This window comes from Xyrauchen texanus, chromosome 3 (assembly GCF_025860055.1).
Source record: "Xyrauchen texanus isolate HMW12.3.18 chromosome 3, RBS_HiC_50CHRs, whole genome shotgun sequence".
Taxonomy (NCBI): Eukaryota; Metazoa; Chordata; class Actinopteri; order Cypriniformes; family Catostomidae; genus Xyrauchen; species Xyrauchen texanus.
Window position 1 is genome coordinate 43,126,958 of NC_068278.1, and position 71,612 is coordinate 43,198,569.

Here is a 71,612-nt window from a genome sequence, read left to right on the forward strand (position 1 = left end):
ATGCGAGTACTCAAATGTAGAATTTATTCAAAATGTCCATACCTACTAGTAGCCTCAATGCTTACTGGTTAAGGAGAAAATTAGCCAACTCCACATCCGTTTTAAAGGATTTCTGGGCTTTAATATGTCTCCATCTTCCAAAGGCATAATATTTATCCTTGTTTTACTACACCTCTGATCGTGGTGGCGAGGCTTTTTAGGTCTATTTTTAGGTGTAATCTGTTATCTCTGATTCAGATCATTTGCTGGCTTCCATGGCTGCAGCATGCAGTGTTTTTGTTCAAATCTAGCAACTCAGCGGTGTCTAAATACTATTGGTGAGTGGGCAGTGGGCAAGATCACACAGGCCAAAACATAAACAGAAATTCCGGCCGAAATGGAAACTTCAAAGTAGAAATACTGGCTGTAGCATTGTTATTGGAGAAACCAGTATTTCAATTTAGCATGATTCTTAATTCTCTAATGACATATTGTGGTCATTTTATGATTTAGTACAGTACAAATATTACATATAGCACCTTTAATCTTTAAATTAATTTAAAGCTTTAGCTTTGGTCACTATCAACTCCCATTGAAAAATGGACCGGCATATCTATTAAAACGTCTCCTTTTGAGTTCCGCATAAGAAAGTCATATGGGTTTCGAATGACATGATGGCGAGTACATGAAGACAGAATTTCCATTTTTAGGTGAACTATTCCTCTAACATAAAATCTTGATGTTTAAATAGAAGTTCGTGGACATGTTCTCAACAAGCCAAATCAAAAATGTTTGTCCTCTCTCAAAACTTTTTTCCAATTCCCTACATTTTCCTTGTCATGACAAAGATGCCCATTCACATCTCATTCTTTTCAGCACAAGCCCCATTCTTGCTTTTATTCGAAACTTTTTCTCTTAAGCTCCTTTGTCTCCCAGTTTCAAGTCTGGCCCTCTTCTCCTCAGCTGAACTCCAGACTGAGAAGCCAATTTACAGTCTCTGACTTGCATAACAAGGATTAACGTGGGCAGTACATGCTGTGTGAGAAACCATCTGCTCCCCCGCTCACTGAATCCTACATTCTCTTTAATTCTGCCACCAGCTGTGATTCAGCCACAGGTCACTGGCTTATATAATGTACTATTGCTTGTGATCTATTATACAAAGTTCTAAACTATGTTGTAGCCACTCCTTGTGATCATATCTCTCTCAGGAGGGGCTAACTGTTTCCTCAGTTAGCCCCTCCTCCCTTGACGCCTGTGTCTACATAGTGGCGTAGTCATCTGACCTCAGCATCTGTCACCACCCGTCATTGTGATGTCATCCACACAGATCGGCTTAATGCCCAGCCCCCTCTCTACAAACACTCAGAGTGAGCCGCAGACGCTGACTTGAATAAATGAATAGATGGTGCTAGACAATGAAACAACTAGATTTTCTTCATAGGAATAGACAAACTACCAAATAAGACTATATTTTTATAAAGTGCTTTCCTGTGGGTTTAAATGAGTGTGACATAGGTGATACTGTGGGACTACAGCACCTAATTTCACTTCTTATGGAAACACACACACCCCTCCAGCTGTTGCAAGGTCAAACAGTGATTGTCAAATCTGGCTTGTAACGAGTACAGAGGAGGCAAAGGTTGTCAGGGCAGCAGCTGCAATGACAGGATGTCTTCATAGGCGTCAGCAGCAGAGACAGGTGTGCAAGACAAGCGACATCTGAAAAATTAGCAGCCAGTCAATGTGGAGGAATGTACAGTTTGGGCCTCACTCATAACTTTGTTTGTTATGCTCACTGAATAACACTTAATCATTTATGTGATATCTGTATGGTATTTATAGCCACGCGTTGAGATATTTGCCCTAAAGGCTACAGAACTGAACAGCATGGCTGTATATTTTTTATTTACAATACAACTTTTCTTAAATGCCAGGTAAAATGATTAAATGCAATACATAAATATAAACAAAAGGTATTTTTTCCATACAAATTTGCATATAACTAATGGCTGAAATTAAACCTCAAACAGGTACATACTCTCAACAGATACATGTCTTTTAAGGAAAACCTTACTCCCTATAGAGAAAAAGACATTATTTACAATACATGCACTCAGAATCGCACAAATTAACATATGCAGACACACAAAAAGAGACAGGTGCATTGTGGGTGCAATTCAAAAGAACAAAAATAACGTTTCACAGACTCAGGTCTGACATAATGCTTATACTATTGCGGTGTTGCAAATGCACTGTCTAAGGAAGGCCTGCACGACTTTGACAGCATGAAGGCCTGTATGCTATATTCCCCATTGCACACAAATACACTCAGACTGTATCGTCTCACAGTCTGACTAAATGTCTACATATGCTCACATAAAATTAACAAAAATAAAAATCACAAACTCCCAGATCTCTTGATCATAGACATGATCAAATCTCTAAAACATGGTCGTGACAGAGTGGAGGTTAAAGCCCAAAGTATACTTCGGTCAGATGCGTGACGGAAATCTCGTCATCAGCAGAGTGCTCGAGCACCGAAAGGAAGCAGCCAAATTTTTCTAACCACGCATCTTTTAACGTGCAGAATGCGCATTTTCCTGGAGTTATTTCCACCGATAAGTGGGTCCAAGAGATACCTGCACTTGTATAACTCAAGTCATCTTTATGGGTCTAAACTCCTGAAGAAAAAGTCCAGTGTCTCATAACAATTGTAGTGTGCATGCACCAAATGCTTGTGTATGCGCGCACAGTGATATGGAGTATACTTTGTCAGGCTTGCGTTTGCCTGCACGCAGATGCTGAGTGTTCGCGTCAAATTGGAAGTATACCTAGGGCTCAATGGTTATAGAATGTGAGAACAGAATAGCCTAAAAAGAGGAATAAAAACAAATGACATTTGATGAATCTCAACCTTCCATTCAAGAAAGGATGTGACGTCACAGTAGTAAGTTCACATTCTAAAATAATGCTAAATGGCATTGTTAATTGAGTGACCCCACATTATCATTTCTCCCTTGTGTAATCCCACTGATTTTTTTTTTTTAGAACAAACCATGATGACAAACTATTTCAAAAATAAAAATTGCAGTTTGACAGACCGACATGCAGCACACATTAGGTAGATAGTCAGGTCAAGCTTTGATGCATCTCTTGGAAATTCAAAGTTATTAATGATAACAAGTCAAAGGCTGAACACTACGGACACAAGGCTGCCTTAGAAATTGCCACATTTTGGCACAGAATGGCCGCCACTCCCAATGAGTGAGGGTGGAAATAGGCAAAACAAAAAGATTAAATTTCCTGAAAGAATTTCATACCCTTTGGAAACGAAATAATTTAGAAGAATAACTAGCATAAAAACAGCACAGAAAGGAGGAAAAAAAACGGAAAGAAATTAATACCTATTACAAAAACAAATTTGTAAGATCGTTCATGCATGAGCCTCTGATGGAATAGTTCACTTTTCTTCTTCTCAAGGTGATAGAAAAACACAAGTCCGTTTTTCAACTCGTCCATTTTATCCACAAGTGTTCTGATCAGTAATTCTCAGAGATAGAGGGAATAGCTTATATTCTCTGGATCTTATCAGCCACCACTACAGGGTTCTCCTTGCGGATCTTAGCAGCAGCTTCTGACTTGTAATCATATGTGCAATTGTGCTTGTCTGAGTACCGGTGAATTCCACAGAACAGATTACCACATCGACAGTCAAAACCTGTAAAACAACAGAGAAGTTAAGACTCGCACTCTAGCATACTCAGACACAAATATATCACAGAATGACCAGTGTATGATAATACATCAATCTCACCTGTTAGGCCGACTCTCTTACGGCAGGTAAAGCATCTATTTTTCTTGGGTTTGGAGGAATCTGGGCTCTTGCCCTCATCACTGCCATGGGCAACAGGAACAAGGGAGTAGGACGAGGTGGGCTGTGTTACAACTGTGAGAAATAGAGAGAAATTTGTTTTTTTTCAAATACACAACTGTCTGCACAATGGTATGTGTAAGTGCTTTAGCATTTGAAAGAGTGGGGTTGCTTGGAGGATTCTGGAAGCAGTTTGAGGCAGACTGATTTTAGGGGTTTAAAGCAAAATGAGTATAGTCGCAATTTTACAGGGCTGTTCCCAATATAAGACCCTGTTCAAGTTGGACCCTGTTGACCCTCGAATTCTCTTTGTGCATGTGTGGTTAAAGTGCAAGTACATATGCATTTCTTTGGAGAAAATATAGTTAACTCAACTTATTTATGCTATACAAACACCAAGTTAATAGAACTTTGTTACATTAAGATTGTAATCGTTTCAGAGACGCCACTACTCAGTTCAATTAAGGGAACGAATTTACTCAATCAAATGAGTAGAGTCAACTAATTAGGGTTTTCGGTGTACCTTAAATGAAATTCTACATAAAATGCTAATTATTTTTTTAGAGGAACACATACTGTACCAAGTCCCTTATAATTATAGAATCAAGACATAACATTAGTGTGTTGTATGTTCAGAGGAAATGTGTTTGTTCCTGTAGAACTTGCTACCTCCCACCAGTAAACACATAGACTGTGGTTTTAATTATCCTGCTCCTTTCAAACAGTTGACAGTAAAATAACTCCAAAAATAAAAACTAAACAAAAACACAACAACAACAAAAAAAAAACACTATGTATTTAACCTTTATATTTTAAACAATGTACAGCATACGAATTATATTTTTTTTAATTAATGACTTCAGAAAATAAAAAAAAATGTGCCTTTTCTATCTGACTAATTGATTCAAACAAATAACCATATATTAATCAATTATCGAAATAATAGTTATTTTTAGCCCTAGTTCAGAAATTGTATAATGTAATTCTGAATTATGTTGATATAGGAATTACATTTGCACATTCAGCGGACACTTTTTTCGTATCTAAAGTGACTTACAGAGCATTCAAAGTATATATTATATCAGTATGGTGTTCTCTTGTAATCAAACTCATGACTCTGGCATTACTAGTGACATTCTCTACCAGATTACTAGTTACCTGGTTCAACAGCCTCAGCTTTCGGAGACAGAGCCTTCTCCTCTCTAGAAATACTCATTTCTGTCATTTGTTGCGTTACTGGTAAGGAAGTTGAAGAAATACTTCTGAGAAAACAAAACAGGTAGGGTGTCAGCCAAAGAAACACACACTGGCCTTCCTTAAAACAAAGGAGACTACTCAAACTTCATGCACCTGACAATAAAATTCATTCCATTTAATTCTGGGGTGCCACAACAAACACATGGTCATCAAGTACTCACTCTCTCATGCTATCTGTGGTGGGTGTAGGTGAGGGTTCTGCTTTGTTTATGCTGGCTTCTAGTCTCTGTATAGCTGAGGCCTCTGCTGAAGGGCTGCCAGCTGGTCCAAAAGAACACAAAGAAACAAGTACAAACAGTGCACAGGTGCAGCTGTGCTGCAGTATACAAAGACCCATAAAACTAAACAATGCTGACCACAAAACAAGTAGGAAACAATGATTTTTTTAGGGACCATGATTAAAATGATCCAGCCTTGTCTTTATAGATATCAAGAAAACCTTTAACCTCTAAAACAACTCTGAAATCTCTAAATAGCATGATATTACTGTAGGTATGACAAGCCTTATAAGTCAAACCCACAGTTTGTTATTGCTGTAGCTACTACTAGTGTCACCATCTAAAAGTGGTATGAATAAGAGCCCTTTTGCCATAGCATAACCATATTGTTTGTGTGATTAGTAACCACAGAGAGCTCTAGGTTAAACAAACAAGTTAATCTTTCAGTTCGACTTACCCAGAGGGCTCATGGGACTACGATCACTGCTCTGCTGTCTGTTCAGGTGCTCCTTATAGCACACCGAGCACATGCCATTAGTCCTAGGGTTGCCATAGAAACCACAGCCTGTGGTACACAGCATAGGCACGGGGCTCTGGTTCGTCTCTTGGGCCATCGCTGATATATCACAAAGAATTGGATTTGGTTAACACTGACAGCATTGTTGTGGCTCATTTGTGTATGCACAAGCAGAGTAGAGGAGATCATTGTTTTAAACTTGCAGAGTCTCAAAGCATGGCTACACCGAAACTATCCTTATAATTAAAAGTCAAAAAGAAGATACAGCCTCAACCACCCTCATCAGGCGAGTGTAATTACAATGAAGTCAACTGACTGACTGAACTGCTATCGAGTTCTGCTGAATCTATTCATATCCACATCCAAATTTAACTGAATTGGCTTCCATTTCATCTGTCTGGATATCACCTGACTACATGGCACAAATGAAATTAAATGATATATATTAAATATATATATAGCCTTCACTTAATTTGATTTCAATATAAAAACAACACAACCAAGCACTCCCACTTAACTATAACTAACAAATCAGGTGGGGGTATCAGACGTAATTTCAAGTGAGATGTTTCCAGTAGCTAAAACAACTTAAACCAGCCAAAGCTGTTTGGATGGTCTTAATTTGTTTAAGATGGTCACCCAGTCTAGCAAAGCTGGTGCTTAGCTTTTTATTTATTAGCTTCTTTAGAAGGCTAGCTGGTCTCCTAGCCTGAAATTCGCCCCCCAAAAAGCTCTAAAACCAGCCAACTGACCAGCCAACTTAGGTTGGTTTTGTCTGTTTTTGTTTTTTCAGCAGGGAACTTTTTATTCATCATACACTGAAAAAAAAAGATGTTAGATTGACTTAAAATACATGTCACATTTTTTGCAACACACTTTTTAAGTAAATTCAACGTATGGCCATTTTATGTCAGCATAAACCTTTGTTAGAAATACAGGAAATGGATCAGTTCATTCAACTTTATTTTCTTATAAAAGGTTTGTCACACGATTACGATTTAATAAACCAATTGCACTTTTCAAAATTAATTAATTGGCTCAAAAGTCAACCATTAAGCAACCTATTTCCCAAAGAAGTGTAGATAAAGCTGCATTTCAGCTACACACATTCCCATGTGCAATATTAATATGTTATAATTAATATTTTGTGTTGAACACATTAATGCAAATTAAGTGAAGCTAAAAAAAGATTATAAATATGTACGTTTCTGAGTAGAAGCTATTTATTTTCTTACTTTATGGTTGTTGAGTCAACAATTATTATTATTTTTTTTTTTCAGTGTATGATCCCAGGTTTAAGGAGAAAAAAAAACAGTTTTTCTGGATTGTGTCTGATAATTCACGTTTTCACATAAACCAGCTGACAAACACATACGGATCAATAGCCACATTACACATTAATTAAGACACATTAACAGTCATGTGCTAGTCAGTGCTGGCGGTTAACAGCCATGAAACGTGACTTTCAACCAGCATTCAACAGAGCAGTCTACATGACGGGAAAAAATAGGTTGAGTGACTGTTTCTCAAAACCTGGTGAGCTGTCCACCTAGACAACATTTTTAGGCATCATAAGCACACGACCATGATTCCCAAAAATACTGTCTACCACAGGTAGGGCAATAAACCTATCTCTGCCGAATCTCACAAACTAACCTGGTTTCGTTTTTAGAGGACATAATGCACCAAAACGGTAAATAAAATAAGATTTAAAACATCATGACTCATCCAAACGCAAACGTCGAGATTTTATAGCACAAGAGCAGCGATGGCTTTGTTTAATCTTCATTCTTTGTCCATTTGCCCCAGGATTTCCTTTCCAGACAGACAATCTGTCCTTTGAACAAGCCCGAAACAAAAAGCCAACTAGCTTAGCCAGCTATTTGTTCGTCTGAGTTGCCAGCCAGTGTGATAAAATCGTGAAAATGAGAATAACTAAAAAGCATTTCCTTGAATTAAAACGGCACGGATCGAACAATAAACAACCAGCAGCATAATACAAAATACTCCCATTGGATGTCTGTTTCAAAAATGAAATTAAAAACGATGTAAAGAAAAATATATAACCTCTTATAGGTAAAGCGACTTTTAATCGATGATAAAATGAGAAAGAGTCGGCGTCGTCCGTGTGTGTTGTGTGCCTTGGCGAGGCACGTTCTGAGGCTTGTGATGTTCATGAAGGTTCTGCTGACAACTTGGGCCACTTTGGGTTTTTTTTTTTATGTTTTTTTTGTATTTATTATTGAACCATCCGTCGATCAATGCTCAACTTTAACGTCTAAACCGTCGAATAACCCTCATACCAAGAAGGTTAGAGATCCAAGCGAACGCTTTAACCGGGTGTAATACACATCCTGAATCGGTAATCGTTCCCTTTTTTCGGGGTCAGTAGTCTTTCCATGATCACAGCGTCAAAGATCTCGAGATAATCGTCCGGAAAATTTGAAATAAAACGTTCGTGTAAACGCTTACCTTTCAAAATATAAACGAGCGATTAATGTAGGTTAAAGGACAGGAACTCTTTTGATTAGGAGTTTGTCTTCCTTCCGAGGCTTTGTGTCCGTGATGTAAATAAGTAAATTCCTCTCCCGTCCTTTTCCGAGCGCTCGCTCTCTCTTTCTCTCTCTCTTCGTTCACTCTGTTTGTTTCCTTCTTTAGTAAGGGGAGTGGCCGATTGCGTCGTTGCAGAGAGACAGGTCTTCATTGGTCATTCGTCGCTATGGGGTGGGGCGTGTTGGTCAAAGATGGCACAATCCTCTTTAGGTTTGCCCCGGGTTTGCTACCTACACTGATGACGAAATCAGCCCCTCCTGATGCTTCCCAGTCTTCCAAGACTAACAAAAACAAATCTTTGCAATCTAGACTTGTTCCTAATTACTAATTCAGCTTTACATCATGTTAAGGAAATTGCTCATAGTTATGCCCCATTAACCGACCATAAACTTATCTCTTTAACTCTTACAGGCTCAGAAAGGATTTCTAGCCTTAGAGGGTACTGGAAATTTAATAATAATCTTCTTAAAGATGATAACTTTAATGCTTGTATTAAAAATATTGCCAAAGATCGTTTTGAAGGATTAAACGAAGGATTTAAAAATAAATGGGAGTTTTTTTTTAAATATAATGTCAGAAAGATTGCAGTTAAACAGTAAAGAATTAAAAAAAAAAAAATAAACAAACAAAAGGAAATAGAATTACTTGATAATTTAGGTATATTGGAACAGAAAAAAATTCTAACTAAAGAAGATGAAGTTGAATTAGCTAAAATTCAATCTCAACTAGATCTGATCTACCTTAAGGTGCCTTTATTCGTTCAAGGGCAAAATGGCTAGAAGAGGGTGAAAAAAATACCAGCTATTTTTTTGCTCTAGAGAAAAGAAATCTTAAAATAAATACTTTATCAGCTCTTAATATTAATGGAAGCTCTTGTACAGACCCTAAACAAATATCTGATTCAGTCTTTTCTTTATATAACTCAAATTTGATCTGCTTAATTGTAAAAAAATCATTAAAATAATTCATCAGAACATTCCTACTATTGATAAAGAACTTCATGATTTATGTGATTCAAACATAACTCGTCTTGAGGTTAAAGATGCCCTTTTTAAAATGAAAAAAAAAGGAAAGCACCTGGTATAGATGGGCTGACAGTAGAATTTTATTTACATTTTGGGGAACAAATTGAAAACCCTCTTTATAATATGTAAATTGAATGTATTAATAGTGGCGAAATGTCTGCTATCATGAAACAGGGAGTTATTTCGTTAATTGCCAAACCTGATAAAGACCCACATCTTTTAGTAAATTGGAGACCGATCTCCCTTCTTACAGTTGATTATAAATTAATTACTTCGGTATTTGCTAACAGATTACAGAAAGGGTTAAATAAAATAATCAGTGAATATCAAACAGGCTTTCTAAAAACTAATAATATTAGACTAGTGCTTGACCTTTTGGACTATGCTGATAGTGTAGAAATGGTGCTATCATTCTTTTTTTTGGATTTTTTTAAGGCATTCGACACCGTTGAACACAAATTTTTGTTTAAAACTATAGAACTTTTTGGCTTTGGGAACAATTTTCTAAATATTGTTAAGATGTTCTACACTGATATCACTAGCTCTGTGATTCTTAATACCTCCACTACTAAAAGATTCAATATTAATCGCGGCGTACGTCAAGGTTGCCCAATCTCCCCTTTCTTATTTTTATTAGTAGTTGAATTATTATCAATCGGTATTGTCAATAATGATGAAATCTTAAAATTTTTGATAAGGTACTTAAGATATCCCAATTGGCAGATGACTCTACTTTGTTTTTAAAGAACGTGTCCTTTATTCCTCATGCTATTTCCTTCATCAATCATTTTTTCAAGGGCTTCTGGTTTAACGTTAAATTTATCTAAATGTGAAATCCTCCCTTTACACAATTTAAATGATAAACATATAATGAACATTCCAGTAAAATCCTCTGTCAAATACTTAGGAATTTTTGTTACAAAAAATTTTCATGAAAGGCAAAACCAAAATTTTTCTTAAGTGTTAAATTGCTGGTTGCAACGTGATCTTTCCATTTACGGTCAAGTCTTATTATCCAAAGTGGAAGGCTTATCTCGATTTGTTTATCCCGCTCTATCACTGCATGTTAAAGATTCTAACTGCAAAAATATTAATAATTTATTCTTCTCTTTTGTTTGGAAAAATAAATTCCAAGGACTTAAAAAAAGGGTTCTCACTAATAAGAAGGCTGAAGGAGGCCTGGGGATGCTTTATTTTGAGGATGTAAATAAGACCTTTAAGATTAACTGGCTTAAGAGATGTTTGATCACCCCTAATTCTCTTTGGAACCATATTCCTCATAGTCTCTTTAATCAAATTGGTGGCTTGAAATTTCTGTTAACATGTGATTATAAAATTTCTAAAATCCCCCTCAAATTTTCCAAATTTCATCAGCAAGCTCTTCTCGCTTGGAAAATTTGTTACTGTCACAATTTTTCTCCTCACACCTCTTTAATTTGGAATAATGGGAATATAACTGTTTCCAATAAATCCTTGTTTTTAACAAATTGGTTCAACAGAGACATTAATCATCTTATAAAAATGTTTGACATCTCTGGGAATCTTTTAACTTACGAACAATTCATGTCAACTTACAATTTTCCCGTAGAGTTTAGGGAATTTAACTCAGTTGTTAAAGCTATTCCTGTAACATTTCATCAACTTGTCAAATGTCATATTTGTTACAATTCTTTATCTGTGACAAACCCAAATTTAATTTTAGAAGGTGTTAGGTTACTTGAGAAAAAATGTAATAACAAACATATTTGTAATATCTTCCAAAAACAAAACAAAATATCTCCTAGAGGGAAATTTTTCTGGAACTCTAAGATTGAAAATATTGAATGGAGAAGAGATTGGTTAATTCCCTTCAAATACTGTATTAATAACAAAATAAAAGAAATACACTACAAAATTCTACATACCATTTATCCTTCTAAATCTTTAATATCAAGATTTTCTGATATTGATGATATGTGCTGTTTTTGTAATAATGAGAAAGAGATTCTGACTCACTTATTCTTTGACTGTAAAGTCGTGAACCAGTTTTGGACTGATTTGGCAGATTTTATATTTAATCTGATGAATATTAGTTATTTTTTTACTTTAAAGGATGTTACCTTGTATTATGAAAATAAAAGAAATAAGGATCTGGAATTTATTGTTAACCTTTTTATTTTATTAGCAAAATTTCACATACATAAACAAAAATTTCTTAATTCATCTCCTATGTTAAATTTGTTTTGTTCTGACTTTGATTTTTACATTTCTTCAATAAGACTGTTAAAAAACAAAAAAATCTGTGAATTATTTAAAATGCTATGATACACTCTTCAATACCCCTGATGTTTTGTAATATCCTTATTTGTTAAAATTGAATGTGAGCTATGCTTTACATGTATATATATATATATATATATATATATATATATATATATATATATATATATATATATATATATATAAATATATATTTTATCTTGATTGTTTATATTTTGTTATTATTTGTATGTTACCTTTTATGCAATTAAAAAAAAAAAAAAAAAAAACATTCTGTCCAAAGGGCAAAAAAAAAAAAAAAAAGTCTTCCAAGACTTGTAGACACCGACAAAGTCAAAAGGTTTATGGAACTGGGTCTTAAAGGAATAGTTCACCCCCCAAAAAATGAAAATTATCTTATAATTTACTCATGTCATTCCATATTTGTGTGACTTTCTTCTGCGGAACGCAAATTAAGATTTGTATAAGAATAATACTTCTTTGTAGGTCCTCACTATGCAAGTGAATGGGTACCAAATCTTTAAAATTCCAAATGCACATAAAGTCAGCATAAAAGTGATCCATAAGACCCCAGGGGTTAAATCTATATCTTCAGAAGAGATATGATAAATGTGGGACAGAAACAGCTCAATATTTAAGTCTTTTTTTACGACCAATCTCCACTTTCACTTTCTTCTCCTTTTGTTTTTGCCAATTCACATTCTTCGTGCATGTCACCACCTACTGGGCAGGGAGGAGAATTTATAGTAAAAAAAAGTAACATAAAAGTTAAATATTTAACTGTTTCTCACTCACACCTATCATATCACATCTGAAGTAATAGATTTAAATACTGGAGTTATATGGATTACTTTTATGCTGCCTTAATATGCTTTTTGGAGCTTCAAATTGTTGGTACCCATTCACTTACATTGTATGGATTTACAGACCTGACATTTTTCAAAAAATTTGGTGTTCAGTAGAATATATGACAGTAAGTCATATACATCTGCATGGCATGAGGGTGCGTAAATGTAAATGATGATAACATTTTCATTTTTGGTGAACTATTACTTTAAGCATATTTTTAACTAAAACATTTGGTGTTTATTGGCACTCTAAAGCTCCACCTATGCTATATGTGCCTTTGACTGTAGACATTGCCCATTCTGGAACTCTTGAGATATTTCCATACCAAGTTCTTTTCATTTTGTCTCATCTTTGCCTGGATATGCTGACTGCTCTCATGTTTTTTTTTCACTAAATGCATACCATATAGTTTCAGTCAGCTCCCTCTCATGTGAACTCTACAAACCCATGAGCCTTTAAGCAAGCACGAGAGGGATTCCTTACAATGGGGTTTACTCAGCTCAGTGTGTCCTGAGGGTGACTTTGCAAACAAGCAAAGGCAGAAGCTGTCTGTTTGTTTTCGAAGGATTTGAGGTATAGGAGGGGACAAGTTTGAAAACAGCAAATTTATGGAAAATAAACCTGCCTGAATTAGTTTGTCATACTTGTGTTGTTGTGTATGCAAACATGCTATTCAAGTAAACGGCTAAGCTGTGGCATATTTTGCCTTTATACACTGATGCCTGATGGTGTGTTGTTGCTAAGTAGACTTCCCCGCCCATGCCACATGTGTGAGAATGAAGCAAACACCATTTGCTTTTAGAGTTAGTCTTTAAATTATCATCATGTAATGTTTGCATATTTATTGCAATTTATAGATCACGACAAGCCACCCTCATCACATGAAAAGTAAAATGTGTGCAATACATTTTGCCTTGTTTGCATGCATATCTTTGGTGAGCTCACAGAACGTATTAATTCACTGGAAAGCAGTTGACATTCTGTTGACAGTTCTTGTTCAAGAACTTGTTCATTATCATTATTTATGCACATTAGAAGATACATTCCTCATGCAGCTACTGTTTCTTGACCTGTTAAATGGTAGTCAAGAAGTATTTTTGCATGCGATTTGGATACCGTTCTTCCTGTGGTAAATGGATCAGTTAGATTAGTCAGTTTGTTCATATTATGGTAGACAAGCAGACTAGGGTGAGTCCAGGGAAAGTGGGACACTTTCTGATAATTTGACATTGGTGCTTTAAAATCAGAATTACTGAATTTCTTATTGTGTTTTCTCATACTACTTTAGGATGAACTTGATGCTGTATTTTAGTAATGATAGAATATATACAGTATATAATGATAAAGATGGTCAACCAAAAATGAAAATTATTTAATAATTTACTCACCCTCTTGTTGTTCCAAACCCTTAAAACAAAATGATATGGTAGGCTGTATGTTGCTCCTGGTCATTTTTTACTTTCATTGCTCCTTTTTTCCATACAAAGGAAGTGAACAGTGATGAGGCTGCTATTCTACCTGTCATTCAGGCTATCATGTCCATTGCTGTTCCTGGGAAAAAGGAACAATATGGCTTGGAACAACCTAAGGGTGAGAAAATCATGACAGAATTTTGTTATTTTTGGGTAAATTGTCCCTTTAAAGGAATATTTCTCCCAAAAATGAAAATTGTCTTCTCATTTACTCACACTTATGTCATCCAGGTGTGTATGACATTCTTTTCTGCAGAAAACAAAAAATATTTTTAGAAGAATATCTCAGCTCTGTAGATCCATGCAATGCACGTGTTTAAAAAGCACATAAAAGGCAGCATAAAAGTAATCCATATGACTCCAGTGGTTTTATCCATGTCTTCAGAAGAAATCCACATGTTAATAGATGAGAACAGACCAACATGTAAACCAAAAATTACTGTCTCAAGGCACGATCATGATTTCTAGTTTGATTACAATTCCTAGTGTTTGACACATGCACAGAGCACTAGATGATGCTAAGAAATGTAGTATAGCTTGAAATTATGATCACCAATAGTCTGCTGATGTCAATATTTTTATTTAAAAGGGAGTTATATTTTGGTCTGGTCACACAAAACCGATTAGATATCTTACGAAGACAGGGATTAAACATAGTTCCTCTATGTACTGTATATAGAGTTGTTCAGCACAGTGTTCTTGTGCAAACACAAAAACAACATGTTTTCAATCATTATTTTTCAGTGTTTTCATTATCCTCCTTCTATGCCACAAAGTGTTTGTTATGTTGCCAACTGTGTCATTAAGTTGAGTTGTAGCTGGTGGTGGCATTGGTTTTGTTGTAAGATTCTTCGGATTCACTTAAATGGACTGGAAAATACAACACCCAAAAACGTATATACACTCACTATATCTTGACCATAATCTCTAAAGCAACACTTATGCGCAAGCACTCTGCATGTCAAAAGCTACATATTCTTCATGTGGTGTTACCCCTAACAACATAAGTGAAACCTGTTGGGTTACTCAATAGTCATTTGTTAATCAAAATTCTTTTAGGTAAGGAGAGAGGTAATACCATAATGACTGTAATCTGCAGTGATGGAAAACCTACACAGCACAAGTTTCAAAGTATATTCAAATCTGTCTGTTGAACAGTTTAAACAAGGCTACCAAAGTTTCTAGGATCACATGTTTTCAAAGGTCTGAACATGTGACTTGCTCTCATCCACCCATCAGTTCTCCTATTTTATTTTGACAGCTTCTTCGTGCCCTTTTTGTTTCAAGTATGCTTTCACTCATGGAAGCACTCTCCCTCTCTACTTCAGCCAACTCTCATAATCCTTATGCGAGATTTTTTTCTATATATATATATATATATATATATATATATATATATATATATATATATATATATATATATATATATATATATATATATATTAATTCTACCAGACACCCCAAGACATTCTGTAACATCAAAATGTTTTTGCTAAATGTGCCTAAAACCAAAGGTAATTAATGGATTATTGCAGTACAGTTCATTCAGGAGAACTATGGGTGAAGATAATACTTTATCACAGTGTAGACAAACATGAATTATGTAACACCAGAAAGTTCTTTTCAGTTAATCCTAGTTTGTCTAGACAAGTAAACGAATGCAGATTTAATCACAGATCCGTTTTGAAATATCTCTGTCACATGTGTTTTTCCCCATCATGAGCAAAGAACAAACATACAGTACTGGATAGAAGAGTGCAAAATGGCAGTGAATGATCCTAAAATACCTTCCAGCCTAACCGTCTCACTTTTCCAGCACGGGCAGAACTGAGAATACAGCCTGAATAAAAACGTGAGAGAAATATGGCACCAGCCCTTCTATAAATACACCTTTCATCCACCCAGAGTGTATTAAATATCCTGAATGTAGGATTCTTCAGAGTAATGGAACGTGGCTCACAGCTCAGTCATCAGCTCACACAATTACCTGAGGGCAGCTCTGATGACAGTATTAAAGATGAGATGTTGCAAATGTGACTCATTGATAGATATTTTCCAAATGTCTGCCAGTTCATAGGTTTCAGTCACCTCTACTGTTAAATAATAATACTTGTTCTCCCTGGAACTAATTGTGTTAGAGTTGAACTGGTTATAAAGGACTGAAAGATGCTGCTTTTATTGCTTAGGTGCTTTTAACATGATGTTGACTGTCCTCAGTTCATTCTATTCGGTTGAAAAGAGTGATCTGTGCATTCTTCTAAATTTCTCCTTTTGTGTTCCATGGTAGGGATGGGCGGATCGATACTAAAGTAGCGATACTTCCAATACTGATGTGGTATCAAGAATATCAATCCTCACATAAAAATATAGATTCTGAAGTTCCCCTTCTGTCACTCACTCAACGTTGTGTCGATTGTAGTGACACAAGGGGTCTTCCTTGGGAGCCTCGCGTACCTCTGAACTTGAGAAAAGGCATGTCCCGCCCCCGGATATACAGGTATAAAGGGAGCAGACGTTCCGATTTATTTGTTCACCACTGTTCCACTCACCTCTGTTGGCAAGAAACACTGCTGTTGGATCTTATGGTGCATTTCCAGCTGGCGTTCTCTCTCTCTGCACGCTTTGCAATCCACGTCCCTGGGCGCTTCGACAGCGCTTTCACTGCCTAAAAGAGTTTGAGTTTTCACTCATAAAGGAGCAATACACAGCAGGCGTTGAACATCCTTTTCAGGATGTGTCTTTTTAAAGATGAAATTGGCACATACCGTGTGGTAATCACCCCCTCCTGCTGTCAGACTTTCAACCTTTGGGCAGACCTCTGTTTTCTGCAGACCGGAGTCCCCCCTACAGCAGGTGTCCAGACGTGTAGTGGTCACCACAGACGCCTCTCAATAGGGTTGGGGCGGCGTTTGCAACGGGTCGCTGCGCACCACTCATATCCCTGGCAACCGCAATATGATGGCGGACGCGCTGTCGCGACAGATTTCACCCAGCAGAGAATGGAGGCTCCACCCCCAGGTGGTCCAGCTGATTTGGGGCCGATTCGGCATGGCAAAGGTAGATCTCTTTGCCTCCCAGGACAATACGCACTGCCCGCTCTGGTACTCCCTGACAGAAGCCCATCTTGAGACAGATGTGCAAGTACTGTGCAAGTACGCATTTCCCCCAGTGAGCCTTCTTGCACTGGTCCTTATTGGCCCACCCGGACTTGGTTCTCGGATCTCACACTCCTCGTGGCAGCACCTCCCTGGTAAATTCCATTGAGGTAGGACCTTCTATCTCAGGGACGGGGCACCCTCTGGCATCCGCGCCCAGACTTCTGGAACCTCCATGTCTGGACCCTGGACAGGACACGGAAGATCTGAGTGACCTACCACCTGCAGTCGTGGACACGATCAACCAAGCCAGAGCTCCCTCCACCAGGCAACTTTATGCCCTGAAGTGGCGCTTGTTCGTGACTTGGTGTTCTTCCCGATCTGAAGACCCGCAGAGATGCGCAGTTCGGTCAGTGTTCTCATTCCTGCAAGGGAATGGAGGCTGTCCCCCTCCACCTTGAAGGTGCATGTAGCCGCTATCGCGGCCCAACACAATGCAGTCGATGGCAAGTCCTTGGGAAAGCACGACTTCATTATCAGGTCCCTTAGAGGTGCCAAACCTGCCTTTAGAGACCCCCTTCGAGCCGCTTGACACAGTTGAGCTCAAGGCCCTCTCCTTGAAGACGGCCCTCCTGATAGCGCTAGCTTCCATCAAGAGGGTTGGGGACCTGCAAGCGTTCTCTGTCAGCAACACTTGCCTGGAGTTTGGTCCAGCACATACTCATGTCATCCTGAGACAGCGACCGGGCTATGTGCCCAAGGTTCCTACGACCCCCTTCAGGGACCAGGTCATGAACCTGCAAGCAAGCTGCCCCAGGAGGAAGCAGACCCAGCCTTCTCATTGCTGTGTCTGGTACATGATTTGCGTATCTATTTGGACTGCACGCAGAGCTCTAGGTGTTCTGAGCAGCTCTTTGTCTGCTTGGCATATGGCGGAAAGGGAACGCTGTCTCCAAACTGAGGCTGCCCGCTGGGTCATCAACGCCATTTCCTTGGCTTCCCAGACTCAGGCCGTGCCCGCCCCCTTGTGTCTTGCTCCGCTGAATTAGCGTCCCGACCCACTACGAGCCACAGGTGCTCTGTACTGGGGTAGTGCTCAACGGGCTTAGTTCCCTCCTCAGGCAAACTCCCTGTGATGTATTTTCCTCTGTACAGTCCCCCTGTCAGTGGACCCGCGTCTCCCTTGGGCAGTCCCACTGCCATGCTTGTAGAGCTCCTCCATCATCAGGCAGGACCTTCCACCGCGCTACTCCCACGTACGGCTTCACAACCCTCGTGGTGTATTTGCCACATGTTTCCTCCCCCTAGTCTGGGCAGGATGTGGCCTCCACAGGGTCTTTTCCCCCTGAAAGAATAGGACCGGGAAAGACCGCCTTCCCTGACACGTTTCATTGCGCTAAGATAGCCCCAGCCGCTTCACACCCTATGCAAGAGACATAGAGAGAGTGAAGGCTGCGGCTGCCAGGCTTGCTCTCATGCTAGTCATGTCGCCTGTTCCTGTGCGGGTACTGGGAACCTAAGAGCAGTATATGACACCTTTTACTGGGGGCGTTGGGGAGGGTTACGTGCGGCCGACATAGCTGTTCTAGCACGCAACAGCCTGCTTGCACCTGTCTCAGCAGTTCACGTAACACGGTTTAGTGCATGGCAATTTTTAATGGGACCCCTTGTGTCACTACAATCGACACAACGTCGAGTGTGTGACAGAAGGGGAACGTCATGGTTACTGTTGTAACCTCCGTTTCCTGATGGAGGGAGCGAGACATTGTGTCCCCTTGCCATGGCACTATTCCTACCACCTACCACTGTACCTTATACTCAGCTCCTCAGTGCAAAACCTGACTGACAGATGTACATCCGCTCCCTTTATACCCGTATGTCTGGGGGCAGGACATGCAAATTCTGTCTGCCAATTTCACATTGGCCATTTCTCAAGTTCAGAGGTATGCAAGGCTCCCCATTATCACTACAATCGACACAATGTCACATTCCCTCCATCAGGGAACGGAGGTTACAACAGTAGCCATGACATTTTTTTAACTAGTGATCTTATTATTTAGATTACATGAATATTAATGCATCTCATTTTAGATTCTAAGTAGAAAAAAAGAATTATATGAGGGAATTGTTGCTGAAAAAAAAGAATTATATGAGCAACTTGTTGCATGGCATCAGAACTTTTTTTCTCTGCTCAACTTGACGCGCTGAAATGCTGAAATACACCAGCAGTCACAGACAGTGCTCACCCTTTCAGTCATAGTGCTCGTTCAAAGAGGGTGCAGTGCTTTTCTGAGGTAATGACATAATCTGGAGTTATTCACACTAAGTAATGACAAACTTAAACATAACATGTATTATAATGGGCTTGTTTGACCATGTTTACAGGCTTATTTAAATTCAGAGTTGTTAAAACATTGATCTGTAATCCTCATTAATAAATTATACCCTCATGAAAATTACACATGCATTTACTGTAGTAATATTATATTAACTATGACTAGTAACCATGACTATGTTAACCACGTTTTTTCTTTTTGGCAGTAACCAATGTTTTGATACAATTAACCATTGTTTTCCTACAGCATTACTGTAGTATCCAAATTGTAACTTGGTTTTAGAAATAGTAACCATATAATAATATCTATGGTTAATTTTGAGGTTTTATATGTGGCTTATACTAACTCATTTATAAATGTTAAACAAAGCAGCCTAATGATTTACCGCTTAGGCCTATAAATATATACAAATTTAAGGAATAGTTTAAGTTACAAATTTTATCCAAAGAATTTGTAATAATTAAATTAATTTGAGGTATCGGTGTCGATACCGGCGACATTGGCCTAAAAGTACTTGGTATCGGATTGAAAAGAAAATAAGTGGTATCGACCATCCCTATTCCGTGGAAGAATGTTAACTGGTTTTGGAATGACATGTGGTTTAGCTAAAACTAAACTTTTTAGGTTAATTTGGTTCTTCCAGCTGATCAAAGGTGTGCCAGTGTGTGAGAGAATGAGGGAGGGAAAGGAGACATGCTTAGAATACAGTTATGTTCCATCTCAGTTCTCAGAAGATGGAATCCCCAAATGGTGCTGCTAAACTTAGATGCTGAAAACAATCTCATTCTGTAGGCTGGCACACCACTGTGGAAATACAGAGATAGACTCTCAAGCCAATGGGTCAACAAACAGGCATTGAGACAATCTCCAAAACACTGTGAAATGTGCTGTAAGGAGAGATGACCAGAGAAATGGGTAAAACATTTTAAATTCAACGTAGCCTGACATCATTTGAATTCCAATGGACTAAATCATTTGAGCAGAACAGCCTCAAAAGTTGCTCTTTGGTGACATCAGGTGGTCAGGATGCGCAAGGACACTTGGTTGCAATGAGGGAATTCCCTGGGGCTCTAAAAGTGATGAACATGACTTTTGAATGAACTTTTAGTGCTCTGGAGGTACATAAACTTCACTTCTTTGTTATAGCCTTAAAAATTTAGCTCCTAAATTACACGGCATGATATACTGAATTAAAAGCTATTTACATATTTCCTCCTCAGATGAGAAAGATGATTCAACTTTAAATTAAATGTTTTGCAATTGTCTATTAAAAATGTCAGTGATTTTATCTGCTAGATCTATGTATCTAATAACCTAGACTAATAATTGGAGGAATTGAAAGTGGAAGAATATATCCCTTACATTGATCGCAATGAGCAATTGGAGAAATCTCTGGAGGAGCTTGAATTTAAATGTCTATTTTAAGCCCCGAATGATGATCTCATTGACGGTTCTCTCTTAAACGCTCCAATTTACAGGTTGATTCCCAGTAGGGATCAGTTTTAGTGTCCCAAAGCCTTAATCAATAGGCTAACACCACCTCCTTGTCTTAGTAACATTATGTTACTAACATCTCAGGCGTGGGCGTAGAATACATGGGGGATGCGGGGGACATGTCCCTCTCATTTTCAATTAAACCAAAGTTCGACCCCCACACTTTTTTACAGGGAATATGTTTCATACAGCAAATGTCTAAATGTGTAAATGCAAAATTCACTGGTCAATTGTGTAATTAATTAAATAAAAATATTGTAATCATTTGACAGCCTTAAAAATATATCTTATATTTTTATGTTCATCTTGCACTAGTCATTCTGCCTTCTTCCTTTTCTTCTTTCTCCTATTTTCATTAAATTCATATTATTTTCAACTAGATTCTGTTTATAAAATGTTATTGTTTTTATCATAGAACATTCCATAGAACATTATATATTTTTTGGATAATTTATGCATAAAAGTGAAGATAGACATTCTTGATGAGATTAGATTAATTTGCCTATACAGTAAATGGCAGCATGTTAATATCTATTTGTAGAAGTAAATGTACTCATTTCCCATACCTCTATCTAATATATCTGACCCATTTCTCATCTGTTCTGTTCTGTAGAGCACATCCCCACAGGACACCTCAGGCATATATAAAAATGTAATTGATTTTTATATCTATCTTTTTTCATTACTTTCTCTAGAGACACTTCCAGACTTTCTGTTTTTAGTCTTTATAGTATGGCATGCGCCAGATATACTGTAAGGTATCAAAATGATTTGAGATGGCATGTTCCTTGTTTTTGTCTTTCCATGTAAAATCCTTTCAAAACAGCCATGTTTTATACTCCTAGTATATGTAATATCTCCTTTGCTCTGATTTTACGATGATTGCACCATTTCCCGGAATGGTGCTTGGGTGTCTTTTGCACTAGAAGTGAAAGTGCAGCACACACTGACCCTGGTTACCCTGCAGCACTAATCTTCTATTCTCTCATTTACTCTTTCTATAGTCAGTCATTAGACCATCATCCTCTTTTTGGCTTGGTACAGTGTAACCCCCACCACCCCTTCTTTTAGAAAAAAGGAGTCATAAATCTCTGTTGAATAATTGAAAGGGGTTGAAATTGAGAGGCTCTAGAGTTTCGACTGGTTATTGTTCCTGGTTGAGGTTGCTGAATGGTAGTAAAAAGTGAACTCTTCATGCACAGTACCCATCACCTGTCAGCCTCTGTTCAGCCAAGGCATGGTCCACTGCTGCATCATCAAACACAAACACACACACACATGTTCTGAGTTAAGGCCACTTGGTAGGAGGATGCCACGACAGAAACTCATCGCCTCAGAAAGTGACGGTAAATATGATGATTATTGCTTTCTATTTGTGGATTTATCTCTTTATTTTTTTCCCCAACTTTCGTTACTTTGATGTGTTTATTATTGTATCTTCTTCAATGTCAGTTTAATTAATAATTATATCAATAATAATTCAAATGTATTATTATTATTATTATTATCATCATTATTATTTGACCTTGTTTGTAAGTACAAGAAGCTTATCCACTTTTATATTACTTTTATATATGGCTCTATATTTATAAATCTGTTAATGATTGTGTGAATTTGATAAACGAATTTTAATTGGTTATTCACTTGAAAGGGAATTTATGCCATATGCCTAAATGGAAATGTAGATTTTCTAAACAATAATAATAACAATAATTACCTAATCATACTGTATATTTCAGATGTGTTCAATGCCAAGGTGGTCATGCAGCAAATATAAATGAAACTTTTTTGAGTGTGTATGTGCTTTGACCATTGCTTAAACTGTTTTACCCTTTGACCTCTGTTAGAGGACAGATTACACTGACACTAAAGATGAAAAGCACCATTGTGTCTATTGTACAACACAACTAAGCATGTCATGACCCGGTCAGCACCGGTCTGGTTACACTGTGGATGCTAAACAGCTGCTGGGAACCTTTTATATCTGACCTTTCAGGACTTCACTATGTAGTATGTGACCATTTTATGACTATAATTGTGGTTTTGTTTGCCCTTACAGTTAGCATTGAGGTGGATGAAGGTAGGTTGTAATGTTTTGCCAACTGGTATTTAAATGGTAACAATGGTAGCTGATGAATAATATGGATGTTAATGTGGATTTTAACCTAATTTAAATTAATATTAAAAAAAAATGTGTTTACAATTTATATGTATAAGGGAAATGTATACACTTTTTTATTACACTATAAAATAAGCGAATATATATAAATGTACTATTTGTAAGGTGCTGTAACTTGTTAAAATTTCATTTCTTAATTTGAGCTTTTGTAGATTGTCATGCATGTGAAAATTTAATTTTTTAAAGTACAAATATTCCATGTCCCTAATAATACAGTATGTTAGAACATTATAGGACATATTGTATGTTTTTATATGTATTTACATACTGTATATTAGGGAGTGGTGGTGTAGTGGGCTAAACCACATAACTGGTAATCATAAGGTCGCTGGTTCAAACCCCACAGTCACCACCATTGTGTCCTTGAGCAAGACACTTAACTCCAGGTTGCTCCGGGGGGATTGTCCCTGAAATAAGTGCACTGTAAGTCGCTTTGGATAAAAGCGTCTGCCAAATGCATAAATGTAAATAAATGTATATTCTAAAGTAGTTTTAGAAGTATTTCACACTGCAGAACAATGCTTGACATGTCAACTACTTATATCTAAGTATTTTTGTAGGGAAAAACAATGAGTTCAGCCTTTACTATGTGGAGGTGGAGGACAATTCAGAGGGAGAGAAGAAGCAGATGACACGAGAGGGCAAAAGGAGGAGAGAGAAAAATGGCAAGGTCAGCAGGAGGAGAGCTTCAGAAACGAGATCAGCCAATAGAAGAACTGAGAAGCATGAAAAACACCAAAAAACTGTGAAAGAGAGAAAAGAGAGTGAGAAACATGGAAAACGGCACAGAAAAAAGGAAGAAGATGTTGAGGAGGTTGAGGAAGAATGCAGCAAAGAGAAAAAGAACATTAAAAATGAAAGAACCAAGACACTAAAACAGGAGGATGAGATGGAGAAGGAAGTGAAAAAGACAAAGAAACATGTTAAAAAGGAGGATGAGAATGAAAATCATGGGAAGACAAAACTGAAGGATTGTCATGACGTGCCCTTGAAGGAGAAGGAAAAGAAAAAGAATAGAAAGAAACCTGAGACTACGTATGTTTTTACTAACTTTAGTTGTCTCTGTAATGAATTCCTCCTTTTTTTCTTCCATTATCAAACATTTCGAAAAACATATAGAAACAGACACCCTTTAAGTAACCAGAATTGTTTTAAGTTGAGTTGAATGAACTTGTCTCTTTTAATTTACAGGAACATAAATTTAATTGAAACTGGGCAGGGGATTTCAATTTCCCAGCATGCTTTGCATGAGTCTCGACAGGGAGAATAAATGTTAAAATTAAGTGAACTTGTCGAATCCAGTAATGTACATTTCTGACACTGACCTGCATCCATTTCATCCCCAGCTCAGAGTCTGAGTCTAAATCGGAGTCTGAATCTGACTCTGATTCAGAGTCAAAGGATGATAAGGACAAAGAGGTAGTAGGAGTTTTGGGGTCTCTGACTCCAGAAGAGCTGGAAAAGTTAAAAGAAGCAGTAGACGACAAAAAAAAGCTCATCGCCACTCTGAGAGGAAAGCCCTGGCCAATGAGGAAAAAACTAGTTATTCTTAAGTACGTTCAGTCACTGATGTTTTAGCACATACACCTCAGCCTTCAAAATGGCAGTATTACAAAATGTTGTTTTGTCTTAGAGAGTCACAAGAGTTTGTGGAGAAATATGAAGGTGCTCTGGGGAAGGGCAAAGGCAGGAAACTCTATGCCTACAAGGTCATGATGATGAAGGTGGGAGTCATTATGAAAGTGATGAAGCTAAATAGCTCCCTCTACAGCTTCAGAGAGGCCATAATTTTTCTTTATTGCTCTGATTGTCAGAAATTGATGAAGTTTCAGCGTGACTTTGAGAACTTCAAGACTGCTTGCATCCCATGGGAGATGAAGATAAAGGAAATAGAAAGTGTGACCTCAGTCATTTTGAACTTCTTTCTTTCTCCTACTGGTTTCTCCAAATAGTTTTATTCTAACTCCTTTTTCATGTTCTTATAGGTCATTTTGGCTCATCAGTTGCATCCTACTTCATATTTTTGAGGTGGATGTATGGCATCAATATGATTCTATTTGGACTGACGTTTGGGCTAGTGATGGTTCCAGAGGTGAAAAATAAATTGGATCCAGCATAGTTTTAAATAACATTCAAAATGAATAATGCAATACCACATGTACAATTTTCCCTTTATCATGATCTTATTTTTCTTCAAGACAAACAATGAGATACAATAATCATTTTGCTTTCTTTTTCACTTTCCAGGCTCTGATGGGGAAACCATATGGCAGTATAACCAGGAAGACAGTGCCTAGAGAGGAAGAGGCCAGTGCCATGAATTTTGCAGTCTTATGGGACTTTGGGGTGAAGCCTCTATATATGAGCAAACATATAGTATATACCTTTTATACAGTACATCATTGATTACATCGGTACATAATTAGTTAAGACAACGTTTTTCCCCCCAGGGCTATGCAAAGTACTCTGTACTCTTCTATGGTTATTACAACAACCAGCGGGCAATTGGGTGGCTCAAGTTTCGCATGCCCCTATCATACTTTCTGGTTGGGGTGGGCACAGTGGCTTATAGCTACATGGTGGTAATCAGGACGTGAGTAATGACAGTCTATTGTAAAGCGACATGTTTAACCTTGATAGTCTTCATGTCCATATCATAAACATTAATATATAGGGGAGACCAGGGCTGGTTATCACACTTTATTACTCCAGAGAATATTGTTTTCCATTATTTTTCAAAAAATGGCCCCATTGACTCCCATTGTAAGTGCCTTACTGTAATTGTTTGTTTTTTTAAAGAAAATAAGGGACAAGTGAAATTAAATTTTGTAGTAATCAACATTATGCCACAAATGCTGTCCTTTGTGCTTAACCTGTACTGAAACAAGAATATTCCTTTAAATATTTCCACCGTTTTTGTCCAGGAAAAAGATACAGTTCATTGAACACCTGTTGACATTTTGTGTCAACATGCACCAACATCAGGACATGTTGTCTCACTTTATGGGATAAGTTGTCACAATGGAACCTGTCATTAATTGTGCATTGGGAGACACACGTTTCCCCATCGACCCATCAAATCAACATCTTCACCTCTTTTAAATTATAGGCTTTTCAAAATTTGTAAAACAATTGTGAGGCACAAAATGATTCATAAAACATTTTCAGATATTGTTGACTTTTGTATGACAAATTGCATGTTATGCTCCTCATTTTGAAAGTCACTTGATATAAAAATGTCTGCTAAATTACTAAATGTAAATGTAAACTTTCATTCAAAACCTCTACAAGAGAAAACACTTATTTGCACAATTAGACTTTTGACTCCAATTATCGTTACTGAGATACATCACTTGTTACAACGACCCTGTGTGAAACTAGCCCTAGTCTCCTCTAATGAGTGTGTCCATGTGCACCTTTTGGCCATTTAGAGAAAAACATTTCTGAGTTGGTTTCCTCACTGATACCCAACAGTATGGCACGCAATGCCAATGAAGAAGGTGGCGGAGACGACACCAGTTTTAATTTCAGTTGGAAGACGTTTACTAGCTGGGACTACCTCATTGGAAATCCTGAGACAGCAGACAACAAGTTTGCTTCCATCACCACAAGCTTCAAGGTGTGTTTTTCTCTGACAGTGGCTTCAATCTAGCCTCTCCTCGCCTTATTATAAATTCAGCACTTTAACAGGAGGCCATTGTGGAGGAGCAAGAAAGCAGAAAAGATGACAACATTCACCTGACAAGATTCCTTAGAGTGCTGGCCAACTTCCTGGTGCTGTGCTGTCTGGCGGGGAGCGGGTACTTGATCTACTTTGTGGTGCGCAGGTCTCAGAAATTTGCTCTGCAGGGACTGGAGAACTACGGATGGTGGGAGAGGAATGAGGTTAGAAGTTATGTAACACTGGTATAAATGGTGTAAGTTGAGTATAACAAAACATAGATATTTACTTTATGCTTAGAGTATATACAGTATATATTATTTTAGATTTAGATTTTATAAATGTATTTATAGTTCCATGAATTTTCTTAGGCTGGAAATCACCATTTTAAAATTCCTTGAATTTTCCAATCTACAGGAACCCTGTTTTTGTGTGTGTACATATCCGCAGGTGAACATGGTGATGTCACTGTTAGGAATGTTCTGTCCGATGCTGTTCGATGTAATAAGCACTTTAGAGAACTATCATCCACGCATTGCCCTTCAGTGGCAGCTGGGCCGCATCTTCGCCCTCTTCCTGGGGAACCTCTATACATTCATCATCGCTCTCATGGATGCCATCCAACTAAAGGTACAGCTGTCATTTAACACAAGACTAAAATGCTCAGAATTCCTTCTTCAGTCTTTGTGAATTACAGAGTGGTAATGATTTCTATCATTCTACAGCAGCTTTGTCAAAAGCTTCTCTTGGGCCATCTAATCTGTGCCAAATAAATTAAGGTAATTTCTCCTACTAATTCTGACATCACTGTGTTGCATACTGTGTTTTGAAGAGGGCAGAGGAAGAGATTGTGAAGAGGAATATGACAATCTGGCAGGCTAATCTTTACAATGGGACTGTCCCAGACAACTCAACTGCTTCACCAATCACAGTGCACCCTGCTGATGTTCCCAGAGGGCCTTGTTGGGAGACAATGGTGGGACAGGTACAGACGATGTTTGGTTAATTACTATTTCAATTTATTTGTATAATGCTTTTAACAATACAAATCCTTCCAAATCAGCTTTACAAAGAATAAAATAGTCCCTAATAAACCCAGGCTAGTAAGCAAGCCAAAAGCATCAGCAGCAAGGAAAGACCTCCTAAGATGTTTAGGAAAGATTAGGAAGAAACCTTGGAAAGTACCGAAAACAAAAGGGGGAGCCCACCTACACAGGCTGGCATGCTTGAAGAAAAAATGGTATGCTTTGTATTAAAGCTGTAGTGTTATTTAATTTCTGCATCATTAGTAGCACCAGACAGAATTGTAAAAACAACTGTTTCAAAACATTCTTTCAAAACATTGAAATGTCTTTCATGGTATGGACAAACAGGTAGTCTTGCTCCAAATTGACACCATTTGATTAGCCAATAATGCAGTGTTGGGTCGCTCAAATAGAGTAATTTGATAGTGCCACAGTGTTTACACTTACAGGAAATTAACCTACAATGGCTTAATAATAGCCTCTGCACTTTAAGATGTAAAAGAAGAATGTATTGAAATAATTACAGACAGCCACTTAAACTACTCTGTGGTGTGGGTAGAGTTACTATTAATAAACTGTTCAGGCTTGAACAAATTAAAACTAGGTCTTTGTCTCATTATTGTATAGGAATACTAAAGAGTATGAACATCATGTGCATAGATATATTATGATGCACACCAAAAAATAGCACAAATTTGAGTCATGGGCAGTGGTTTCACGTGTTTGAAATGAGATTTCTTAACTTAAATTTACTATGTAATTTCAACACAAACACTAAATTGGGTAAACCCAACAAAAATAGATGTGCCAATGTAACTCAAATAAATCCCTTTTATTTCTTTATGTACTAACAAGTGAAAAACAATGTTAGCATGCTAAATATGTGCTGGTTGTAAGCACTATAGAGTGTAGTGCTGTGCAGATACCATGCCATGGTTAACACAGCAATTGCTCAATGAAGCAAGCAATCAATATCATGTGTGACATGTACCTGTCCTCATCGATTCGCTTAAGCTCCACTCCTCACCATAATGGTAACCCCAAAAACTCCAACATTATAGAAACTCTTCTAAATTTATATTAATCTTGCTCAAACCCCCCCATAAAATAACACTTAAGATTAACATTTACCTGCCTATTGCGTTCAATGCAAAGCATGCTGCGAAATAGAAATCTCCTGCCAGTTTCATCAATGCTACATTAACACCAGATAAGTATTCATATAGTCCCAACTCAAATGGATTAAGAAAACTTCCATCTTACAAATTTAAATGGATAGAATTCAATGAAATCAAGATCTGACAGAATGTTCTAGAATTATCTAACTTTAGTTAATTTTCATTATGTAAATTGAAAAAGCAGCAATAATTCCTTAGTGTTGCATTGCGTCAAATCATTAGAGATTAGATAACTGTTAAACTCATATACCTCCATGTCTACAGGAGTTTGTGCGTCTCATCATTTCTGATACAATGACAACTTACATTACTCTTCTGATTGGGGATTTCTTCCGTGCTGTACTGGTGCGTTTCCTGAACAACTGTTGGTGTTGGGATCTGGAGTATGGCTTTGTGAGTATCTGCAAAGCATACAGTCTCTGGTAGCAGGAATTCCCTCTCATTCCTTACTGTAGTGTGCATTCTTGATTAGCCATCCTATTCAGAGTTTGATGTCAGTGGGAATGTTCTGGGGCTGATCTTCAACCAGGGGATGATCTGGTAAGAAATGTTTCATATTAGAAGGCATGTTGTCTTCCTTTCAGAATAAAGTACAGTAGGTAGGTTTTACCATTACATTTTCACCATATCTTTGTCAATGCAAGTGTGTTTGTTTTAGGATGGGGGCGTTCTATGCTCCGTGTCTTCCAGCATTAAATCTGCTACGGCTGCACGTGTCCATGTACCTGCAGTGCTGGGCGGTGATGTGCTGTAATGTGCCCCAAGAACGGGTCTTCAAAGCTTCAGGCTCCAATAACTTTTACATGGCCATGCTGCTGGTCATCCTCTTCCTTTCTACCCTGCCTGCGATATACACCATTGTCTCCATCCCCCCCTCATTTGACTGCGGACCCTTCAGGTTCTGAGAGAAAGAGTCTGAATTACAGAGAAGCTTGGGGATTAGGGGTCCTGTCTAGCATAAGAACAATCTGAAATTATATACAGAACTAAGTACTTTAAAGGGATAGTTCACCAAATTTTTTTAATTCTCTCATCATTTACTCACCCTCATGCCATCCCAGATGTGTATGACTTTCTTTCTTCTGCTGAACACAACTTAAGATTTTAGAAGAATATATCAGCACACTAGGTCCTTAGAATACAAGTGGATGGTGCCCAGAACTTTCAGGATCTAAAAATTACATAAAGGCTGCATATAGTTAATCCATCAGACTCCAAAATGAATTCTCACCCAGAATGTTCACATCATCTAAGAAGACATATAGTATGTTAAACCACTGGAGTCATATGGATTGATTTTATTCTGCCTTTATGTAATTGTTGTAGCTTAAAATGTCTGGTCACCATTCACTTGCATTGTATGGACCTACAAAGCTGAGATGTTCTCCTAAAAATCTTCGTTTGTGTTCAGCAGAAGAAAGAAAGTCATACACATCTGGCATGGCATGAGGGTGAGTAAATGGTGAGAGAATTTTAATTTATGGTTTAATTATCCTTTTAATCTAGCATTAAATAAAATTTTCAGAGGATGCAAAATGGTTGATGCACATCACTCTGTAGGAGGTTTTAATGGAACATGTTGGAGGAAAAGAATCAGATTACTAACTTGAGAGTAGTTGGACCTGGTACCTGTATTTCTCTCACACAAAAAAGCTCATGAACAAGCCTGTGAAAAGATACAGTAATTGAAGGGATTGCAAAAGTGCCACGGCAAGTCATGTAATGGTTTATCTTTACCACTAGATGTCAGCAGAGAGCAAGTAGAACAAAAATCTCGCATCCTTTTACTCTTTCACAGAAATTTCAACAATGATAAACTGTAGAAATAAATAAAGCAATAAAACATTTACACTCATCATTTGCTTATCTTTTACTATTCCTGCAGTGGGAAAACCCGAATGTTTGATGTGATTCAGGAAACTCTGGAGTCAGACTTTCCTCCATGGTTCGGGAAAGTGTTCAGTTATGCCTCGAACCCCGGACTGGTACTGTCTTTCCTTCTGCTCTTGGTGTAAGTGTGTCTTAGTGCTTCCTCGTGAGCTATCCATTTATGAATATACATGAATGTACTTACTAATCTTTTTCTATAATTTTAGTCTTGCAATATATTATCTGCAGTCCACTTCTAAAACATACAAACGGGTAAACATGGAGCTGAAAAAGAAACTTCAAACAGTAAGTTGGGTATTACAAATGTCAAACGTTAAAAGAACAGTTAACCCCAAAACAGAACTTCTGTCACATTTTCTAACCCTCATCTTGTTTCAAATTTGTATGACTTTCTTCCCTGGACCCCAAAAGGAGATGTTAGGCAGAATGTTAGCCTCAGTCCCCATTCACTTTCATTATATCTTTTTCCATACAATGAAAATGAATAGTGACTGAGGCTAACATGCTGCCTAACATCTCCTTTTGTGTTCTAAAGAAGAATGAAAGTCACACAGGTTCGGAATAACATGAGGGCGAGTAAATTATGTCAATTTTTGGGTGAACTATCCTAAAAGGTGTCTATGAGCAGATGACATAATGTAAACTCTCCTCAAGGTGGAAGCATCAACCTTGGCTTAAAAACAACTCTTTAATAAAAAGTGTGTTCAAGGTTCTATGTATTTATTTCACATGTATTCACTTTACAATAATATGTATTTCAACTAAATCCAATTTATTACATTTTAACAGTATATGGTTAATTTATAATCATGTTTTCTAAATTATATTATATTGTATTTACAGCAAAATGAAGAAAACAAGAAGAAGAATAAACTTGCAGCCTTGAAGGCAGCCAGTGATTTGGTGCAGGCAAGGAATGCAGGAGAACAACGCAGCAACACTACCTCTGATTTGGGTGAGAGCATAGAGAACAGGTCACAGCTTCTATCAGTCAAGACACTAGAAAGGGACTTTGAACAAATGCAGGAAATCCTTACATAATGTTTTAATAGTTAATATGCTGTTTGGACAACAATTGGCCACAGTCTAATAAAAACATGCCTTTAAATATCTATCAAACTAATTCTGAGACACTGATTAAGTCTGCTAACACCAGTCTGTCCCTGCCAGCTTATTATCGAAATTTGTTTATTCCCTCTGTCTATGTCTTTTTTCTACAAATCCCCCTTCTCAGGAATGACTGAAGAGAACAGTAGCTTAAATGAGACAGGGCATCACAGACAGGCTGGGCAGAATGGTCGCTTTATTCACCCATCACAGGGTCAGCATGCTCAAGGCATCTCCTCTAGCCACACAAATACAAGACCGCATGAATCCCGAGGCCACACATTATCTGGACATCTTCCAGGACACCCACAGCAACCACAGAGAAACTCTCACTCAAACCGAAGATAAATACCATAGCTTTCCTATGCAATTTCCGTTCAGATTTTCTTTAGACAGTTGTCTAATTGTAGGGCTATAGCAGTAGATGTAAATATTAGAGCCTCCTGCTGTTTGTACTGTTTGTTGGATGCAAAACATTAGGCATGTATATGACCATTTTTCTTTCTTGCTGATATTGTAATACAATGTAAATCCTATGCCCAGGTCCACATTGCCCTACTTGTCATGCATGTCTCAATGAGGCTCAAGGGCTCAGTGGTTATGTCCATTTAGATTGATAGAACTCTTATCTCTGTGAAAGAGAAATTACTGTTCTTGTTACACATAGGCCAATCTAGGGCCAAACTTTTTCTTGATTTGTATCATTTGTTTCATACTTTGATGCATGTTTTATATATATATTGCCTTAGACAGGTTTAAAAATGTTTGCTCGATTGATTTGCCAAATGTAGCTTATAGAAATTAAAATGAGCTACACATAAATTAGAATTTGTTTGAATATTATGCATGTTTTTCTGAGAGTCAAGCTTTCACATTCTCTCACCAACAGAATACCTCAAGTCAAGTCAAGTGGTTTTTATTGTCGTTTCAACCATATACAGTTAGTACAGTACACAGCAAAACGAGACAACGTTCCTCCAGGACCATGGTGCTACATAAAACAACACAGGACAAACCCAGAACCACATGAGACTACACAGACTAAATAACATACCTATATAAAGTGCATGTGCAAACGTGTGCAAAAAGTACGGGACAGTACAATAAATTATTAACAATGAACAGGACAATAGACACAGTGAGAGACCAGTACACAGTAGTGCAAAAGATGACAGTTTCTAAAAATGCCAAATGTAAACATAACATACTATGAGATAGTGTTCTATGCACATAGCAGTTATTAAGGTAGTAGCCAGTTCTAAAGTGACAAAATTAAAGTGCAACTCAGGACATGTGTGTGTCAAACTCTGAGTATTGAGGAGTCTGATGGCTTGGGGGAAGAAGCAGTTACACAGTCTGGCCTTGAGGGCCTGAATGCTCCAGACGGCAGGAGGGTGAAGAGTTTGTGTGCTGGTTGCTTTGCCGATGCAGTGTTTTTTGTAAATGTCTTTGATGGAGGGAAGAGAGACCCCAATGATCTTCTCAGCTGTCCTCACTATCCTCTGCAGGGCTTTACGAAACGGTGCAAGTCCCAAACCAGGCAGTGATGCAGCTGCTCAGGATGCTCTCAATAGTCCCTCTATAGAATGTAGTGAGGATGGGGGGTGGGAGATGTGCTTTCCTCAGCCTTCGAAGAAAGTAGAGACGCTGCTGGGCTTTCTTGGTAATAGAGCTGGTGTAGATGGACCAGGTGAGGTTCTCCGCCAGGTGAACACCAATGAATTTGGTGCTCTTGACAATCTCCACAGAGGAGCCGTCGATGTTCACTCTGTGCTCTCCTAAAGTCAACAACCATCTCTTTTGTTTTGTTGACATTCAGAGACAGGTTGTTGGCTCTACACCAGTCCGTTAGCCGCTGCACCTGCACCCTCCAGCATGGAGAAAGCATTTCTACACAGCATTCTGGGGATATATTACAGAAACATCGTACTGTAACTCTGGAATCTTATTGTCTGAGCTTAACCTTGGATTTAAAGGGATAGTTCATGCAAAAATGTCAATTCTGTCATCATTTACTCTAAACCTGTTTGACTTTCCTTCTTCCACAGAACACAAAAGGAGATGTTATGCAGTCTGTTAGCCTCAGTCACCATTCACTTTCATTGCAACTCTTATTTATACAATAAAAGTGAGGGGTTTGGAACAACCTGAGTGTGAGGTAATGATGACAACATTTTCATTTTTGGGTGAACTAACTCTTTAAGACAGGAAATTTCTGTTACAGTGTATGGCCCAAGCCCCAATAAGAAAGGTTAAGAAGCTACAAAATGCATAATTTATTCCGATTAACACTTTTATTGATTCAGACAAATAAAACAGAAACGAAAACATATATACACCGAATCAACTTTTAACCCCCATTTTTCCCTTTCCCCCTCCCAATCCCCAACCCCACCCTGAGCCTCAACAAATATCCCACAACACACAAAAAAAATAAAAAAAATATATATATAAAAATAAAACACACACACACACACACACACACACACACACATGTTGTGTTTCCATGTTTTATGGGGACTTTCCATAGACATAATGGTTTTTATACTGTACAAACTTTATATTCTATCCCCTAAACCTAACCCTACCCCTAAACCTAACCCTCACAGAAAACTTTCTGCATTTTTACATTTTCAAAAAACATAATGTAGTATGATTTATAAGCTGTTTTCCTCATGGGGACCGACAAAATGTCCCCACAAGGTCAAACATTTCGGGTTTTACTATCCTTATGGGGACATTTGGTCCCCACAAAGTGATAAATACACGCACACACACACACACACACACACACACACACACATATAAAACTACACATCTCTCACCATTTCCCCTCCCCGAGAGCCTTCCAAAAATGCCAAATAGGTGCCCCATTTTTTTATTAGTTTCCCTGCCTTCTGTATGAAATTTCTTTGAATGCCACCACCCTGCCATAAAAAAATGCATCATTTACCCCCCACCCCCCCTTAATCGTCTGTAGTAGATAGCCCATCATATTACATATCCTCTGCATTTAATTGTTTACCTGTTCTCAAATTCATAAAACTTGATCTTCATCAGCATGTCTGGAGGCCCACAATATATTCATGCACTGTACTGTATTCTCAAATCTGCTCTCAGCAATAGCGGTGTCTAGTGTCTCGATCACTGATTATTTTCGGCAGTAAAGATGCATGTGGCTCACTTGTCATTCCACAAAGCTCACAATTCTGTTTGGGGTTTTGCCATGTACCATTTATGTGAGGGCATTTGTTTCAAACCCACTAGAAGATTATTAGAACATTGAAAATATAATTTGAGTGTCTCTTAGGATGGAGCAGATGTCTTACAATTCTAAGAATGTTATGGTATCCTGGTTTCAGTTACACAAAATCTTGACAGATATTTATTAGAGAATTGGCTCATAAGTTTCATTAACATTGCAAATGGGTATTCATAATTTATGGGCACACTTCATTAAGTATTTATAGTAGACATTGGAGATTTTGTTTATTTGTCCATTTAGGGAGCCATAGTTAATTGAAGCTACTGCTCTGTTTGAATTCAATTTTAAAGGCCTGATTCTGCCGAAATGTCAAGAATGCCATTAATTGATTATGTCATATAAAAGTATTGATTCATAATTTCATTAATTAAATCAATACTTTTAATAGCTAATCTTTTTGCATTTACGATGTACCTTCTTGTGAACCTGAAAGAGGTAAACTTGCTGCCGCCACAAAGAAACTTGTTTAATTTGGTGGACATCTGATCTGTGTGAATGTAGTTGTTACTGGATGTTAGTAGTAGATCTCTTGTACATAATTAACACAAATCGATTTATGGCATTCGAGTGTTGTGTCAGAACAAGAAGGTTAGTGCCCTACGATGTTCCTGCAATTTCTGATGACATCGTGCCTAACCATTTAAACACAATAGATGAAAATGAATTTGACAAATAGATTAAATATTTGTATTATTGAAGATAAGTACAGATATAACTCCATGGCTCAATCCTATATGCTTGCTAAACAGATTAGCTCTTCTGCTAAGGTCCAACATGAAATTATTAAGCATTTAATGATTACTAACTATGTAAAAATGTACTAAACTTCAATAAAGAATGATTTGATCAGCATTACATATTATTTTACAGTCAAATTCTCACTAAATTATTTAGGGGTTATATTGTATCCACATTTAAGTTTACATAGCCCTATTTCAAGAAACATCATTTAGATTTTACATATGCGATTAGAGCTCTTCAGTTAGCCCTGCAATTATTGAAAATTTTGGTAACACTTTACAACAAGGTTCCATTTAACATCAGTTAACAGCATTGGTCCAACTTTATAATATATGTGTTTAACTACTATGCGCTAAAATTAAAATACATACAATGCAATGTACTTATTTAGTAACTACATATTGTTCTACACAATTTTCACAAGTTTCACGTTTGCAGCTACTGAGGTTTAGGTACAGGTAGGTTTAGGGTTAGAGTTAGGGATAAGGGTTAGGGTTTAGGTTAAGAGTTGGGGTAGAGTTAGAGTTTGGTTTAGAATTAGTGGCAAGGTTAACAGCGTAACTAAAGATGTAATTAAATGCAGGTACTCTAAATGTAAGTTCAATGCAACAACATGTATTTACATAATAAGTTAAAGACACCTAAAAAAGTGGAATCACTTTAATGTTAATGTTCATTTTAAAATATAGTTATACATTTTTAAAACCAAAAGTTGTATATGTTGACATTAGTTAATGCACTATGAACTAACATGAACTAAAAATTATTAATTGGTCATGAAAGGTATAATGAGAGCATTTTAAGTTCGTTCAGCTCACTTTCTGTAAATCAACATTATAGCGTTGACACATAATTTTATTTGACATATACAGAAACTGCCATGAGATTATTGGCTTCCAACTGTGAAAATAGTAAAGTAACCCATTAATTAATGGATTATTTTAGTACATTGGAAGCTATGGCTTATTTGTGTTTTTAGGGATCACGTTCTTTTGGAAAAGTACTTTGATTGTTCTCTGATTATTTTATCTGCCCCATATATTATACTGGTGTTTTGTTTACTGGCTCTCATAGTAGGGCTGTAGATATTGACTACCATTCACCGTAGTCAAGGAGACATTTGATGCCTTTTTTAAGAGTGGAACACCTGTTACAAAGACCCATCTGACTGTCAGGGTGTATCATCATCTGCTCTAGATGCCTCACAAGTTTGAAAAACAGGACAACTCAAGCCAGCAAAATGCCACGCAAAACAAATGATATTAAAATAACCATGGATGATGGTAAGTAGAAGACAAGAATCATTCCGATGCATTTTTATTTAAGTTGTGTATTGTTGGGATAATTTTAAGTGGATTAGTGAACTTTGCCAGGTATATTCAGATCTACATGTGGATGAAATAAGGAACTAATCATTACTGATTAAGTTATTCACCATTTAGCTATATTATAACGGTTGGTGTTGCTTACTATTTTAATCCTGAAAAGCACATATTTTCTATTGTGTAACACTGGTTTTGTTGAGTCAGTGTTTGAATAATGGCCCTTAAGTGCCACGATTATATGTATTATACAATGTTTTTTTTTTTCAGTGAACAAAGCAAAGAAAGTATGTGAAATATATGCCATAAAATGCAGTTAGCTCTAATATGAAATCAGACAGGTGTGGAAAAAGAGGCTATTATACAACAACAAAAAGAGTTATCATGAAACATGGGTTTTTTAATAAAGCATATGCGTCTGTGTTACAGTTGAGATGGAATGTGATGCAGAATTTGATAGTGGAAGTGAGGGTAAGTCTAAATATTTATATATAATTAAGAAATTTATGTCATGTACACAGTTTTACATAATCCTTAAAATTATTATTTAGGGATAGTCTACCCAAAACTGAATATTTTGTGATGCAAGGCAGAATATTATGTAAACAGCCTCAGTCACCACTCACTTTCATTTAATCTTTTTCCATACAATTAAAGTAAATGACGATGAGGCTGTCAGTCTGTAATATTCTGCCTAACATCTCCCTTTGTGTTCTACGGCAGAAAGAAAATCATGCGGGCTTGCCACGACATGACGAGTAAATGACAACAGAAATTACATTTCTGGGTGAACTATCCCTATAAGTATTTTGTCAATATATACACATGTTTCATATATCATTCCAGTGGATTCAAATAAAAGAGCAAGAGGCAGGAGAAAACCAAAGCCTGTAGCTCGGGGAAAGAAAGACAAGCCGGCAGATAGTGAGGAAAGTGAGGAAGAGGAGGAGGAGGCACCACGGAAGAGGAAAAGCAGGAAGAAGAAGGAGGAAAATGAGGAGAGTGAGGAAGAGCAGAAAGGTAGAAGAAAGAAAGCAGTTAATGTGAAAAAGAGGGCTGCCAAGACAGACGACTCGGAGGACGAGAGCGAAGAGGAGAAGGGAAATACAAGAAAAGGAGGGAAAAAAGGAACAAGTAAGAAGGACAAAGAGGATGAGTATAACAAGGAGAAGAAAAGGAATGGCAAAGCAGCTGGCAAAGGAGGGAAAGAAAAGGAAAAGAATGATAAGGACAGGAAAAAGAACAAAGGCAAACAGAGCAGGTGCAGTATTCTCTAATTCTAACCATCTGTAAAAGATATGCTGTGATTGTCAATATGCAAGTGATATGTACTGTATATACTGTACATTACTAATATATACACTACATGCCCCAAAGTATGTGGACATCCCTTTTTTTATTCTTTGCCTTCCAACTGATGTTCTGGAAGTGCTTTTCATTATCCTCTTGCTGACTAGAATTCATTTTATGCACCAAAACAACACCAGTATCCTTGTGGACTTTACTGTTAAACTGGACTGTATGGACTGCTGACTCTGGGGTCTCTGACGGCTTTGTTCTACAGCAGTTCATCCTCTGACAGCGATTTGGATGACGAGTCTATGTCTGAGGAAGATATGGCACGACTAAAAGAAGAGGTGGAGGAGAAGAAAAAGCTGATTGCAACACTTCGGAACAAACCCTGGCGCATAAAGAGGAGACTCAAGTACCTAAAGTAAAAAGGATTTCCTTCCACTTATTGATCTCTCAATCTGTGTTTATGATATTATCGGTTCTTCTGTTGGCAAACACTAAGAGGTAGTGTTTGCCAACTGATGTTTAGTTGTTAAGCATGAGTTTCTTGTTTGTTTGTTTTTTTGCCTCATTAATGCTTACAAGTTGTTATGCTGCTTTATTAAATCTTCACATCTCTTGATGTACTTTAAACTGAGGTTTAAAGGTGTTGTTACTGGCTACATATTCCTGGTTGTGAAAAATAGGTGTTTTTTGAGAAAGCATGTGTTTGAATGATGGCTGATATGGTGTACTGTTTTTAAAAAGGTAAATTTCAACCTTGAAAATGTTATAAAGTTTTGCTGGCTAAATCGGCCTGTGCTTAAATTTGAAACACTGCCCCTAGTGGTGGAATATGGAGGAGCACCAGTTTTCGGGTGAAATGTCAATAGAGTGGTGCCTAAAGCAAGTTGTTTCATGGGGCTGGAAAATTTACAAATAATTGTTAGCCCTTTCATACGTACCTTCACACATATGTGACAGTTCTTAACTGGGCCCCAAAGAGTAGGGTCACACATATGTGTTTCTGCAACATTAAGTTACGTTACAAGCAGGGCTGGACTGGCAATATGGCACACCGTGCATTTTTTCGGTGGGCCAACATACTTTGGGGCTGATCAGGGGCGGACTGGCCAGTGGGAGAACCGAGCGGGTCAGTGGGTCGGCCCAACTTTTTCACCAAGCTGCTTGGCAATTTCCCTGTAGCCCTTTCCAGCCAGGTGAAGGTTTACAATTTTGTCTCTAGTGTCTTTGGACAGCTCTTTGGTCTTGGCCATGTTAGTAGTTGGATTCTTACTGATTGTATGGGGTGGACAGGTGTCTTTATGCAGCTAACGACCTCAAACAGGCATCTAATTTAGGATAATAAATGGAGTGGAGGTGGACATTTTAAAGGCAGACTAACAGGTCTTTGAGGGTCAGAATTCTAATTGATAGACAGGTGTTCAAATACTTATTTGCAGCTGTATCAAACAAATAAATAGTTAAAGAATCATACATTGTGATTTCTGGATTTTTTTTTTTAGATTATGTCTCTCACAGTGGACATGCACCTACGATGACAATTTCAGACCCCTCCATGATTTCCAAGTGGGAGAACTTGCAAAATAGCAGGGTGTTCAAATACTTATTTTCCTCACTGTATATATATATATATATATACTGTATATATACATCCAACTTGTCACCAAAGTACCACAATAAAAATGTACAGCTCTTAAATGCATAGTCAATACATCAAACAAGATCTTCAACCGGCCAAACCGGACTGCTGATATAATTTATTAATTTGGTTTTTACAGCTATAAAAACTAAATAAATAAAACAAAAACAGTAGAGCAGACATAACCCATTTGTTAAATGTTTACTATATTATAAATAAATATTATAATACAGTATTTGTTTTAATGGACAGAAATAAAAAAATAAAAAATCTGTAGTGAAATCTGTGGTTAACCGTTTAACGTGTTTTTAAAATTAAAGCAATTAATTTAATACCTGTTTTTTTTTCCACTTCCTGACACTTGACTAATGTTTTCCCCCACTTCCTCTGGCTACAATTGCTATAGATACATTTTTCGGGTGGTACACGCTCAACTCGACTGCACATTCTAGCACAGAAACTGATTGTGTGCACTCAGTGGACCAATACACACTTATTAATTACGCGTGACACATGTTCCGTGCATAATTAACATGGGAGCAGATGTACTGTACGGAGAATGGAAACTTCATCCGCAAGTGGTGAGCCAGGTGTGGGAGAGATACGGGCAAGCTACCATCTCTATTCGTATCACCTGAAAATGCTCACTCACTGTCATCTGAACCAGTGTCAAAAGCGAAACTGTGCGAGAGAGTCCCAGCGTGTGCTTGATAGAGACTGAATGGTAGCTAGTGTAAATAATAGTTTTGAAACTTCAGCATTGAATTTGTTTTGTATCAGTATGTATAGTGTCTAATAATGCACTGGCAATGTACACATAAGTTTATCTTGCTAATAAAGCTCGATATGAATTGAATCTGCCCATCTGATCCTATTATTAAAAAAGGCCCTGGAAAATGTTTTTTTTGCTCAACCTTTTTTATGGCATGTAAACATACAGTGTACTTGAGTCAAAGATTTATACCTGTAAAAATGTGTCTAAGTACTCAACCCGCCAAAAAAATGAACTTTCAAACATTAAAAATTTTTTTTTTTAATAATTAAAATAAATGTTGACTAACCAATTTCTTGCAAGTACATTTCTGATGTATGTAGAAATGTAGAAATCTGTGCGATTAATTAGTAGTAGGTACAATTTTTTTTGTAAATGATATAATGCAGTCAACAGAAAACTTATTTTATTACCTCTAACACAAACCCCAACCCTAAACCTAAACGTCAGTGCCGTAAAAAATAATTTTAATTAACCACATAATTCACCATTGTTTATGTGAATGCAGTTACTTCTTGCCTCCCATGGGACAGACCATGTGTCTTCATAGTTTCTCGCACAACTTGTATCAGTACTGCTAGAAGGAAATGTGTTCAGTAATTTGGCAGAATGCGGTAGATTTCAGGGCACATGGACTTTTAAAATCATGTCAGTTTCTTGTGTGATCATGTTGGTTGTTCCAAACCTGAGTTATATTTTCCCCCTATGGAACACAAAAGGAGTCGTTTTGCAAAATGACAGCCTCAGTTACAATCCACTTTCATTAAATGGAAATCAAAATGCAATGAAAGTGAATAGTGACTGAGGCTGTCAGTCCCTAACATTCTGCCTAACATCTCCTCTTGTGTTCCACAAAAGAAAGAAAGTAAGTAATATGGGTTTGGAACAATATGAGGGTGAGTAAACCATGTTGGAATATTCATTTTTGGGTGAACTCTAACTTTACATTTAAATATAAGCACAGAAAGCCTAATACTCTCTAAAAAGACTGCCCTGTGGAATAGACCAGTATGGGTAAGAGTTTGGACATTTGCCCTACGAAGTTAGTAGAGACAGACACACTACCCAAGAAAGCAACAGTAGCTTGGGCACTGGAGTTGTGAGTGTCCGCTCCCCAGACAAAGATCACACTCATTTGGCAAAGCTTTTAGGGGAGTTCTGGAGGGGCAACCTCTGGTAGAGGTGAGAGGTATGTTACAATATGATGAGATTCGCACTGCTTCATTCATGCCGATGTTTCTGCTTGAGTGCATGCATGTTTGGGCATAGTTGCTTTTAGAGGTCACTTGTACAAAGTGCCATGGTCAAAAGGTCTACCAAAGCACCTCACAGCTGTTGATATGACCTACTACAGGTTATAATAAAATGTTTTGGAAGTTTACATAAATTACACTGCAATTCAATTGCTGTAGTTGTTAGAAAACTATGTTTAAGAATCCTCTCTATGTGGACTTCACGCAAATGTTCACCCAAAAATGAAAATTAAGTCATAATTGATTAATCTTCATTTTATTCCAAATATGTATGGCCTTTAGCCTCAGTCACAATTCACTTTCATTGTATGGAAAAAAGATGAATTTTCATTTTTGGTTAAACTATCCCTTTAATGTTGAGATCTCCTAAGTTGTCCAATGTCCATGCTTTTTAAATCTCACCCCACCTAAAACATTAAGTAATGTATGTTTGCCCTGTCATAGCTCTCACACACCACCAGTTACTGTAGTGAATTAATTCATCCAGTGTCCATTTTGTCCACAAAATTCACATTTATAATGCATTGATTAATTCGTTAATTGGCCGTAGGATCAGGCTACAGTGTGTGTAGGGTGTGAGTGAAAGATGATATTTTCCAGGGTGTTGTCTCTGGTGCTTACTGCACATTGCTGAATGGTCATACTGATTAACTGCGTAATACAAGCACAGTCAACCAATAGCTCAATGGATCGGTCTTTCCCTGTTCTACATGTATGCAGAACACATGTACAGCAGTGTGCAAAGCTATGACACAAAGGGTGCTCCATTGAAATCTAAAATGGAAACTACAGTAAATGCTTGCACATTTGTTAAGATACTGTAACATACAAGCTGGGGCGCTTTAAGGTATCTCTGGGCCCATGGGCTCACTGGTCTGCTGAGGCACCCTTCAAGTTGTTGAAGGGGGTGTTGCTGCCAATACTGTGCATTGAATAATCACAACATGGCGTCTTTAACGGTTGCACACTGTCACCATGTTAACAAACGCATTTAAACGTGCTCCTCACATTGGGCCCCATGGGCTGGGCTCCAGCCTGTATAAGCCTGTGCGTTAATACACCCCTGCGTATAAGTGAGAAAGCAGTCAATTAAAGCTGAGCTAATTTCTGTAAAAAGAATACACCCACAAATTAAAACCATCATTCACTTACCCTCATGTTGTTCCAAACCAACAAGACTTACGTTCTTCTACAGAACACAAACAAAGATGTTTAGCCACAGTCACCACTCGCATTCATTGCATCTTTTTGACATACAATGAAAGGGAACGGTGAGGATGACATTCTTTAATAAAACATTTTTTGGATGAACTATATATTTAATACAATTCTCAATTTGTATTAACTGTTAGAGAAGCCCAGGAGTTTGTCGAGAAGTTTGAAGGGGCATTAGGCAAAGGAAAAGGGAGGAGACTCTATGCATTCAAAGTCATGTTAACCAAGGTACAAACCTATTCCATAATGATATGTTCCAATTAATTACCATTTTAAACTCTTACTGTTTTTAACTTTGCCATAATTCTTTCCTTGTTTCCAGAAATTAATCAAGTTTAACAGAGACTTTGAAAACTTCAAGACTGCCTGCATTCCCTGGGAGAGTAGGATAAAAGATGTTGAAAGTCGGTTCATCTCTACATTTAATTATCTGTTTATCAAGATTACTTATATATATGTAGGACAGTCCTCTCATCTGTTTCTTTCTCACAGGTCACTTTGGGTCATCTGTTGCCTCTTATTTCATTTTCCTTCGGTGGATGTATGGACTTAACCTTGTACTCTTTGGATTTGTGTTTGGACTTGTTGTTATTCCTGAGGTAAGATGTGATAAAATCTATAAAAGGGTCATGATTTGCCTTTTTTATTAATTTGAAATAATCGTTAAGGTTTACTTATTAGTAAAGTGTTGTGCACATTTTCAATCCTCATTCTGGACCCTCTGTCAAAGAGGCTTGGTATTGGTATTGGTGCTGATTCTCCTTTAAGGCTTATCAGTAAACGCCCACTGTTATGATTGGCTCTCTGCTTTTGACTGACCTGCATTCTTCTTGCCATCTCAATAGTGATGGGAAGATCAGATCATTTTACTGACTTAAGTCTTTGAGTCTTGTTCAGCAAAATGAACTAATCTTTTTTAAAGTAATTTTGTTCATTTGAGTAAAATTAAATTAAAATATAACCCCTAACACGTCTAATTACGCAAACTTTTATTATAGTCCCAATAAGGAAAAATTGATAATGCAGCCAATGACAAATTATGAGAAACAAATGATTAGTTCACCTCTGGAATCTTCTTGTCTGAGTCGTTCGTTCTTTTGTAACGTGACAGCTGTATGTGCATAGCGTACAAAAAGAACAAAAAAACGAACAACTCGGACCAAAAGAGTTGAAAGGTGAACTAATCATTTCTGTTTCCTGTACAGCGCCTATGCGGTTTTCACGTAACAAACGAACGGAGGTTGCGCAATGCATGGTCAACACAAACTGAACGAATCACTCTCTGAGACTACTCGTTCTTACAAAATGAACTACTGACTACAGATTAGTGGAGATATGTTCACTTATTTGTTCAGTGACCATTATTGTACATCACATATTATGCCAGTAGGTGGTCTTTTAAATGCCAACAGACACCTCGCTTGTTCAGGTCCAGGAAATGGGAAAATGGAGCACATTTGTTCAGTGGGTCACACCAAGATATGCTTCTTCACAGCCCGCACTCCAATGCTATTGGCTTGGGCAATAGTCAGTCTTTACCGGGGGAAAAGTCACCAAAGCAGTCTTGGGCTTCAAAATTGTGCTACAGCTGTCGCTGTTTAAAAGATTTGTGGGCTGATTGTGGAGTCACAGATTTTTAAGGGGATTGAGGTTCATTTTAGGGGGGCTGAAGCCCTCCTTAATAGGGCCTAGCAACACCTATTGTGCCCCTCTTACACAGAATAAAAAATCTTTGTCTAGACTCTAGGTCACTAAATATGACTGAAGTAAATCTTATGTGAGTACATTTTAAAAATATTTTCCCTCTCTCTGGAGGTTCTGATGGGCATGCCTTATGGGTCCACACCCCGAAAAACAGTCCCTAGAGCGGAGCAGGACAGTGCCATGGACTTCTCTGTCTTGTTTGAGTTTGGAGTAAGGATTTCAGTTATTATTTATCTCATAGAAATCTATTGGCTTCTATGTTGAACATCTGTAAGGTTACTATTGATTCATGCAGATTTTATTATTATTATTGTATTTTTTTTCAGGGTTATTGCACATACTCCATTCTGTTTTATGGTTACTACAATGATCAGCGAACCATTGGTTTCCTGCAGTTCCGGCAACCTCTGTCATATCTGTTAGTTGGTGTTGGGATATTTGGCTACAGTCTGATGGTGGTTATCAGAACGTGAGTCTAATGACCATAGCAAAACCTTTTGTACTTGATAAAGTAACCCTCTATGATTATGTTTTCCAAATTACATAGAGCTTTTTCTGTAGATGGTGTGGATTTAATGGCTAATTTTATTTTCTTAATAGAATAATTCACCCCCAAATAAAATTTCTGATCATAATTTACTCTTACTCATGCCATTCCAAACCCATATTAATTTATTTCTTATGGGAAACACAATTGGAAACATTTTTCATAAATATCTTTAAATGAACAACTTTAATGCTTAAAAGCACCAAGAAGCATCATAAAAGTTGTCCATGCAGCTTGTGCATCATAATGCAAGTCTTTTATGGCATACAATAGGTTTAGGTGAGAAATAACCCGAAAGAAATTTTTCAGTGAAGATTTTTACATTTGTTGTATGTTCACAAGAGAAGCTTGTTCAGTGTCTCATGTTCAGGCATGTTTTTGGGGTTATTTATCCCTTTAACAAATCACCTGCTTTCTTCTCTTAGAATGGCAAGAAATGCCAATGAGGGAGGAGATGGAGCAGAGGAAGGTTCCTTCACATTTAGCTGGAAGCTGTTCACGAGCTGGGATTTCCTTATAGGAAACCCTGAGACAGCTGACAACAAGTATGCCTCCATCACCACAAGCTTCAAGGTTAAAGACAACATCATGGATTCTGCCTTTGATATACCATATGACAGAGTCAAAGAGTCGTCTTATCTGTACAACCAGATTGATCAAATCAAGACTGGCTTGATAAAGTTTAATCTTATTGGCTGAACTTGAAAAAGGTGGAAAAGTTCAGAGTATTCTCTTTTTATTTCCCCAGGAATCTATAGTGGATGAGCAGGAAAACCTAAAGGATGAGAACATTCACCTGCGCAGATTTCTACGTGTCTTAGCCAACGTTCTAATCCTGTGCTGCTTAGGTGGGAGTGGATACCTCATCTATGCTGTCGTCAAAAGATCTCAAGATTTTGCCAAAAAGGACAGGAATGAATTGACATGGCTTCAAAAAAATGAGGTGCCCTGTAAAGTTACCTTTAAATTGTGTCTGTTTTTTATTTGAATTGAAAGTTGAACCAAAAATAAAAATCTGTTGTCAATTACTCACCTTTTTGTTGTTCCAACCCTGCATGATATTTATTCTGTAGAACACAAGAGGAGACATTTTGAAGAAAGTAAACGCTGGTCTTTTTCCATACAATGAAAGTGGAAGGGAACTGAGGCTGTCAGTCACTAACATTTTGCCTAATATCTCCTTTTTTTCCACAGAAGAAATAAAGTCATACAGGTTTGGAACAACATATGAGTTAGTAAATGATGACAGAGTTTTACCATTTAAATTTGAGCAGTAAGAGCCAAATAATGATGAGATGTCCTCAAGATGGTAGAATGCTTTATATATATAAACATTTTAATACCATGTTTTCTACGCCCATCAGGTTGAAATTGTCATGTCACTGTTGGGCTTGGTATGCCCACCTCTATTTGAGGTTATAGCGGAGATAGAAGACTATCACCCCCGAATCGCACTGAAGTGGCAGTTGGCCAGAATCTTTGCCCTCTTTCTGGGCAACCTCTACACTTTCTTGTTTGCACTGTTTGATGAGGTCAATGCTAAGGTATGACTAGAATGTTCATGAATATAAGAAAAGGGTGATATTACTTGAATGAAGTGTTTTGGGATGCGCCCTTATTTTACCAACCAATCAGTTGGTACATTTCGTGTGAATCATTTTTCTGGTATTATATTAAATTATGTTCACAGCTTGAAAATGAAAAAGTGATCAGAAACGAAACAATCTGGGCTCTTAATGAATACTACGCCAACTACACCTTACAGCACAATGTTACAGAAAACATTCCCCCTCCAGACATCGCCCCTGCTGATGTCATCAGGGGGCCCTGCTGGGAGACAGCAGTTGGCATTGTAAGTTCTATCATCACCAATATCACCACCATTTTCAATATCAATCACAATCAGGGTACAAAATCAACTTTTTAGCCTACCAGCCACAGCATGGATTAAACTCAGAACAACACCTGAGATGGTTTGAGCTAATTTGAAAAACAGTTAATTTGGTATTTTTTGTCAAATGTCAATCCGATGTTCACCTGCCACAGTGTCTTGCACTGGCAAATTTGCTCGCCTCTGCGCAAAACTACGCACATTTGGCCAAGTGGATGTCAATTTCACACTGTCAGGACAAACATTCACAACTGTTGCAACAGAAAATGATTTTCATTCATGTGCTTAAAATGTAATTGTCTCACTGTTTATTTTAATCATAGGAGTTTGTGAAGCTCACAGTATCAGATATTCAGGTGACATATCTGACTATTCTTATTGGGGACTTCTTACGGGCCGTGATAGTGCGATTTCTCAACTATTGCTGGTGTTGGGACCTGGAAGCCGGATTTGTAAGTTCATCCTCACACCCAGCTATTGTTCCTGTTTCTTATGTTAAAGATCACTGTGCAAACTCGCTAATTCAAAGCAGGATAACCTCATCTAATCACACATTTTAGTTTAGCAATGCTAAGATGTCCACATGAAGAACAAGGTAGAGAGCAGGAACTTGTAATAAGTAAACGGTATAAGGTATATTTACAAAAAAATATTTTTATGCTGAGGAATGACTGTGCTCTATATGGCTATGGCCTCTCATCCTTATTTTCCTGTCACTCGGTATCAGTAACATATTATTCACTCATCCGAGGTCAACTGAACACGATGAGAGGTGTCAGGATAGGCGATAGGGCTGCTTTACAACCAGAGTCACAGAGAGACATAATACACCATTCAGGGCACTTAATTACAGAGAGAGAGAGAGAGAGAGAGGGGGGTATCTTTTACTGTGACATCTTTTATGGTTGTCCTTAATGCAAACAGACATTTATCCACATGTGTGTGCATTTTTGTGTTTCTGCAGCCATCTTATGCAGAGTTTGATATCAGTGGTAACGTACTTGGGCTCGTATTCAACCAGGGAATGATCTGGTAAGAAAAACATCTGAAAAGGCAGCATCTAAGTCATTGACAGTGTAATGATGTTAGTCAGTGGTGCAGTAAACATAATTAGCTCAGGCTCAGCATGAAAACAATTGAAGTCAATGGAAAATACCCAACATTATAGAAATGTGTGTGTGTTTCAGGATGGGTGCGTTTTACGCCCCTGGCCTGGTGGGCATTAATGTGTTACGTTTGTTGAGCTCCATGTATTACCAGTGTTGGGCAGTGATGGCCTGTAATGTTCCACATGAGAGAGTGTTTAAAGCCTCACGTTCTAATAACTTCTACATGGGACTGCTCCTCCTCGTCCTCTTCATGAGTCTCATGCCTGTGGTCTACTCTATCATGACCCTGTCACCATCCTTTGACTGCGGACCATTCAGGCAACACCCGCACACACACACAAGCATTGTTCATTCTCATTTTTCCTGTGCATCACCAATATCCAGAGCAATATATAATAAGAAAAGATGTGACCCTTTGTGAATGAACTATTTATGTCCACAGTGGTAAAGAAAAGATGTATGATGTGCTCACAGAGACTATACAGAAAGACTTGCCTGCCTTTATGGGAGACATCTTAAGTTATGCGTCCAATCCAGGCCTCATCATTTCTGTAGTCTTGCTCATGGTGTGAGTTATCACGTAACTTTTACCTTTACTTATAGGTAAAATTTTGCATGATTTACTTGCTAATTAACATTTAATCTATCCAATCTATCCCATCCATCCAATCTATCCAATCCATCCAATCTATCTAATCCATCCAATCGATCCAATCCATCCATCCATCCATCCATCCATCCATCCATCCATCCATCTATCTGCTCCTTGACAGGTTGGCTTTATATTACCTGAATGCTGTGTCCAAAGCATATCAGAATGCTAACATGGACTTAAAGCGGAAAATGCAAATGGTTAGTAAATTTCTTTATAAATTCTGATCAATTGGTTTGACATCAACAGCGTGAGTTGATTTTTTCCCCCTTATCAATTAGCAAAGAGATGAGGAGAAGAACAGGAGGAACAACAAGGACAGTACCAACCAGGTAATGAAAGACCTGGAGGATCTTCTGCCCAACAAGACTCTGATTCCACCTCCACCGGCTGAGGAGACTGGTTAGTGAGATAAATATCTAGTTTAACTAGTCATGACTTTGCTGTGTCTCTCTTGTTCTTGTACACTTGAAAAATATTGTCCCCTACTGGTGGTGATCATACCACACCAACATTGTAGGAGTCTTTCAACTCTTGTAACCCATTTACTATCTTTAAACTTGATAAGAGTGTGCAACTGTCTTCATTCACAAATAAATTTAAGTTCCTTGGATAAACACTTTATTTTTATTGCAGAGAAACCAGCTGGGCAGCCCAGAAAATCACCTAAGGTGACAGGAAAACCCGGTGCTGCAGCCAGTGGGAATGGAGTACGTGTTCAGAAGGATGTGTCTTTGGCTTCGGCAAATCCCCGGGCACCAGTGACTCGCCCACCTGGTCCCAGGCCACCCGGGCCTCTCCCAGGTAATGGCCGTAGACCTCCACCGGGTCAAGGGACAGGAAGAGGGAGAGGTGGACCACCACCACGAATATAGTCATTGAAGAATGTGTATAGACACACACACACACACACTTAATATGCACACTGATCACAATCATCCACATTTATCAGTCATTGAGTTTCATTTGTACATTACATATGGAACCCAAACCAAATTAGATTGTTCTCTGTAAACATTTTAAAAATGCAGTTGAATTATTTCATCGTGATCTAACCCTTAAAAGGATGTTCATTGGTGTAACCTAATGAAGTCAGGCTGATTCAGTCATATTACATATTAAATTCTTTTTTTTTAATTACTTTTAAAATTACTGTCTGAGGAGGCTTTGTAGTTGTAAATATTATGGCGTTATTTGTATTTATATGTTCTCTATATTACTGTAATAAAATGTATTTAGTTGAACACATCTGTGATTGTTTATTCATGTAATCAATTCCATATATTACAGTGTTTCTCAATTGCTTTGAAAAATTTTTTAAACAGTCTTAACATTCTCTAAACACAGAAAAAGTATGTGAACATTTGTATGTATACAGTACATTTATATTTGTATCAATGTGTTACATGTAAACAGAAAATTCACATTTGCATTTCCATTTTTACACATTTCTTACATGTAAAATCAACTGTAGTGAACAGAAAATTGCCACAAAATGACATCCATGCAATTTTTTTTTAAATAATAATAAAAACGCAACAATGAAAAACCTGTGGAAAAAACAATAAATGGTACCTCCTCACAGTACGTAACACTACAAGTTCCCATATTCTTGGTGGACATCCTGTTGCTCTTGTTGGTCTGGCCAGAGATTTAGCAGACATCACAAACATTCCATGTAATAGATATTTATGGAATATACATGTATGTCTGACAGATTTTGATAATTGAATGGACAACTTTGCATGTGATGGCTTACATGATGAAAGATTGTTTACAGTTTTCTCAATCGCTTTGGCACAATTGTCGAATGACTACTAAACTTCGCCAAACTAAATGACTAACTATATGAACATTAGGTCATTTATTCACATGACTATAGTCATTTATAATTGCTTTGGCACAAAATGCATTGAGTAAGCCCGATCAAAATAGTTTGCATTAATTTGCTATTGAATGATATTACTCTCAAATGCAGTTATACACATGTTCATTGTGTAAATCCCTACATGCTAAGTAGAACAACCAACAATCACAATAACCTGTCACAAATATATTAGAAACAAAGTTATGTGGTATTGTTGTAATAGTTGTCAGATGGATAAACTTATGCTAGATGGGGAACAATTCAATTTCCTCACAATTTTTTGAGAATGTATGTACAGGTAAGAATTCATCATTGTACACTACACAGTGCTGTAATCTCCTTATATTTCAGTAATGACAAGTACATACTGTATATGCAAAATATGTTACACAATGCAGAATATGTGTAAATATGATTTACAATATCTACTGTAACTTAATTCCTAAATTGATTTACTGTCTTTTATAGAGAGTGATGGAGCTGGAGGCTGATGAATCCCCACACATTTTAGTGTATGTTGATAAAGGTATTCTTTTGGTGACAACGATTTATTCATTGATGGATTTATTTGCATTTGAAACATGAGTTAATTCTTTTGATTGAGTGATCACCTTTTACAGGTCACAGTGTGGTGTGCTGAATGTACCATGTTATGTGGGGATTGTACTTAGAGTTTTGACAATTGTAGGTTTGTTTCAGTAAATGTGCCAAATCGATTGAAAAAAGTGTAAATGTTGTGAAGAGTATGACAATTTCACTGAGAATCAACTCATCATTTTTGATCAGCAAGCCATGTGCATTTAGTTATTGTGCAAATTGTAGACAATTATATTTACTCTTTTGCACACATATGCCAAAACACGTAATTATTTACGTAAATTTAATAAATATGGTGTGAACAAGAAATAAAGAGATTTATCTAATTGTTTTCTTTATAACATTTCTTAGTTCATAAGTATATTTTTTATTTCTTTGGCTTACATCCATGCAATACATTCATGCTTGTCAATTTACAGCAGTAGATCAGATTGTGGTTAAGTAACAAGGCACGGTGCGAGTTCTGACACTTGGGAGGTCATGAGCCCCTGCACACGTTAAGAGTCCGTTTATCTGAAAATCGTATGACAGGTGCCATCATACACGACACTTGATAAGATATGAAAATGTTTGTCTTTTTGTTCTGCTCATTTCTATCTTAATTCTGGATGCATTTTTTATAGGCCTATACTTTATTGTATACCGTACATCCATGCAATAACTCTCAAGTTTGCTTATTTTCCTTAAAGCTTTCAGTACACTAATGTGTTCCAGATGAGGATGGGTTCTGTTGTTGTGGTGGTTTTGAGCAGCTAATACACAGTCAAGGAGGATTCGGTATGGCAAGGAGAGGTGTTTGCTGGACGACCTGATCTTTTCACCTCTGCAGTTGCTAATGGCACCAGTATGATGTTTAGTGAGAAGTATGGTGAAGCTTGGTTACTTCACAAGAAGATCTGCAGAAATGCCCTGAAGAACTCCTCCCAAGCTGAAGCACGGGACTCATGTGCCTCTAGTCTCCTGGAAGAGTGTACCTGTGCAGAGACAGTGGAGATGGTGGAGACTCTGAAGGAACAGGGAGATGAGGCTTGAGATGCAGGGCTCGGCCCAATCAAGCTGCTGGTGACCTCAGTTGCCAATGTGGTTTGCTCTCTCTGTTTTGGGAAGTGACCATTGTCCACATCAATAATGAAGTGCTGTGCATCTTTGCGGCAGGGAATCTGGCAGATTTTTTCTTCTCATTAGGGGAGGGGAGATCAGATGAGTGGAAAGACAGAGAAGTGATCACAGGACCTGAGATTAATATAGGTTGAAGTAATTCAGCTTCATACGCCATATAACTTCTCAAACTTCACTATCAAAAAATCCATTCCATCTGTTTGCACTTTATTTGAAGAACTTAAAGGGATAGTTCACCCCAAAATTTAAAATTCTCTCATCATTTGTTCACCCTAATGCAATCCCAGATGTGTATGACATTCTTCTGCTGAAAACAAAGATTTTAGAAGAATATCTCTGTATATATGAATCTATACAATGCATGTGAATGGTGACCACAACCAAAAAGCAGAGAAAGGAAGGATAAAAGTGACTCCAGTGGTTAACTCTATATCTTCAGAAGTGATATGATAGGTCTGGGTGAGAAACAGTTCAATATTAATATTTATCTCCCCTTTCACATTCTTCTTTTTTGTTTTTGGTGATTCACATTCTTTGTGCATATCGCCACCTACTGGACAGGTAAGATATTTATTTTGTAAAAAAAAAAGACTTAAATATTAAATATAATTTTTTTATCTGCTTCTCACCCATACCATATAATTTAGCTTCAGAAGACATGGCTTTATGTGCTTTTCAGACCGTCAAAGTTCTGTCCACCATTCACATGCATTGTATGGACCTACAGAGCTAAGATATTTTTCTAAATAGTTCAGCAGAAGAAAGCCATACACATCTGGGATGGCATGAGTAAAAAATGAGAAATAATTTTTCAAAGAAATATTCTGGATTTAATACAAGCTAAGCTCATTTGACATAATTTGTGGCATAATGTGGATTTACAAAACAACATTTCGACCTGTCTCTTCATGTCTTTAAAAAAGGCAAACATCTGGGTTACACTGAGACACAAAAATGGAAGTGAAGGGGCCAGCCTATAAACTTTAAAAATACTAACTGTTTTAAAAGTATAGCCACAAGACGTAAACAATATACTTGTTAACGTTATTTTAGTGTGATAAAATCACCTACTAACCTTTTCTGTGTAAAATTAAATGACAACGTAACGCTGTGAACCCTGTAATCCCATAAAAACAACTGGTTAAACAAATTCACAGCTCAAACAATACACAAGTTAACAGAATAATGTAAACACTTTCATAAAATCATAAGCTTCGCAATTTTCATTGTAAGTGCCTCACTGTAACCTAGAATTAGCTTTTGTAAAGAAAATGAGCGATGAGGCGAAATTCATTTTTGTGGTTATCAACCTTATGCCATAACTTTTATTGAACCTGTGTAACATTTTGGCAGGCTGTCTGAAGATGAGACGAAGATGAAGTGAAGAACCAAAGTGCAGTTTATTTTAACAAGTGCAATAAATCCAAAGAAAAACAAAATGTAAACCAGAACATAAACTAGACTAGGGTATGACTTGACTATAATGTTACAAATAACAACACAATGTAACACCAACAATACTTGACAAAGGATTACTAGAGAACATGAGGTTTATATATACCTGGACAAGGGTATCACATGACAAAGACACCCATTGAAAAGACTTAACTAAACACAAGATAACAAGACTACTAAAAGATGAACCAAGACTGATAACAAGGTAGCAAGACTTTAACCAATGAGAACAAGACACATGAACATGAGGAAAACAGGATATCACATGACTTAGACACATAACCAGGAACAGGATGTAAACTAATTTCACAATAAAAGACCCGAAATCATGAACACACAAATATGTTACAACCTGAGGGGTATTCCAGAAAGCAAGGTAAACTTACTATGACATAAACCCTGAACTCTCGGTTAATTAACCCAAAACGTGCTTACTCGCGGTAGGCCTATGTGGGTTCCAGAACACCTGCGTGGGGTTAGTTCACTCAACCATGAGTCTGAAACTCAAGAGTTTGTGCGCGTTCTCGGTGAACTCAGAAAGGCATTCTCAGCAGATCACCGAATCCACAAGTCACCATGGAAACAGACGCTAAGAAGAAAGGCGTGCCATATTTCAGTGAAGCAGAACATGGAGTTTTTGCAAACAAGCATTACTTCATCTTCACTAGTAGTAGCGATAAGAGAATAGTACATTTGATAAAACTATCAAGTTCTACCGTACATATAAAAGCTTAATTCAACCTTAATATTAGACCTCTCTCGCCTACATTAATGTTTTATAGGTCGACCGTTACGTTATTTGTTTGCACTGAACTTCATTGTAAGTATTAACATTCATATTTTATTATGATAATAGGCTATATGTTTACTATATATTTTATTTTAAGATTAATTTGAATGATATTTACAATGATCTGTGCATGCTAATTTTATTTTACTGTATGTCATGTGAACTGAATGTAATTCCTTTATTTTTGATACCATTTGATGTACCCAGTTGGGGTTTCTAAAAACTTAGAATCGTATCACGTTTAATTTCCCGCAGTTGCTGATTAGTCTCATTGTGTTAATAGACCCCTTTTCAATTGTAGGATCTCCCACAGTTGTCATAATTTTCCATTGATTTAATGTAATATTTTTTTAGTAGGTCACACATGATCATTCGTGTACATTATAAGATGAAAATCTGCTGTAACAGAGGTGGACAATGATAGGAGTTACATGTCCATTTTGTTATTTTCTCATTTGATGTGGCATTAAAACTTGTCATGTCGTGTTGTCATGTACAGTAGGTTCCATCTGCCTCCAGCAACTTGGTACGGAATGAAATGATGTTGTTTTAATTGAAGATCATGTGTCTGACTATACATTATAGATGTTCGTGATCTCAGCATTATGGAAAAGTAACTAATCTCTTCCTTGTTAATAGGAATCTGTAAAAGGCAGAACAAAAATGTAATTAAGAGATGGACCATGTACAGTTTCTGATTGAGTAGAGGAGGCTGATACATATTTTAATTGAATCACCTGACCACCAGCTAAATGAGGGCACTGTGGGTGACTTTGACAAAATCAAACACGTGTTTATAATGTGTGTCTAATTGAACATACATTTTAAGTGATAAGTGTTGTATACAAAGTGCGACTTCTCACGTGACCATGCCATTGCTCTTACATCACGTGACAGCTCCGTGATGGGTCGAGTGTTAACAGGAAGCATTTTTTAAAGGTTAAGTTATCGATTTATTATTTACACAACCCTATCGATTTAAAAGCAAATAGGTCTCATGATAATGCTGGCTGTTTGACAGACCAAAAGGCATATATAGGCAGTATAAAAGTAATCCAGTAAATCAATGAATGTCTTCTGAAGCAAATCGTTATGTAAATTTGTGTAAAAAACAAATCGATAATAAAAAAATGCGTGACGCAACAGCACCATGATGGGTCGACTGATAGCAGGAATTCAACTAGTTCAATTCATTTCAATTTCAAAGACATTTGTCATTATAATACTTCCATATTTTTCCTCCTAGTTATCTACTCAGCACCACACGTTTCTCTCTCACTCGTTAGGGGGCGCATGCCAGGGCTGGACTGGCAATCTGGCATACCGGGCATTTTTCCGGTGGGCCAAAGCATTTTGGGGCTGATCAGGGGCGGACTGGCCAGTGAGAGAACAGAGCGGGTTGGTGGGTCGGCCGCGAAACAGAAAAATACAGGAAAAATGAACCGCACTTTGGAGCTGATCAGGGGTGGACTGGCCATCGGGAGAACAGATTACAGTAACTAATTACTTTGTACAATATACAACATTGTAAAACATAAAACTTTCTCCAGCCATTCTCTTATGGTGCTTTTTTTTTTTTTTTTTATACAGTTTTTATTGATTCCATGTATAAATCATACAAACATAACATAAAATATGGAATCAATTATATACATTAAACCCCTCCCCCTGAACATTCCCCTACATCCCCCACCCGACACAAACACGCACTTCAGTGGTCACCAACAATTAGAACATAAAAAATAAATAAATATATATTCTAGAATAAATCTTATGGACTGATGAAAAGAATGTACAGTCCCTCACAGATGGATTCAAACGTCTCCAAATATCTGTGAGACCAAGATTTTTACACATCCTTTGAAGTGTCACTGTTGCTCTATGGGGCTTACACACTTTTGCTTCACTATATTCAAGGACTGAGTCCATCAGAAATCTCCTCCCAATATTATGAGGGGTGCCAGCGACTTGCAACATCCCTTCAAGACCTATAAAAAAGCCCTGATCATTAACATTAGGTGCACATGTATTAGCCAAAATAAGACTTTGTCCCTGAATTTCTGCTAAAACAATAACGACTCTTCCTAATTTATCTTTACTCTGTTAGAGATATCTGAATTGTAAATGTTTACTTATCAATCAAATAATGCCTCCCCTGCTCTTAATTGAGCCAGCACTAAAGAAAACATTTCCACCCCATATCTTCCCAAAATGTTCAGCTTCCTGAAAGGAAAGATGCATTTCTTGAAGAAACGCTCTATCATATTTCTTACGTTTAAGAAAAATAAAATAAATAACCTTCCTTGTTTTTATGGGGTGCCCCAACCCATTCACAGTCCACGTGGAGAGAGACAATCCACTCATATTAACATTTGACATTTTGGCATATTAGAATTTGTTTTATTGTATAACAAAAATATTTATACAATTATAATGACCACATTCCAAAATTAGAGCAACAATCAAATCCCAAACTTCCCCCCCGAACCAAACAAACAGAAAAAAGAAAAACGTGCACATTAACCCCATGCATGACAGCAGCAACCGGCGTCAATCCCTCTAAACTCAAACAGTCCATGTACGCCTACGAGAGCCCCTGTAACAACTGGGTCCGGTCCGGTGCTTCTATACAAATTTTGTGAAACAGAATTACAATAATTATAAAACAAAAAAGTGTAGAGTGCCACGAAGGTGTGTTCCTCCACAAAACAAACTCCAGCCACTAGCTGAAACAGCACACACACACACACACACACACACACACACACACACACAAAGGCAGTTCCTCGGGTGGTCAAACAAATGTTCAGTGAGCCAGCCTATTCAGTCATTACATGAGTGCAACAAATGCCCTAATCACTCCAATGTCCTGCAAGAAATATTCCAGAAAACAAACTCCAAGTATGTGCAGATTCTTTCACAACTCCCAGAGGGAGTGTTATTCCACAAAACAAACTCCAGCTGCTAGGCGGAACACAAAAAGAAATGAAAAAAGCGCCTAGTTTCCTTGGAGAGTCAAGTGGATGTTCAATGAGTCAGGCCCACTAGGCAGCAACATGAAAATCACCAAATGGCTTAATCACACGATTGTCTTTATGAAGGACATCGCTTGCTGTGGGCATGTAAATATTTTGCAGCTATCCTTAGTATCTATTCTCAGTTAGGCCAGACACATCAGAGCAAAAGAGACCTTCCATTGATGTAAGAGTTTCTTGCATTCCTTGAACCGATCACGTTTCTCTCTTGTCGAATTCGCAAGGTCTGGGAACAACAAAATGCTGGGGTTCTTCCTTTACGCCTCGCCTAATATTACAAAAGATCTTTATCGGATGATCTCAGAAATTTGGCCAGAATTGATCGTGGTCTGTCTCCCTCAGCAGTCCTCCAAGCCGGAACTCTGTGAGCTTGCTTGATTTCCAGCTAATAGCCTTTTATGTCCTCATGCTCAAGAATTCCAACAATTCAGACATTGTTTCGTCGATTACGATTCTCCAAATCCAGTTTTTCCCAGATGCGTTCCAAATCCACCTTGGTCACTAGCGGATTGGCAGCTATTTCCCACTTCGATGACTCCAGATAATCGATCCGCCTCTCAACATCCGTAAATCTTGTAACCAACTCAGTGAATTTTGTTTCCATGGAAGTGATTGATCGACTTAATACAGCAAGATCCTCCAAGTCTCCAAAGAGCTTTGTCAGCATTGCCAAAATATTCATCAATTCACGCCGGATTTCTTTCAGTTCACCATCCGAATTAAGTGCGGGTCTTCTGGCCTGCTGCTGAGGGGAATCAGCCAGAGCACGTAAGTGTCTTTTAAAATCTCCAGAGCCCAGGGAATTTAAATTCTTTTAAATATTGTCTTCCCAAAACAATTAAGGATCAGGGTGTATTGACACAAATATTATAAAAACTAGCAAAGTTTGCAGAGTTCGCGTTCACTCGTCCGACCCTCGCATGGCGCCCATGAGACCTCCCTCTTATGGTGCTTTTTGATATTTTCTTGCCCCTGTGTACTCAAATTGGTTTATTTCTCACATACAGGACATAAAAAGGGCTCTAAATTTAGGGACCTCCACATTGTCCTAAAAAGCATCACAACACGGGTCTTTCATGTCAATTGAAATGAGATCTGATTGCGTGACAGTGTCTATCAGCAGGGTTCCCTCGCTCTCATTCGCCTGCTTTATTTCGTTTGGAATCTGTTTGTTTTGCCAACAGCAGTTGAGGGGCATATTTAGAAGGCTGTTTGAAAACAAACGTTTATTTTTGCAATTCCATTCAGAGGTGCAGAAATTAATCATTGCAGCTTTAAATTGACCAAACATGCTAATATAAGAATATGGCCTTATTGATATCAAAACCATATCCCCATGTGATGGAAGCTCAGACTTCTTCTTCCACTGGCTGGCCTGACTTAAGTTTTAATATCACCTGTGAAGTGAAAAGAGAGAATATTTGAAAAACGAGAGATGAGGTTGATTTTTGTTCACAAGCTGAAAATGTATGATCTCTGTAAAATGATGTTCACACCTCTTTCAGCTGAGCAATTTCCTTGTTGTCCACATTCCTCAGTGCATTGTTGGTGATGGCTTTCACTCGAGTCGCATAGCTGTGTTAAGAAATACGCAATGTATAGTGGCCCAAAAGGTATTTTTTAGATACTAAGTCACACTTAAAATGTGTCAATTTGATTGCATTGGAAACAAAATATATAACCAAGGTACATCTGCAAGCAAATGATGCTAGCCATTTTCTCAGAAAGAACTTAATTTTTCCTAGCAATTTTAGCTTTATCATTACTTTTTAAAATGATCAGTAAGGTTACTATTGGAATTATTTTCAACAAACTGCTTCCAATGCCATTTTATTGTGCCCAAATACTTTTAATTATATAATATCTTATAATCACTATAATATAACAGCAGAAAACTCTATTTGGGAGCTTTTATGCAAAAAAACAAAACAAAAACAAAATAGTCATGACCTCATGACTGACTCTGAAATAAGAGATTATTGCTTTAGATTTAGATGAGAAGAATATTTGGAGGACTTAGGACACAGAAAATTTCAGACTTGTTATAAAATTGTGAGGGTTACTGTGTGCGTATTGTTTTTCTTAGGTTGTTTGGTGCTCACATAAGCGAGGTGAGAGTTTCATCCAGGTTGTAATCAGATGGTGAGATGTTTAGGAACATGAGGGTCTTGGCATTGCCCCCCAGTGAGTCCTGCATGAGCTGGGTCAGCTTGTTGTTACGGTAGGGCACATGAGGCTGCTCCATTGACAATGCTGAAATCACATCTCCTAAAGCACTCAAGGATTTGTTAATAGAGTTTGCCTCCTAGAACAAAACACACAAAGTGAAAGACACAATTTGTCAGGAGAGGTATTTTATGTAAATTATATATTTGAGAAAACATTGGAGGTGAAGCGGTTTCAAGGCTTAATCGAAGAGATTAAATGAAGAAATCAGCATGTATTTTTTTGTTCATGAGTCCTGCATAAAACCTTCAGCTGGTCGTCTTTGGCTCCTGATTTTGCTGCTCGCTCACTTCCTGCCAGGTCCACCAGACTGAGCTTTCCGAAACTCACACTCCCATTGGTCAGATTCTGGCTCTCAATCATGATGCCAATGATCAGGTGAGAGCGTGAACTCTCTACATTCATCTCTAACAAAAGAAGTCAAAATTACTTACTTTGAAAGCTCAGATTGCTCATGCAAAATTGTACAATCCAAAAATAGATTGGGATGATTCTGTAGCTACACGCACTTTGCAGTCTCATTTAAAAAATGTAAATAAAGTTTACTTATTTTATCCATCCATCCATCCATCGTCAACCGCTTATCCTGTGTACAGGGTCGCGGGGGGCTGGAGCCTATCCCAGCTAACATTGGGCGAAAGGCGGGGGACACCCTGGACAGGTCGCCAGTCCATCCTACTTATTTTATATTTTTATTAATAATAATTAGCTCAATAAATGCACCGGGGAACATGCATGGGCTATGTGGGACATGGTTTAAATGGATTTTTATGGCATTTAATGGGGAAAACTTTTTGAAAGATAGATTGATGAAACACAGAGACCATATTAAATCTGCGTTTGCTCATGGAAGCCACACATACAGCTAAACTCAAGGACCTCCCCAATTGTTTGGAAATTTGGCAACAGTCTCTACAGAAGCAGTTCTGCCAAGTCATTCATACTGACTGTAACTAAAGCAATTAATTCAAACCATTTAACTGAACTCCTTTGAGGTTTCATTAAGCACTTACTTGTGGCTGCAATGTGACGGTTTGCACAGCCCTGCTCGAATAATGCAAAGAGTTCGCCGGCGCTGGCTGCCGTCTTTATCTCTGCTCCTTGGGCAAACACAAGCCCCTTTTTGTCCCTCTTAATTTCAATTCGCTTGCAGAATGCTTCAGTGGGGCTTACAAAGAGATCCTGTAATCGGTCGTTGTATAGCTCCAACATGTAGGCAGAAACCTGAGGATGGACAAAAGAGGGGAGGAAAGAAGAGAAGAAAGGAGGATTAGAGGGGAAAGTTTAAAGACTACCATTAAACATGTAAAGTATACCATACCTTAAACTCAAATTTAGACTCATTCTCCTGGATTATGTCAAAGATCTTGGTGAAGGTTCTCGGTATGATTCCTGGGTTCCTCTGATCTCTATCTCCAACCATTGTGAAGGTTTTCCCTGAACCCGTATGGCCATACGCAAAGATGCATATGTTAAAGCCATCAATTGCACACTGGATTAGCCTAAGAGAAATTTGCATCTATTCAGCATTCTTCATCTCTTCAAATCTGCTGAAATCTCACAAAACATGTTCATATCAGCCATCAGAATGGGAAAATAATAATGTGATCTCAGTGATTTAGACCATGGCACGATTGTTTGTGCCGGACGGGCTGGTTTGAGTATTTCAGAAAATGCTGATCCACCTGTTGTTGAGAGAGGTTAATGGAGAATGGCCAGACTGGTTCAAGCTGACAGAAAGTCTACCGATAATCACTCTGTACAAATGCAGTGAGCAGAATAGCATCTCAGAATGCTCAACACTTCGAAATTTGAGGCAGATGGTCTACAACAGCAGAAGACCACGTCGGACACTTTATTGGGATCATAGTAAAAACATAAAGCTCTAAGTGAGTGTATATATTTACTCTCCAAAAAAACTGTACTGCAGTGTTTAAAGAACAAAGCCGTCACTGTGGATGTACTGTTGGGTACATAGTTATACCCTTAAGGAGACAAAACAATGCATGCTTTTTTACACCAGTCAAGCAAGCAAGCTGACTCGTGAGATGAAATTCTTAGATGAAAATTGCTTCAGAAAATGTGCTTTTCCACAAGACTGTGCAGTTGATTTAGCCACACCCCCTTTTTCCACAACACCGCAAAACCTGTTCCCATAGTTGTCAAACACAACAGAAGCGAAATAGTGCTCTTAACTGACAAATAATAAATCAGAATACAGCATTAAGCCTCAATGACAACACCTTCAGAACACACAAAATGATTGACAGGCAGAAAGCGTCAGAGACCGTGGACACATTTTTGTTTGCCGTTTACAAAGTCTGGAGCTGTCATAGAGACTGGTGAGATACCTCATGACACTTATTTCACTGATATCTTTCACTGAAATAAGTGTAAAAATAGCTTACAGCACCTTTAAAAACCTTGTCTGATTATGACACCTTTTCACTCGCTTTTTGCACCCGTGAAATAAGGCACATAATTTAATTTAGCAAAAATGTTGCAATGGTCATGTAATGTTGATGAGACCAGGCTGAATTATGTACCAAAACGAGTTATACATTATAAATAGAGATACAGAAAAGGTCCCCTTGAGGGTTCCACCCCAGTGACGGCACTTGTACCTTAAATAGTACCTCTTTTCTGAGAGATTTTGGTCCTACAACTGGTCACTATTTCTTTAAAGTATTTGACCATTTTCATTTAAGTTTTTTTTTATGAGGTCAGAAAGCTGCATGCAAAAAAGTGTTGAGTAACACACTTTAAAGAAGTTTTAGATTGAGCATAGCATTTCAACTCCCCATGTATGACAGTAATAGCACCCTTACCCACTGGATTCCAGGAAGATCTCCTCCTGTGTACATTCTGAGTGAAAGATTTTGTCAAACTGAAACTCGCGAGGTCCTCGAGGAGTCTCCAGGATCACAGAGTAATCATCAAGACAAGCAACTATGATGTGACCTCTTCTTGCTTGCTCTGCGCGAGTCAGCGGTCTTATTCGACAGAACACTCTGATCTTACCTGTACATTACCATACAAAAAGTTAGGCATGTACTATTTATAGGTTAAAAAGTCTAATGAATTTCGATATGCACCTTTTTGATGTGTACAGCAATGTCACTTATTTTTATTTACATGTGGACAGATATCCATTAAAAACATTTCTCATGTTAAGCCTTACATAATCATTAAAAACCTTGCATGAACCTAAATGCTCTTAGCTGATTTTCCTTCTTTTGGATTTGTATACAACGGAATAAAAAGAATGAAAATTGTTTTTTCTGAGAAACCATTTAAGAATCTAGGAGATATTTGGCCCAAAGTCTCAGAGTAAATTGTGGATAGCCAAAAAAATAACTATTCCAGTTCATGTTGTGTCTGGCAACAGTTCCTATACTAACTAATTTCTTCGTAGGCCTATTTTGTCAAGCTATATGAGGGTGATATACTATGCCTTTCATATCCTCCACCATGTTGTAGTACTTCTTTCTCATGGTCCTTTCAGCTGTGTAGTTGTCAATAATCTTCTTATTTTCATCTTTGAGTTGCTTTAACTAACAGATAGAGGAGGAATATGAGATCAGATTAATAGACTTCATTTGAAACAATCACTGTGTAAATCAGTATTTAGATTATAGTTTGAAGATTACCAAGTTAGATCAGTTTAGATTATACACTAAAAGGTATATATTTGCTTAGCTGTTCTCACCTCAACTTGCAGTAATAACAGCTGCTGCCCTAAACTCTTCTCATTTTCAGCATTTAGGAATCCATTTTGTCGAACATTCTCCTCAAACTTCTAAAAAGAATGGTAGAAAGTGTGTATCAAGCAGTGTTATTGTCCTTAATGAAAATAATTTATTCTTAATAATCTTTTTCTTAACTAAAATAAAAACTGCAATGTCTAACTTCAACATAATTGAAAAACTGAAACTAAAATATATTTTTATAACTCCAAAATTGAAATATGATCAAAATTACCCTATTTTAATAAACAAGACAATGTTACTAGATAGAGGTAGCAATAGCAGGCCCTGAGAAATTGAACCCTGTTAAACATATTTAAATTATATCAGTTAACACATTAAAGGTAAAGTTCACCCAAAAATTTCATCATTTACTCACGCTCATGTAATCCCAGATGTTTATGACTTTCTTTCTTCTGCAGAACACAATGAAGATTCACAAAAAAATACCTCAGCTCTGTAGGTCCATACAATGCCTTCTTCTTGCATATCACCACGTATTGGACAGGGAGGAGAATTGATAGTAAAACAGGACTTCAATAATGATCTGTTTCTCACCTACACCTATCACATCACTTCTGAAGATATGGATTTAACCACTGGAGTCGGATGAATTACATTTACACTGCCTTTATGTGCTTTATGGAGCTTCAAAGGTGGACCCCAAAAATGAAAATATTCTTCTAAAATATTTATGTTCTGCACAAGAAAGGAAGTCATACACATTTAGGATGGCATGAATTTGATCAGAGAATTTAAATTTTTTGGGTGAACTATTCCTTTAACTTTGGCAACCATAAATCTTAAAACTAAAATAAAAACTAAATAAACTGAAACAATAAAACACACACAAAAACTAAGACTACTATAAACTAAATTACAGAGTGTAAACTATTGAAAACATAACTGAATGGACACTGAAAATGAAAAACTAAATAAAAAAAACATGGGGAGACTAGTGCAAAGTAAAATGTGTGTCTGTGTGAGTTTGTGACATACTTTGACTCTTTCATCCAGCTCTGCTGCACAAGCCTCATTTGTGTCAGACTCTAAGAATAAAACAGAAATACCCGACTACTGTAAGTACAGATTCATGCTTAAATCCATATAGAGACTAGTATTTCGCCCAATTTGTAATGCCCAATTCCCACTACTTAGTAGGTCCTCGTGGTGGCGCGGTTACTCACCTCAATCTGAGTGGCGTAGGATAAGTCTCAGGTGCCTCCGATGCTGAGACAGTCAATCCACGCATCTTATCATGTGGCTCGTTGTGCATGACACTGCGGAGACTCCCAGCATGTGGAGGCTCATGCTACTCTCCGCGAACCACGCACAACTTACCATGCACCCCATTGAGAGCGAGAACCACCAATCGCAACCTCTACCCTCCCTAGCAACCGGGCCAATTTGGTTGCTTAGGAGACCTGGCTGGAGTCACTCAGCCCACCCTGGATTCGAGGTTACGACTGCAGGGGTGGTAGTCAGCTTCAATACTCGCTGAGCTACACAGACTCCCTTTTTAATCATTAACATATTCACCAATTTACCAATCACGGTGGGTATAGCTCCTGCTCTGATGCACTCCAAAGCCACTTGTATGACTTCATGATGGAGTAAGTCGGCCTGTGATCCATCCTCCTCCTTTGGCTCTGCCCTGAGTTAACATGTATCAGTCAGTTAGGAGATGCATATGTTCAGAGTTGTGGAATTTTTTTTTTTTTAAGTTATATTCTGACTGTATAGAAACCATTATCATGATCTCACATTTTCTGCTTTGTATGATCTTGTTCCTCATCAGTCTTCTGGTTGGACTCTTCTATGGTTTGTTCTAGACTTTCTTTAATCTCTGTCATAGTTTTTCGATTGTCCACTGCCATTTGGTCAAACTGCTGCTTAGCTTCTACTAACTCAGCATAAACATGATGAGACTGGAATGCAGAGAGAAATTGCCCGCAGCATGCCAATTATAAATGGCTTAGATCAGTGTTCCCAGCCTTTTTTTGTGTGTCTTATGTACTCTCACAACCCCATCACTAAAGCTCAAGTACCTTTTCATTGACAGCAAACCAGAAATGTGTTCCTTTAACTCATTATACTGGATATCATTTAGAATAATCATTAATAATATCAAAGTAACTTTCAATAATCAATCAATTCTGTGGCGGACAAACAGACTCACTAAGTCTGCTACAAGTGACATCCACAAAAATTTATAAAACTTGGATATATTGTAAAAAACATTGTGTTTTTCAATACTAATTAACTGAAAAATCCTGAGATAAATCACAATCGTGTTTAAACCTATTAGTAGTTTTATAATTCATTTTAATCCATTGAAAGCCCTAATATTTATAAGTAATAAAAAGTACTGTTTTAGAGGTATAAAAAAAAATAATAAAAATAATTAAGTAGCCTACCACCTAGAAACCGCTTAATGACAGCTAAATTTGATTCTGAAGGAAACAGATGCGTCACACATTTCTTTGTCATAATGCAAGTTATAGATGTACCTCCACCCATCCCCCCCTGTAATCTACGCCCCTGCATCGCATATTATTCAAAAGCACCTGTTGTATAACAGCACTGAGAAGGCGAGCGTATGCTGATTGTTCAAGATCTGTCACCCTTTCTCCTCCTTCCATGAGCATTGAGATCTCTCTCTCTCTCATCAACAAGTTATCCTTCAGAACCTCCAGACGAGCTTGTGCGCCATCTAGTGGTACATCTGAGTCACCGCAGTCCTGATGGCACAGGGGAGTACAGTACAATTCAAGAATGTAATTTCACAGAAATCATACATGCCAGGTTCCCTGCAATCACCACAGAATTGACATAAAATCAATGTCTGGTCAATTGTACACAAGAGAATAGAACTTCTAACTAGTTAACAGAGGACAGCATCTTTCTACCTTTCCTTCAGAGGTTTGTTCTGGTTCTTTCTTCTCCTGAGAGGCCTCCAGCATCTCCTGGACCTTTCCCATCTCTGCCCTGGCCAACTGCAGCTCCTGCAATGCTGTCAAAGATACAGAGATTCATGGTCACTTTACTAATCATTCAAATATTTTACTTGTGTCATAAATCTGAAATGCACAGTAACTACAGTATATAGCTCTTACTTGATGCCTGGTGGTTGTTAAGGAGGTCCAATCGGGAGGAGAACAATTCCATCATCTTGTTCTGGAAAAATGTCCATCAATCCCTTTAGTCCACTAAAAGCCTCAGTCTCCAATGACAGAATCCAGTTTTAAGTGTAATGAGCACCATGTGCTCTCTTTCATTAAAATGAATATTTTGTGTTCAATACATGTTGTGTTCAATACATGTTAAGCTCAATCGACCCCATATGTGATATAATGTTGGTTATCACCACAAATAATTATTTCTCTTAGAGAATTAATGAAAGAGCATTAATGTGCAAGTGCAAAATTATTAGCTTCACATTTATGCCTTAAACCTTCCAAAAATGGGCCCCACTCACTCCCTTTGTAAATGCCTCACTTCAGTGACCTTTTTTGCTTTTTTTTTTTTTTTTTTAAAAGGATGGAGAATTTTTATTGTAATCAACATTATGCCACAAATTGGTGGTGGTGTAGTGGTCTAATGCACATAACTGGTAAACTGGTGATCAGTAAGTCACTGGTTTGATCCCCACAGCCACCACCATTGTGTCCTTGAGCAAAGCACTTAACTCCAGGTTGCTCCAGGGGGATTGCCCCTGTAATAAGGGCTCTGTAAGTCGCTTTGGATAAAAGCGTCTGCCAAATGCATAAATGTAAATAGTTTCCATTTTTCATACAAAGTCCAGTAAACATAAAAAAATCTATTTCGCTGTCTCAGTTGCTTCAGTCTCTTTATGTAATCTCAGACTGACACTATGTTCAGTGGGTGGTTTTGTGAAGCATCGTATGTGTCTAAGACTTTTGCACAGTATATACAGTATATATAAACTTAAAAGTTAAAATACAATTCCACATTTAAGTGTTTGACCTATAAAAGACATATAGTGCTGTAGAAAGATGACCTGCAATCTCTTATTTAACACTGTGACCATGGGAAAGTGAATATTTACTGTGACAGCAAAACATTTCAATTCCATTTTCACGTGTTGTAGAACCACATCGTAATACCGGGACCAACTTCTAGTCACACTAGTTTTCTAACTGCTTTGCTTCTCTCCATGACATACTGTAGTTATTCCCTCCTGCTCTGTCTTTGCTAATGTAATGAGGGCAATAGTCCATCTGCTAGTGCTATCACCTTCATAGTGGCATCTTTATGTTAAGTTGATAGAGTGTTTAAAAACCTACCGCAACAAAAATGAAAACTAAAAAATATTTATGATTATTTTTATTAAATTTTTTCAGAGCCATGAAAATGCATTTTACTTTAGTTTCATTTTTTCTAATAGTTGATTTTTATTTTATTTCAGTTTACGAAAATATGATTTAACATTTCGTTTTTGTTTATGATAATGGTGCCTACAGACTGAAGTGGCTAGATGTACAGTGAAAAAGGAGTTACATTTTGGTCTGTTCTCACCCAAAATATACATGGATTAAACCACTGGATTTTTATGGATTACTTTTATGCTGCATTTATGTGTTTTTTTTTTTGTCTCTTCAAAGTTATGGTTACAATTAACCGTGGCATCATCATCCCATGTCTGCCTTGTGAGAGTGCATATGGCCAGTTGTGATTTCCCGGTCAGTCTCGAGTTTCATGTCCAGAGCATGGTGTCTGGATCCTGACCCTTCTGTTTCGGATCCGGACAATCATGTTCCATGTCTTGTATTTGTGTGAGTGCATTGTGCTTGTCATCTTAGTGACATGCACTTGCATCAAGCATCAATCTCTCTCTCTCTCTCTCTCTCTCTCTCTCTCTCACACAGATGCACGTTGCACTCACTTTATGCTGTGCGCCCGGGTCGCAAGCTTTCTTCACTTTGTGCTGAGGCCAAACTCTTGCACAGGTGTCCCATCTTTTGCCTCGCTATGCATTCTCTCATCTTGTTTGTCTGTTGGCATGGGCGTATATTGCCTCATTGTCTTGACGATGTGCGGTCATGCCATTCGGTTGTTTTGTTTCTGTATCACCTCATGTCTCTCTGTCTTTCGTCATACCCCACCTCCTTGTTTGCGTATTATTAGTCAATTTGCCTCAACTGTCCCCTGTTAACCCATTTGATTTCTCTCCCTATTTTAGTCTCCTCGTGTTTGCTGTCCAGGGCCAGTTCGTCTTGTTTTCAGTATGTATTCCAGTCGTTCCTGTTCGTTGGTCTTGTTAATCGGTCTTGTTTCCAGTCTTGTGTTTTCAGTCCTCCTTGTCAGTTGTGTTTCTCCCACCTGGCTCCTGTTTCGGTCCGGTCAGTCCTGTTTCCCTCTGCCCCAGCCTGGTTTACCCTTTTTCCCCTTTGGGGTAGTTTATGTTCTTAGGAGTTTTGGTTTGTATTTTGCTCTTGTTATTAAATCAATTCCCTATTATTTTTTCAACTCTGCATTTGGTTCCTGCCTCCTACATTTTCTAACAGGTTTATCATACTGTTATACCTTCTCTCTGTCCCATGTTGCTAAATCTGCTTGGTTCCCCTCCTGAAGCTTTTTGTGTTGTTCCTGAAGTTGGTCATTCAGATTCTCCAGACTCTGATCAGAGGAAAATTAAATATCACACATGATATCAAAGTAGATCATATAGCCAGACAACGGCATTATGACATGATTACTCAGAATATAATCCTATATCATCTGTGAAGTTAAAGAAAACCCATGTTGTGGTGGACCACCCTGCTGAAAAGACCTGATTACACCAGTATAAATTTACCAGCTGGTTAATGCTGTTCTGGGGCTGGACCAGTAAAAAGCTGAAAAAGCTTGTAAACCAGTGTAGCCTTTCTGGTGAAGCTGGCTGAGCAGTTGATCCTCTGGCTTGTTAAGATAGATAAGAAGCCTGGAGGCAACATCAGCACAAAAGCATCCCATGTTGTCATTGCAACAGAGGGCATACAGATCCCTTACATTATATGTTTAGGTTTAGACCTGCCTGATCCTGAATTGGGGATCAGGTGTGCAGTGTATTTAGTGAGGAGAATTTGGGAAATTGGAGGAAGTATTAAAAAGTTGATGATGCCTGTGACTCACCCTGACCTTCTCTTCCCAGTGTGCATTTTTTCTGGTCACCTTATCCTGGTAAATATCCAGTATCCTCTTCAGGGTGTTAAGCTTATTTTGGTAATACGTCCTAATTTTAAGAACCGTTCTTTCCTACAAAGACACACATTTACTGATACAGCCATATATACACTTAAACATCCATAACAGAATTGCATTCTTGATTTTTGTTCAATTGAATGATCAGTGGTAAACAAGCTTTGTCACCTGGTTCTCCCTTGATGCAATTAGAAAATTCTCCTCCAGTTCATGAAGCGTCTCCCGATGACTGTTCTTCATTGCCATCATATCATCTGTCATCTGTTGGCATGGTGACAACCATAAACAAAAAATACATAGTGGCGATGGAAATTCAAATGGATCTGCCCATTTTGGTATTCATGGGATTATTGTCCCATTCTGCATACCAGGGTACAGCATAATATATTACACCTAACCGCTCTGAACTTGACACACCAAGTAAACATGACTCAGGGTGTGTACTGGGAATGGCTGAGACTAGTCCTTATGAAAATCAATAATTTTGGATTTTGAAATGATGTTTTATAATGTCTAGTTATGAATTGGATTTGAAGGAGCAAAAACACATGACATCAAATGAATGAACCATTACCACCCAATGCCTCCTGGCAACAGAGGGAGTGACAGACATGTGACTAGTGCAAAACTGTGTTCCTAACAAAAAGCTTTGTGTTCTTGACCAAAATAAAATGCTCCCTATAAGAAAGCATCAGGAGTGGTTTCTACGTACTTGGGTTATGCACAGCTTGGCAGAATCATATGGGATAAACATCTTGACATCCATTGGAGCTTCATCCTCACATTCAATTACTCGTGCACTCACAGAAGACACATTGGATGCTATGAATTAAATTGCAAATTATTTTTAGATTGAACTTCTTTCTACACTTCTACACAGTAACTACAACCACCTTTGCCAGAGCTTACCTTTGCCAGTGGATTTTGGATCACGATGGCGGTCTACGCCGATCCATCGTTTGAATGTGTTCCATTTGAGTCTACTGTTTCTCAGCCATGAGACCTCACGTTTAGCTGCAACTTCAAAAATGAACATGCAGTTACAGTAACACTTCTCTCATCAAGCTCTGTTGGGGAGTCTAGAGCTTATTTTACACAACCTTGATGAGTACTGTACCTATATCAGTGTTAAAGTGTTATGTCCCCCATCTGGATCGGGGATAGCCTGTGATGAGTTTTTTTTTTTTCACCAAAGTCAG

At 37.8% G+C, this 71,612-nt stretch overlaps 6 protein-coding genes across 7 annotated transcripts; 3 read left to right on the forward strand and 3 right to left on the reverse strand.

The window, feature by feature from the left end:
* Positions 1 to 1,851: 1,851 nt before the first annotated feature.
* On the reverse strand, positions 1,852 to 8,468 carry zfand5a (zinc finger, AN1-type domain 5a). 2 transcript variants are annotated; one of them, XM_052103348.1, is made up of 6 exons: positions 8,318 to 8,468; positions 5,786 to 5,944; positions 5,272 to 5,371; positions 5,012 to 5,115; positions 3,797 to 3,928; positions 1,852 to 3,700 (listed from the first exon to the last, which is right to left on the reverse strand). In XM_052103348.1, the coding sequence occupies exons 2-6, from the start codon at positions 5,940 to 5,942 to the stop codon at positions 3,552 to 3,554; spliced, it is 642 nt and encodes a 213-aa protein (XP_051959308.1). In that variant the 5' UTR covers positions 5,943 to 5,944; positions 8,318 to 8,468; the 3' UTR covers positions 1,852 to 3,551. The 2 variants fall into 2 exon arrangements, with proteins under 2 accessions (XP_051959308.1, XP_051959316.1); XM_052103356.1 differs by having other exon boundaries at positions 7,913 to 8,468.
* Positions 8,469 to 22,098: 13,630 nt separating this feature from the next.
* On the forward strand, positions 22,099 to 32,316 carry tmc1 (transmembrane channel-like 1). The gene is given in 21 exon segments (XM_052099813.1): positions 22,099 to 22,143; positions 22,145 to 22,274; positions 22,988 to 23,008; positions 23,668 to 24,142; positions 24,454 to 24,660; positions 24,741 to 24,831; positions 24,922 to 25,003; positions 25,093 to 25,199; positions 25,355 to 25,453; positions 25,558 to 25,700; positions 26,582 to 26,726; positions 26,798 to 26,992; positions 27,219 to 27,398; positions 27,601 to 27,753; positions 29,236 to 29,364; positions 29,444 to 29,511; positions 29,630 to 29,869; positions 30,857 to 30,982; positions 31,068 to 31,146; positions 31,705 to 31,851; positions 32,188 to 32,316. Coding segments are annotated over 21 exon segments (2,991 nt in total).
* Positions 32,317 to 37,214: 4,898 nt separating this feature from the next.
* Positions 37,215 to 50,309, forward strand: tmc2b (transmembrane channel-like 2b). Its single transcript, XM_052103191.1, has 20 exons — positions 37,215 to 37,257; positions 37,726 to 37,767; positions 38,143 to 38,557; positions 38,861 to 39,010; positions 43,609 to 43,699; positions 43,794 to 43,875; positions 43,964 to 44,070; positions 45,287 to 45,385; positions 45,502 to 45,644; positions 46,148 to 46,295; positions 46,471 to 46,665; positions 47,087 to 47,266; positions 47,413 to 47,574; positions 47,937 to 48,065; positions 48,578 to 48,645; positions 48,801 to 49,040; positions 49,165 to 49,290; positions 49,496 to 49,574; positions 49,656 to 49,776; positions 50,011 to 50,309. The coding sequence occupies exons 1-20, from the start codon at positions 37,215 to 37,217 to the stop codon at positions 50,247 to 50,249; spliced, it is 2,859 nt and encodes a 952-aa protein (XP_051959151.1). The 3' UTR covers positions 50,250 to 50,309.
* Positions 50,310 to 51,531: 1,222 nt separating this feature from the next.
* LOC127624868 (cytochrome P450 1A1) lies at positions 51,532 to 53,091 on the forward strand. The gene is given in 3 exon segments (XM_052099824.1): positions 51,532 to 51,539; positions 52,528 to 52,943; positions 52,946 to 53,091. Coding segments are annotated over 3 exon segments (570 nt in total).
* Positions 53,092 to 57,427: 4,336 nt separating this feature from the next.
* LOC127627065 (uncharacterized) lies at positions 57,428 to 63,936 on the reverse strand. Its single transcript, XM_052103288.1, has 8 exons — positions 63,918 to 63,936; positions 63,292 to 63,484; positions 61,785 to 61,965; positions 61,477 to 61,687; positions 60,710 to 60,870; positions 60,340 to 60,542; positions 59,734 to 59,812; positions 57,428 to 59,634 (listed from the first exon to the last, which is right to left on the reverse strand). The coding sequence occupies exons 1-8, from the start codon at positions 63,934 to 63,936 to the stop codon at positions 59,587 to 59,589; spliced, it is 1,095 nt and encodes a 364-aa protein (XP_051959248.1). The 3' UTR covers positions 57,428 to 59,586.
* Positions 63,937 to 64,192: 256 nt separating this feature from the next.
* Positions 64,193 to 71,449, reverse strand: LOC127624878 (uncharacterized). Its single transcript, XM_052099834.1, has 12 exons — positions 71,323 to 71,449; positions 71,126 to 71,235; positions 70,582 to 70,674; positions 70,345 to 70,467; positions 69,757 to 69,849; positions 67,326 to 67,386; positions 67,119 to 67,222; positions 66,777 to 66,950; positions 65,974 to 66,137; positions 65,757 to 65,858; positions 65,209 to 65,258; positions 64,193 to 64,262 (listed from the first exon to the last, which is right to left on the reverse strand). Exons 1-10 carry the CDS (start codon positions 71,447 to 71,449, stop codon positions 65,813 to 65,815), a joined length of 1,095 nt encoding a protein of 364 aa, XP_051955794.1. The 3' UTR covers positions 64,193 to 64,262; positions 65,209 to 65,258; positions 65,757 to 65,812.
* Positions 71,450 to 71,612: the final 163 nt, after the last annotated feature.

What these genes read in the sequence shown, in the direction of transcription:
- zfand5a (XM_052103348.1), bottom strand. Translation starts at nt 5,942, where the DNA reads ATGGCCCAAGAGACGAACCAGAGCCCCGTGCCTATGCTGTGTACCACA. An exon ending in TAGTCCCATGAGCCCTCTGG is followed by an intron (nt 5,372 to 5,785) that starts GTAAGTCGAACT and finishes CTTTTGGACCAG; the next exon opens with CTGGCAGCCCTTCAGCAGAG. An exon ending in AGCTGAGGCTGTTGAACCAG is followed by an intron (nt 3,929 to 5,011) that starts GTAACTAGTAAT and finishes TATTTCTCACAG; the next exon opens with TTGTAACACAGCCCACCTCG.
- tmc2b (XM_052103191.1), top strand. Translation starts at nt 37,215, where the DNA reads ATGCCACGCAAAACAAATGATATTAAAATAACCATGGATGATG. An exon ending in AGGAGACTCAAGTACCTAAA is followed by an intron (nt 39,011 to 43,608) that starts GTAAAAAGGATT and finishes ATTAACTGTTAG; the next exon opens with AGAAGCCCAGGAGTTTGTCG. An exon ending in CTGATGGTGGTTATCAGAAC is followed by an intron (nt 45,645 to 46,147) that starts GTGAGTCTAATG and finishes TTCTTCTCTTAG; the next exon opens with AATGGCAAGAAATGCCAATG.
- LOC127627065 (XM_052103288.1), bottom strand. An exon ending in CCAAAGACGACCAGCTGAAG is followed by an intron (nt 60,543 to 60,709) that starts GTTTTATGCAGG and finishes GTTTTGTTCTAG; the next exon opens with GAGGCAAACTCTATTAACAA. An exon ending in AAATTGCTCAGCTGAAAGAG is followed by an intron (nt 59,635 to 59,733) that starts GTGTGAACATCA and finishes TTCACTTCACAG; the next exon opens with GTGATATTAAAACTTAAGTC.
- LOC127624878 (XM_052099834.1), bottom strand. Translation starts at nt 71,449, where the DNA reads ATGTTCATTTTTGAAGTTGCAGCTAAACGTGAGGTCTCATGGCTGAGA. An exon ending in TCCAAAATCCACTGGCAAAG is followed by an intron (nt 71,236 to 71,322) that starts GTAAGCTCTGGC and finishes TTTAATTCATAG; the next exon opens with CATCCAATGTGTCTTCTGTG. An exon ending in AACAAACCTCTGAAGGAAAG is followed by an intron (nt 66,951 to 67,118) that starts GTAGAAAGATGC and finishes CTGTGCCATCAG; the next exon opens with GACTGCGGTGACTCAGATGT.